The sequence below is a fragment of the Schistocerca gregaria genome, chromosome 6 (assembly GCF_023897955.1).
Source record: "Schistocerca gregaria isolate iqSchGreg1 chromosome 6, iqSchGreg1.2, whole genome shotgun sequence".
NCBI lineage: Eukaryota > Metazoa > Arthropoda > Insecta > Orthoptera > Acrididae > Schistocerca > Schistocerca gregaria.
Genome location: NC_064925.1, coordinates 577,149,065 through 577,221,153, shown reverse-complemented (window position 1 = coordinate 577,221,153; position 72,089 = coordinate 577,149,065). Strand labels below are relative to the sequence as shown.

At 39.8% G+C, this 72,089-nt stretch overlaps 1 protein-coding gene across 2 annotated transcripts; it reads right to left on the bottom strand.

Annotated features, from left to right (window-relative positions):
• Positions 1–13,253: 13,253 nt before the first annotated feature.
• On the bottom strand, positions 13,254–63,893 carry LOC126278428 (ARL14 effector protein). 2 transcript variants are annotated; one of them, XM_049978544.1, is made up of 4 exons: positions 63,728–63,893; positions 39,303–39,424; positions 32,055–32,201; positions 13,254–13,704 (listed from the first exon to the last, which is right to left on the bottom strand). In XM_049978544.1, the coding sequence occupies exons 1-4, from the start codon at positions 63,824–63,826 to the stop codon at positions 13,629–13,631; spliced, it is 444 nt and encodes a 147-aa protein (XP_049834501.1). In that variant the 5' UTR covers positions 63,827–63,893; the 3' UTR covers positions 13,254–13,628. The 2 variants fall into 2 exon arrangements, with proteins under 2 accessions (XP_049834501.1, XP_049834502.1); XM_049978545.1 differs by lacking the exon at positions 63,728–63,893 and adding an exon at positions 47,655–47,875.
• Between the last annotated feature and the right edge of the window lie 8,196 nt (positions 63,894–72,089).

Genomic DNA, 72,089 nt, shown 5'->3' with positions numbered 1-72,089 from the left:
AAAGAGGAAGAGAAACATGCACACATCCATTCATGCAAGCAAGCACACCTTATGTATAGGACAAATCTCTGGCAGCTCAGACCAAAATGCCCTGTTTTTTAGCAACCGACCAACCTACCTACACTAATAATAAAACTGTAGAACCACTGTGTCTGTAGATTGAAAGTATTTGCCAAAACCTGACTGTGGGTGATGAGGGAGTGTAACAGAATACAATAAGACTATTTTTAAAAACTTTGGTTGCACACGTTAATCTCAAAAACTACTAGACGAATTTGCATGGGGGTCTCGTGGGTAATTTGAGTAAGGCTTGGGGCCACACACAGGCTTAAATTTCATCAAAATTGGAATATGGAAAAAAGATATAATTTAAAGTTTTAAGAGTTTGCCCAGCCTAGTAGTTTAAGTGTTTACCACAGTGACTATCATCATGGCATAATACACCAAAGAATCAATAGAGTGCACCAGTGTTCGATTTGTAGAAAAGAGGTTCGGTACTGCGACCTCCTGTAGATTTTTTTCTTGAAATTTAAATGTCTTAAAAAATTATTTTAATGCCTTTTTTTGCTTTAGGTACTGATAGGCATACTGTTTTTACCTCAGTGAAAAAGTATTTCTGGAAGTTTACATCAGTGACAGAATTAAGTGCTGCAATGCTATCTTTGTGATTACAAACTGACATTGAATTTACTTGGCTAAGATATATGGATTTACTGATTTTACTCTGTGTATTAAAAACTTAAACAGAAACGATTTCCTTCTTTCGAGAGGTTTAATTTATATTGGTCTTCTTGGGTAGGAAAAACGAATTTTTGCAATGTGGGTGCCTACTTATAACATTTTGATTTCGTTTAGTTTATGAATAAAAGTGCCTAAAATGGTCAAATTTTTTTCAGTACACTAGAATGGGCGAAAGACTGAGGTCTGTATGATCTAAGAGTGCAGTTAAGGTCTTGAGGTGAGATTTGCTGCACCTCAAGGAAATCAGGCTTTACCTAGCACTTTGGAAATTCCTCCCAAAAGTGAGGTGGGACAACTCTAACAGAGTGTCAGATATTACCTTGCTGGCTATAGACATTTTGTGCCAACCATGTTTGAAGCCGCGGTGGATTGCTTGTCTGCAATAAAGTTAGCACTTCTTTATGAAATGATAAAGTTTTTGTTACTGCAATTTCAGCATCAACTGTCCAAAGACATTATGAAGCAAATTCCTCACTTTTTCTTTCTTCTGAAGTAAAACACAAACTTAGAGCAATGAGCAGTTACTTCCAACAACTGCTGTCGAAACCCCCACTGCTGAATCAGAAATGGCAACTGACAAGACTATGTGACTCGACCCATTTTGACATGTCTCACTGGCAAATTGCTGAACCTGCCCATTTTCTGGAGGTAGGTATCTGAATTGAGGGTCAGGTACAAGAATTTCTTTTATACAGGGTGGTCCACTGATTGTGACCAGGCCAAATATCTCACAAAATAAACGTCAAATGAAAAAACTACAAAGAACAAAACTCGTCTAGTTTGAAGGGGGAAACCAGATGGCACTATCATTGGCCCGCTAGATGGCGCTGCCCTAGGTCAAACGGATATCAACTGCGTTTTTTAAAATAGGAACCCCCATTTTTTATTACATATTCGTGTAGTACATAAAGAAATATGAATGTTTTAGTTAGACCACTTTTTTCACTTTGTGATAGATGGCGCTGTAATAGTCACAAACATATGGCTCACGATTTTAGACGAACAGTTGGTAACAGGTAGGTTTTTTTAAATTAAAATACAGAGCGTAGGTACATTTGAACTTTTTATTTTGGTTGTTACAATGCAATACATGTACCTTTGTGAACTTATTTCTGAGAATGCATGCTGTTACAGTGTGATTACCTGTAAATACCACATTAATGCAATAAATGCTCGAAATGATGTCCGTCAACCTCAGTGCATTTGGCAATACATGTAACAACATTCCTCTCAACAGCGAGTAGTTCGCCTTCCGTAATGTTCGCATATGCATTGACAATCCGCTGGCACATGTTATCAGGCGTTGTCGGTGGATCACGATAGAAAATATCCTTCCACTTTACCCACAGAAAGATATTCGGGAACGTCAGATCCGGTGAACGTGCGTGCCGTGGTATGGTGCTTCGATGTCCAATCCTGTCATGAAATATGCTATTCAATACCGCACGCGAGCTACGTGCCGGACATCCATCATGTTGGAAGTGAATCGCCAATCTGTCATGCAGTGAAACACCTTGTAGTAACACCGGTAGAACATTACGTAGGAAATCAGCATACATTGCACCATTTAGATAGCCACCGATAAAATGAGGGCCAATTATCCTTCCTCCCATAATGCCGCACCACACATTAACCCACCAAGGTTGCTGATGTTCCACTTGTCGCAGCCATCGTAGATTTTCCGTTGCCCAATAGTGCATATTATTCCAGTTTATGTTACTGCTGTTGGTGAATGACGCTTCGTCGCTAAAAGAACGTGTGCAAAAAATCTGCCATCGTCCCGTAATTTCCTCTTGTGCCCAGTGGCAGAACTGTACATGACATTCAAAGTCATCGCCATGCAATTCCTGGTGCATAGAAATATAGTACAGGTACAATCAATGTTGATGTAGCATTCTCAACACCGACGTTTTTGAGATTCCTGATTCTCGTACAGTTTGTCTGCTACTGATATGCGGATTAGCCGCGACAACAGCTATAACACCTACTTGGGCATCATTTGTTGCAGGTCGTGGTTGAAGTTCGACATGTGGCTGAACACTTCCCGTTTCCTTAAATAATGCAACTATCCGGCGTGGTCCAGACACTTAGATGTCGTCGTCTAGTATACCGAGCAGCATACATAGCACACGCCCATTGGGCATTTTGGTCACAATAGTCATACATCAACAAGATATCGATCTTTTCCACAATTGGTAAACGGTCCATTTTAACAAGGGTAATGTATCACAAAGCAAATACAGTCCACACTGGCAGAATGTTACGTGATGCCACATACTTATACGATTGTGACTATTACAGTGCCATTTATCACAAAGCGAAAAAAGTGGTCCACTAAAACACTAATATTTCTTTACATACTACATGAACATGTAATAAAAATGGCGGTTCATATATATATATATATATATATATATATATATATATATATATATATATATATATATATATATATATATATACACACACACACACACACCCGAAGTAGATATCCATTTGACCTATGGCAGTGCCATCTAGCGGGCCAACCATAGTGCCATCTGGTTTCCCTCTTCAAGTTAGACGAGTTTCGTTCTTTGTAGTTTTTTGTTTGATGCTTATTTCACAAGATATTTGACCCGGTCACTATCAACGGACCACCCTGTATAGTATGACTGACTTTCAACAATTACATCTTCAGAATAATTAGGCCACAGAAAAATAACCAATATATGTTGTACTCCAGTATTTTGATGCACCAAGAATAGTGTATCAAAAGAAAACTTTATCTCAATGGGCAAAACTGATCTCAATTTTCAAGTTCAGCTCCTGTGACTAATGCCCCCTTCAAATTCTTTGTGACAAAAATTGTGATGAGCAGCGAAAATTAAGTCAGGTCTGTTGGGCAAGGTCAGTATGATACTGACTTCAGAGAATATTTAATTACGGTGTGAGACATTGGGTATTATGGCAAAAATAATGCCCGCAAAACAGCTGTTGGCATGTGGACTGCTTCAAACAACTTCTCCACAGGGAGAAACAACAGCTGGGAAAGAAATATCAATGTCAGGGCATAGTGGTGTCGGAGAAAATGAAAAATGCCAGAAACATCAGGTACAGGGAGCAATGTGTTTGAAAATATTTTATAAACTGTAACATCCCACAACAGAAATTTACATCTGCCTCATGATTAATGACATTTGAAGCGGCATAGGGTTAGTCAGAGGGTTTGGTGTCATAAGCAGGCAGCTTACAACAATTCACCAACTCAGTGTTATGCCAATGCACTGCAGCCCACCTGCATGATGCTGCCCCAGCTCTACTGTAACCAGAAGCCCTTTGATATGTGAGCAAATGTGACTTCAGTAGCTGTAATGCCACAAGAGACCCACTTTTGTGAGTGTAAACACTGACCATGCAGATCCCTGAAGCATCATGCTGGCTTCTGCTGAGAGGCTACTGATGTTCTTTTGCCTTCTCAATATGACACCCAGACCAGTGGTCCAGCTGCAGCCTTGGTGGGCCGAGAGTTGAACTACAGACCTCCATCCGTGAGTGAATGGGGTCCGCCAGCGCCAGCCAACCCTCTCCATTCACCGGTCGGGGTTTGACCCTGAACAATGCAACTGGGGCTGCATGCTGACTTACTATAATCACGATAGTAAGAGTTTAGCTGATGCTGCCTGATATACCATTACATGGCACTTCAGAATGCACTGCTAGCATGGTCAGCAAGCTGCTACGTAGATGAGAGCTGCTGTCATCGGTGTTTCTGTGCAATTTCGTCTTAGCCAGAGGATCACTCTTGCCGCCTCCTGTTGGTGTGCATCATCTATGCCTGTCTGGTAAAAAAAGAACCACTTGTCCACATCCACCTATGGCATTACAAATTTATGCAAACTGCCTGAGAGAGAAAATACATACCAGTTAAATTTCACTGAATCATCTTGGACTCAATACAACTTCTACTGAATATTACATTTTAAGGCACAAGAAGTACGAAGCTCTAGCATTTCGCCGAGTACAATTGGTTCAGTTATGATAACATGATGTTATACTAAGGGGGGGGGGGGGGGGGGGAAGTCTTGCAATCTTGTGCATACCTGGGGAAAAAGTGGCATACTTTACATGATGATGTGGTTTTCAGACCAAAGACTGATTTAATGCAGCTCTCCACACTGATCTACCCTGTGCAGGTCTGTTTCTCTCTGGGTAACTACAGTGATTCACATCCATCTGAATTTATTTACTAACTCGCTCTGTAGTGTTTAGTCCTCAACTTTCCCTCCATTAGCAAACTAATTATTCCTTGATGCCTTAGGAGCTCCCTCACCCATGGATCCCTTCTTTTAGTCAGGCTGTGCCAACATTTTCCCCCTAGTTTGATCAAGTGCCTCCTCATTAGTTACTCCATCTTTCCATGCACCCATATTCTCCTGTAGTATCACATTTCAAAAGATTTTATTCTCTTCATGTCTGATTGTTTAATACACACGTCCCTTACATAAACTCGAGACAAATGTCTTTCAAAAAACAAATTATATTCAGTGTTAATAAATTTATCTTTTTGCGGCCCAAATAGCAAAACTCATATCCTGCTTTTCGTGCGGCAGTTCCTAATCACATTTTACCAGGATCAGCCAATTTAATTCAACTACAATATTTGTTGTGTATTGTTCCTTCTCAGATGTGAGAGAGAGCCTGAAGGCCTTAGTTGATTACCACTCTTTTACTTCTGTTATTTATCTTATAATCTCTTTTCAGAACGCCATCCATTCCATTTAACTGATCTTTTCAAGTAATTGGACATCCCTCAGGCAATTACAGTGTCATCAGCAAATCTCAAAGATTTTTTTCCCTTCCTGAACTTTTAATTCATTTTTTCTAATTTCTCCTTGGTTTCCTTTACTGCTTCTGCAATGTACAGACTGAATACCATTGGGGATAGGCTACAACCTTGCTTCACTCCTTAACTACTGCACCCCTTTGTCCAATTATTACAACTGAAGTTTGGTTTCTGCACAAGTCATAGAAAATCTTTCAGTGCCTGTTTTCTATCCCCACTATCTTCAGAATTTCAACGGCTGTATCCAGTCAGCATTATTAAAAGCTTTCTCTACATGTACAAGCATTCAACCTTCTCCCACCTCTCTTTTGAGGCCAGTCGTGGATCAGTACTCTCTCTAACATTGCTCCCTTTTTCAGAACCCAGACGGGTGTTTCTCAATGTCAGTTTCTCCAAGTTTTTTTATTCTTTTGTAAAAACTGTGTGTCATCATTTTGCGAACATTACCTATTAAAATTATGACTCAGTAATTTTCACAAACCTTTTTGTAACTTTATTTATTCTATTCTATTCAATTCTGGGAGTATTTCACCTGTCTTACATCCTTCTTACCTAGTGTCTTTTCCAAGGATCTTATGATGGTGGTTTGAAAAGTTCTCTGAACTAAATACAAAAAAGTACTTACATCACTGAAACTTTATTTTTCAATGTAGCAGATTAATGCACTTGGTCCAATGATGTTCCAGTGCCTTGATCCCATCTTGAAAATGAGTTTCCTCCAGGCCAGCAAAAACTTTGTCAACTCCGGCTATCAATTCTTCGTCTGAAGCGAATCTTCGTCCACCAAGAAAAATTTTCAGTTTTGAGAAGATGGCAGTCTGATGGATCCATATCAGGTGAATATGGCAGGTGTGGCAACAATTCATACCTTAGTGTAATTTTGCCATGGCGATGGCACATATGGGCTGGCGCGCATTGTCTTGATGGAAGATGAGATTCTTCCTCGCTAAACCTGGCCTTTTTTCACCTAGCTTTTGTTGTAATTTGTCCAGGAGGTAAGCATAGTATTCTCCAGTAATTGTTTGCTCAGTGGGGAGATATTATCTAGGAACAAAATCCCTTTCTCATCCCCCAAACAGTGATGCCCTGACCTTTCCCGCTTAAGGGATTGTTTTTGCTTTATTCGGTGGTGGAGAATCAGCATGTTTCCAACGCTCTGACTGTTGTTTTGTCACTGGGGTGTAGTAGTGCACCCAAGTTTCATCTGTGGTCACAAACCAGTGCAAAAAATCTTGTTTGTTTCTCCTAAAATGGGGCAAACATTGTTCCAATATGTCCATTTTCACGCATTTTTGATCCAGTATCAAGAGTTGCGGCACCCATCTTGCAGATAATTTTTTTCATTTCTAATTTTCCAGCTAAAATGTGATATATCCTTTCAGATGACATTTGGCAAGCATGAGCAATTTCACACTCTTTCAATCGGCGACCCTCCATAACCATTTTGTGCGCTTTTGCAATGATTTATGGAGTAGTGACACACCTTGACCAATCACAGCGCGGATCGTCATCTAAGCTCTCCCGACCAAATTTAAATTCATTGTCCACTTGGCAACAGTTGAATATGAAGGAGCAGAGTCCCCAAGTGTATTCTGGAAATCGGCATGAATGTCCTTTGCTTTCATACTTTTCTTTACAAAGTACTCAATCACTGCTCAAATCTCTATTTTTTCCATCTTCGTAAATCACTACACGGGTACAACAACAGAGCCATGTCACCACCCAGCTCTCTTCCAAGAGGACTGGCGCGACTCGTGTTTACAGGCAACAGTCCAATGAATATCATGTGAACAGCTCGTTGAGGTAACACTGACCTCTCACGGTGATTCCGAGAACTTCTCAAACCATCCTCATAATAATTCTACGGGAATGTGGACTTCTACAGTGCCTCGTTTGGACTTGGGTCTCTTAATGCTCTGTCAAATTTTTCCTTGCGGTGTTAAAGAGTTCCCGTATCATCATCCGTCATCGTCACCACCACCACCACCACCACCACCACCACCACCACCACCACCACCACCACCACCACCACCACCACCACCACCACCACCTCCTCCTCTTTCTGTAATATTGTCTTCAAGTTATTTTTGCTTCTATATATTCCTTACAGCTATCAGATTTCCCTCCTTTGCTTGGTATTGGCTTGCCATTAATTCATACAAGTGCTTCTCTTTTCTCCAAACATCTCTTCAGTCTTCCTGTAGGTGACATCTATTTTTCCCCTAGTTATGCATGATACTACAGCCACACATTTGTCCCCCAGCCATACCTGATTTGTAATTTTGCACTTTCTATCAATCTCATTTTTTAGCTGTCTATTCCCTCTTACCTGTTTTATTATTTTATTTTCCCCTTCCGTCAATTAAATTCAGTTTCTGATGTTATCTGAGGATTTCTATTGGATCATGTCTTTTTTCCTACACGATATGCTGCTGTTTTCACTATTCCAGAGCTACCCATTCGTCTTCTATTGTATTCCATTTCCTTCTTTGAGCCAATCGTTGACTAATGCTCCTTCTGAAACTCTCGGCAACCTCTGTTGCTTTTGATTTACCTAGGTTCCACCTCTTATTCCTAACTTTCTGCAATTCTTTCAGTCTTAATCTGCAGTCAATAACTGGAACCATCTTGGTATTAGCCTTAAGCGATTTAGTGAATTCATGAAAAACCAGTCTGGATGATTGATAAGAGGATTTGGATTGTCACCCTCCCGAATACAAGTCCAGTGTGCTAACCACTGTGCCACCTCACCCAGTCTTTGTAGTTTAAAATCTGGTTTTGAAGCCTCTGTGTTAGATCAAGAAATTTATCTTAATACTAGAACAACACAAGAGCTCAAAGTAAAACCCCCCTTCTTTCTCCATCATTGCATTCAATACTTTTTACTTCAGTCATGAAATTTTAGAACTTTCCTAAATTTTTCCTCCTCTTTTGAATGATGCTTAGAGATAATTCAAAATATATTTTGTTGGACATTTCATTTGCTACATCTAGAATGGTGGAAGGGGTCAATCTGACACCACTGTAATGTCTCTTGTGAATATATGTAAGTAAACTAACAATGAATTTGCAACAATCAGCACTGTTGTGGAGTTTTGCTGTTCATTGTTGTACGAGGGCTATCCACAAATTACATTACGTTTTGGAATTAAAAATAAATAAAGTATTGGAATTTTTAAAAAATTATATGCAGATGAAAGGTACACTTAAATACTACTTTTTTACATAGCTGCCATTTAAATTAAGGCACTTATCGTAGCGATGGACGAGCTTGGACATTCCTACGTTGTAAAATTCGGCCGCCTGTGCCTTCAACCACGTAGTTACTTCTTCTTGAAGTTGTGCATCGTCATCAAAACGCTCATAGCCAACCACTTCTTCATTGCTGAGAATAAGTGGAAGTTGCTCGGTGCCAGGTCGGGACTGTACGGCGGATGAGGAAAACTCCCACTTAAAAGATTCGAGAACTTCACGAGTGGCATTTGTCAGGTGGGCCCGGGCGTTGTCGTGAATCAGCAAGATCTTTGAGCCCAACTTTCCCCTACGCTTGTTTTCTATTGCTCTTCTGAGGTTGTGCAGAGTTTGGCAAGACCTTTGAGAGTTTATTGTAGTGCCTCTTTCCAGGAAATCCACAAAAATCACACCTTTTCTGTCCCGAAAGACAATCATTACGTGGTTGAAGGCGCGGGTGGCCGAATTTTACGATGAAGGAATTTCCAAGCTTGTCCATTGCTACGATAAGAGCCTTAATTTAAATGGCAACTATGTAGAAAAGTAGTATTTAAGTGTGGCTTTCATCTGTATATAATAAAAAAATTTCCAATACTTTATTTATTTTTAATTCCAAAACGTAATGTACTTTGTGGATAACCCTCTTACCTTGGCACATACACATTCCAATCTGCAACAGTTTACATCTTGTAATTGGATATGTAAAAAGTCTCACTGAGCAGGGGCAGGAGCATGCACATATGAAGGCATAGAAATTTACAAGCTTTCGGAGCCAGTCGCTCCTTCTGTAGAATGGTTAAAGGAGAAGGAACCCTTTGCCAGCAAAAGGGGCCATGGGCTTGCAGAGTTGCATACCCTTATACGTGTGTTCTCCTTCTGCTGCTGCTGTTTTGTGAGTAGATTTCTCTCTCTCCAATTACATTATATTTTCAAGAACTGACAATTTGTATTGTGTCATTCAGGAAATATTCTTTGTCTATGAAAGATGTTTTTGAACATACGTCATCACAAAGAAATGTTATGTCTTTTATAATTAGAGAATTCCAACATTGTATCAGAAATTGACTTCACATAAAGGATTTTTTTACCAAGACAACTGAAGATTACGACATTGTGAACAAGGAAGGATTAATGGAAGAGGATTCAGATGCTGATCTACATCAATTCTCACCTCATCCATCACAACAGGCCCAGCTGAATGCCTCTACAAAGATGGTCACTAGGGATTGAACGGAGAGAGGGAGAGTGCTAGTTTCTCATTTTCTGGATGGAGGTGGGCAGCGAATGATCTAAGGGAGAGAGGACGACCCATTACTTACACTTGTATATGAGTAGAAAACTGTCATCATTTTTCTAGCTTACTTCTGATGAAGCATATGCTCTATCTCATTAAATACACTGAATCACACACGGAATCAAAGTACTAAAAAACAATAATTGGACCATGTTACTTCAGGTACTGGAAAAATTGATAGCCATCATATAGGCTAAGGGAGTAATTTGTACAAAAGATATGTCTGTGGGTGATCTTTGGTCACTTTCTTGGGAGGCATACTTTCGTCACAGATGTTATTCAAAGGGACAGATTTCATCACATTTCTCCATTTTTAAGAAAAATCAACCAGAGATTAATGCTAACAAATTTGCTCTTGCATTTGAAATTGCAGTAAGTTCACTGAAAACAATATTTGTGATTACCACCCTGGAGGAAGTACAATCATTGATGAACAACTACTATCACATAACCCAAGATGCAGGTTTAGTCATTCCTGTCTGACAAATACGCTTTCAAGATGTGGCAATATAGCAGAGTATGATGGGTATTCAAAACTTATTTTTGTAAAAGCAAGTGGGTTTTATTCAGGATTTCAATAAACCATATTATTTCCTCTTGCTGCAAAAACCCTATTTTTCAACATAATCTCCGTTCAGTGCAAAGGCATTACAGCACCTTACTGTGAAGGCATGTATGCCTGCATGGTTCTCTACTGGTCAATGTTGGAGATATCTCGCTGCACAAACAACCTCCCCGTCATCCACATATTACTTCCTGCAGGTGCATCCTTTTTTGGATCAAACAGACTGAAGTTTGAAGGTGTGAGAACCGAGCTGTAGGCAGCAAGGAAGCCAGTGGTCACACACGTTTGAGTATACCAACTGGTGGACAAGTGCGTCAGCACTATCAAGAGAGATGTCCAGCTGTGCAGTGAAGTGTGTGATTGTGATCCGTCTACCACACTGAATGGCGGAGTGCAGCTGGCTGGCACATGGGAGGTCAGACAGGTTCGTGCAACCCGATTGTGATGAAGACAGATGCCTTGTCAATGACTCACTGTGCTTTTGTTCACTGCCAGGTCTCAGCAGATGTGCAAGTGCCTATGAACGTGTGCAACACTCCGGTTTCCTGCCAAAAGAAACTCAGTGTCAGTTCTCTACTTTGAACGCACCTCCGTTATAGATGCCATTTTGAAGACTACGTATAGTGCTGTCACCTATCAGAACGTAATGAAACTACAGGTGCTGAAGTGGAAATATTCCACAATGCCCACAATACATTCAGCATTTTTTTCAATCTGAACTAGTCAAGAAAAGAATTTTGCATTACTTATTGTTATAACTAAAAAAGGAAGGGATTAAATAACCTATCAAAGTCAGAACCTCCAGCATTCTAGCGTTAAACCTTTCACAACCTGAACTTTCTTCTATATACATAACCTACTTTCATTATTCTTGACCCAAGTGTTGGCAGTTATTATTTTGTGCCCTAAGCACAGTTCTACCAGGAAGCTTCACGTTTCAAAATCTTCGTTGCACAAATGTGTTGTATGAGTAATACGTGGTGCACACCCAAATCATCTTTTAGACATCTGTTTGCAGAGTTTGGGATTCTGACTACTGCTTCGGAGTATATTTATTGCTTTATGAAGTCTGTTCTAAATAATCCACTGCAATTCAAAAGGAACAATGGTGTACATAATTACAATAACAGAGGAAAAAATGACATTCATTATTCCACATTAGCACTAAAAGGCGTGCACAACGCAGCAACAAAAATGTATGATAACTCATCCAGAGATATAAAATGTCTGAGAGATAGCAAAGTAATTTTTTAAAACAAACTAAAAAGAGTTTCTCCTTGACAACTACTCCTACCTACTCCTATTCTGTAGAAGAATTTCAATTATTGTAACATAATTAAAAAATCCCTTTATAAATGCTCAGCAATATTTAAAAATTAATTAGTGATGTGTGTGGAAAATGACTCATTTCACATCATTACGAAGTATCATGCAAATGGTTCACGGAACATGAAACTAACTTCCTCCCTCATGTTCTAACACGCCAGGGGGAAATGGGTGTTCAGTAAAGTAAACCAGGTTAGTAAGGTATTCTAATGCATTCTTTTATTTAGCAATTCACAAATAAAAACTACATGGAGTAACCACACTTACCCACTTAAGAGTCGCTAAATCATGCACTTTTGTCAGGACAGCTAATCTGATACTGGCCACTTCCATCATGAGCTTCAAACTTTCTCAGGCAGTATCTAAACACGTGAATGCTTCAGAGGAAGCCAGTATTTTTCAGTTTCATTTTCTGAATCACTAGTCGACATACTGAGAATTTCAGACATTTTCGAAGTTCTGCTCCTTTCATCACCATGTACTGCTCCAAACGTGTAGGCCGCATAATTTGAATCAATATTTTTATTATTTCTTAACAGACTTTTTTATCCCTAATTCCCTCTCTCTCTAATAGTAACTTATAAAAACGAAAATAATAAATTTTTGACAATATAATGTAAATGGATAGATAAAAAATCTACTCTCCAACCGGCGGCAGGAGAACATGCACATAAAAAAAAAGGTCTTACTTACACAAGCTTTCGGAACCAGTGGCTCCGCCTTCCAGCAGAAGGGTTGAAGGAGAATGAAGAGGGGTGTAGGAAACACACTGGAGAGGTTTAGAAAAAGGGGCAGAGTTCGGAAGTCACAGAACTCGGGATCAGGGGAGACTTACTGGATAGGATGTGAGGTCACCTGTTCATAAGACTTGTTTATGTGCCATATACCACCAATCTCCACTAAAGTTTGGCCTATCCATTTCTGATTTGTAACTTACTTACCCTACCCACTCAATTAAGGGCTCCAACATTTCATGCTCTGACTCAGTATTGCAGGGCAAGATTAGTCTCATCCAGCATGTTGCACTGAAAAGGTTGTCGATCCTCTTCAGAAACCTTGTTAGTCTGGCCTCCTCATAGATATCCCTTCAATGTGGTTGCAGCTACAGTACGATTACCTGTCTGATATATGCAAGCGAGCCCTCACACAATGAGTGGATGAAATAGTTAATTATTAAACTACAGCCACTGTAATAAGTAATAGATCTATTTAGGAGCAAGTAAATATACAAATGAAGTACGATAATATGGGTAAAAATAAGAAGGTGCAGATTAGAGTTACATATTTATTTGTTCACATCAATATTTAATTGACATCTCCAACTTAGATTCTGATGTACAAACCAATAGCATATAAGATGTCACAGGACTTCAGTCATACTTTGATATATTAATTCTGTAACAATATGCAATTCCTGTATATATTACTTCACAAAACAAACGATCACATAATTCAATTGCCTATTCCTTTTATGTGAATGAGCTTCCTCATTTCAATAAAAGGTAAACCATTCCATAATGATAAAAAACAATTTAACTTCACAGACACTTTCTGTAAATAACACAAATTTTAAAACCTGAAAGCACATTTTCATGCACGCAGATTGTAAAACTTCTTCAGAAAAGAAGGCAGCAGACGTTTACTTTTCATTTAAATTTGTTTTTTATGACAATGTCAGTGCCTTCAATTTCTATCTGCTCATAAACAAATTTTCTGTTGACTCTGAAAAAGAAAAAAAAGTTTGTAATTTTGTTGATACTCATTACTCAGGCTTAGCAAATGAAAAATAAAATCTTAATTTGAAATATTTTATTTCAGCTATTATCTAATACAAACTAAAAAATTGGAAATGGGTGGCAATGGGCATAGGGATCTTAGTGCACACATTGTATCACAAAAACACTTTATCAACTTCAGGTGCACATTATTTACACTAGAACAAGGAAACAAATACAAATAAACATATCCTCAAAACAATGTGTTATGCATCTAAAATTTTAATTGAACTTATAGTACTTGTGCACAAAATACTTTTTGCCACATATCGTACTATGGCTTGCAGAGTACAGACGTAGGTGCCAGAGCTAGAGAAAAACTGAAGGAGTGTGTGAGAAAAATTAGGAAAGATGCAAACTGCAATACAACAGAATAAGGTGAGCTAAGTGAAATATGTGCTACACTCTTTAGTAAACAAGCTGATCTAGCTTTTGTAAGGCACGTAAATGCTTATTGTTGCAATTTTTATGTTTCATTCATTGTAAGAAGGGCCATTTTGAAGAACATTTTCCCCACACAAGTGACTTATTTAACACCCCCTCCTACCACCCTTTTCCCTCTTACACCATAATCTGTCAGTTTTTGCTACTAACTGAGACACACACTGTATACTAATCTTGCACTTGTCCCTCTCAACTTGGCACCTCAACCACTACAAACTGTGATACACCCTGTAAGATATCTTACAATTCTGATACCTCTACCAGCCCCGATTGTAACTATTGATTCATTATACTATATGCATACATAATTATTTTCTGGAACCTATGTTTGTTAGTCATGGAAATACTGTCAGATTTCCAGTATTTTGTAACTCACTCTCAAAGTGAGAACAGAGACACTGTTGTGGTCTTCAGTCTGGAGACAGGTTTGATGCAGCACTCCATGCTACTCTATCCTGTGCGGGCCTCTTCATCTCTGAGTAACTAATGCCAGCTATGTCTTTCTGGATCTGTTTAGTGTATTCACCTCTTGGTCTCCCTCTACGATTCCCTAATGTCACTCAAACTTTTTGCAACCCCTAGTTGTTTCAGTTAATCCAGGTTCCAACTTAAATTCCTGCCTTTTTGCAGTTTCTTCAGTTTTAATCGAAAGTTCATAAGCAATAAATTGTGGTCAGAGTCCAGATCTGCCCCTAGAAATTTCTTACAGTTTAAAATTTGGTTCCTAAATCTCTGAGTTACTACCATATAAACAAAAACTCCGCCAGCAACAGGAGGAGGGGGGGGTTGACATAACGGGAAGATAGGGAAGCCTACACGACTGCAAAAAGAGCACTGGCAAAAGCAAAGGCAGAGGCAATGGAAGAGGTGTATGAACAGCTGGAAAGAAGACAGGATGGCAGGCAACTCCTACACGTTGCTAAAGCATGAGATAAGGCGACCAAGGAAATAACATCAATAAGGCAGATAAAGGATGAATCAGGTATAGTATTACACAACCTTGAGAAAATCCTGAATAGGTCGTGGAAGTACTTTGAAAGGCTATTGAATGAGGAAAATGTACAAGAGAAGAATAAGGATGGAGATATGAATGAAGGAATGACCCACAGTATAAGTAGGAAAGAAGTTGAACACGCGATAAAGAAAATGAAAAATAAAAAGGTTTAGGGGCAGACCAAATCCCAATAGAAGCATGGAAAAGTCTGGGAGAACAGCAAACAGATTTTCTCTGGGATCTAATGCAGAAGATCTGGAAAGGAGAAAGAATGCTGCATGCATGGAGAAGCAGTATACTGGTTCCCATATATAAGGGGAAAGGGGATTTCCAAAACTGTGGCAATTATAGAGGGATAAAACTGATTTCCCACACAAGGAAGATCTGGGAAACGATATTTGAAAAAGGGTGCGTCTAGAAACTGAAGTATGTGAAGAACAGTTTGGATTTATGCTGGGAAGAGGAACAACCGATGCAATATTTGCACTAAGGCAACAGATGGAGAGGCACAGATAAGTACAAGCCGAACTGCATATGGCCTTTATAGATCTTGAGAAGGCACACGCCAGAGTGCCGATGCGAGAGATATGGATATGGATGCGGATGTGTCTGAGAAGTAAATGCCTGCCAGAAAAATATTTCAGGGTGATAGATGATGTGTATGAAGGTGCAATGACACAAGTCAGGAGCAGTGTAGGTGCCTCAAGGGCTTTCCAATGAAAGTAGGACTACATCAGGGATCTGCTCTCAGCCTATATCTCTTTGACCTTGTCACAGATGTACTAGTCAAAGACGTGAAAAAAAGAGGCACCTCGGAGCATGATGTTTGCAGATGATGTAGTAATCTGTGAACGCACTTGGGAGGCACTTCAAGAAAAGCTCGAACAGTGGAGAAAAGCTCTAGAGGAAAGGGGAAGGGGGACTTGCAGGGCGAAAACATAGTACATGTGTACAAAGGATGCCAAAGATCAATACATTAACCTGCAAGGAGAACAACAGTCGCTGGTCAAGAAATTTAAATACCTAGGCTCTTACATTTAAAGTGATGGAGGACTGTAGGCCGAAATACAGCACAGGATAAATAGTGGATGAATGAACTGGAGGGAACTGAGTGGAGTACTGTGTGGTAAGAAGGTTAGCTGCAAAATGAAAGGAAAGCTTTACAGGTCTATGGTGACACTTGTGATGCTGTATAGTGCAGAAACTTACCCATTACCAAAGCCCAAGAGAAAAATATGGCAGTGGCAGAAATGAGAATGTTAAGGTGGATGAGTGGGGTGACACGAAAGGATAGGATAAGGAACGAGTACATCAGGGGATCAGTGAAAGCGGGGCCCATAGGTAAGAAGATCCAAGAAAGTAGGCTAAGATGGTATGGACATGTGCAGAGAAGAGGGAAGTACTATGTGACGAGAGGAGTTGAAGACCCAGAAAGTGATGGCTTAAGGAGAAAAGGAAGACTGAAACTGAGATGGAAAGACAAGATAACAGGGGAGCTACAGGAGAAAGGGTGGCTCAGAGAAGAAGCACTGGATAGGCATTTATGGAAGAGAAGGAACCAGCAAAGCAACCCCACATGATGTGGGAAAAGGCCGAGATGATGAGTACCACATAATCAGTCTGAAACCTGCCAATGTTTCCAGGTTCCTTCCACGTATATAACCTTCTTTCAAGATTCTTAAACCAGATGTTAGCTATTATTAAATTAATCTCTGCAAAATTCCAACAGGCAGCTTCCTCTTTCATTCCTTTCCCCTAGTCCACATTCACATACTATTTTTCCTTCCCTTTCTTTTCCTACTATTGAATTCCAGTCCCTCTTAACTCTCTGAGTATTTCTTTTATTTCGTAATATGTTTCTTCAATCTCTTCATCACCTACGGAGCTAGTTAGCATATAAACTCACTACTGTTGTGGGCGTGGGCTTCGTGTCTATCTTGGCTAAAATAATGCTGACACTAAAAAATGGAAAAAAATGCCACAAATATTGGTAATGCAACTGGAAAAGTAATAATATGTCTAGTTATAATTTGATAATTCGTAATTGTTAAAGACAATTACAATAAAACTTAAAACTGAATCATATTTATTTCTTATTTCTGAATATACCTCTAAGTTAACTTGCTATTAGCACTTCAACACCATGTGCATCATATCTGACGCACATCAATTTTTCCATTTTCGCCATGTCCATCATATTCGATCATGAGAGGGTTTGAGAGTATTTGCCTGTGGTGCATACACGATCACACCTGCGTTGAAATCAAATGGGCGTCGAATAATACCGGCCAGTGGGAAAAGTACTGTGATGTTGGTTTTGTTGTGGCAGCAATGGCTGACAGGCAATTGTTACCTGTTTACGATGTAGCATCAATACATGTTCCTTGTTGGCACTCACATTTTGTTTACAGATGTGGCGAGAGTAGTGCTTATTTTCAGTAAGATTTTGTGGATGTATGGTGAAAAATGGATTCACATGAGGACAGAATCCGAAAATGTTTGGAGGAATCGAGTTTATCAGGTGAATCACTGTTTGGAAGTGGTAGCGATTCCGACCCAGATTACTGTGCTCATTCCTTGATCGAGAGTAGTAGTGAAGAAGAAATAATTCCTCTGAAGAAACAGAAGGTACATATCCACGTTACGAGTAATACGTCTACAAATGGTGCAAACAAAGTTTCATATTCCACTGACAAAAGACCTCTTGTGCTGATGGGTTCCCTACTTCATGAATAAAGTGGTTTGATGTTCAGGGAAACCTAAACTTTTTCTCTGGTAACTGTGGAATAAGCAATGCGCTTTTGGACTATCTACCTGCAAATAGTCATCCCCCTGATGTTTACAATTTTTTTTTCTTCGTGAAGAAATGTGCACTTTCACAGTGAATGAAACAAACCATTATGCTGAGTGAAAGATTGTTAGTGGAATAGCTGCATGAACATTATCACCATCATCCAGACTGGCTTTATGGAGTGATATCAGTGTTGATAATTTGAGGAAATTTATGGGTCTTGATCATAAACCAAGATTGGAGGATTCTGGGGGCCAGAATCCACTTTACAAAAAACCAGGTGTCTTCTACCATGTCCTGAAATAAGTTTCATTTGTTCCTCAGTTGCATACACTTTTGTGACAAAACAGAGATGAACATAACCAGATGTCCAAAATTAGGAAGCTTGTGAATTCTCTGAACACAAAATTCCAGGAAGCTTTCATTCCACATGAAGCTGTTTGTATTTATGAAACAATGGTTAGATTTCGCGGAAGGTTACTATTTCACCAGTACATTCCTGCAAAACTGTTTTCAATATGGAGTGACATTATACAAAGTGTGTGCCATAGTATAGACTTAACAACAGCAACTTTTTAGAGTTAATGGATTCACTTTTGAATTTTGGAAGGACACTCTTTGTAGATAACTTTTACACTCCTATGAAGTTGGTGCACATTCTTCTAGAAAAACGAACTCATCTGTTGGGAACACTATGTGCAAAGAGGAGGAATCTGAAATGTTCATGACAAAAAAGTTGAAGGGGGAAACAATGATTGCAGAAAGCAATTCAAAGGTGGTTGTTAGAAAGTGATGTGACAAGAGGAACATAATTTTTTGTTTGACAACCAAACACAACTTGAGCTTGTGGTTGTGAAAACAAGGAGAGGAAGCGAAAAAACCAAATGCAATTGTGGATTACAATGTAGTCAAGCACTTCATTGATCTTTCAGATCAAAAGCAAACCTATGGCTCATGCTTGAGGAAGTTAGTGAAGCAGTATCGCAAAGTGGCCTTTAAAATACTATACAATACTACTCTTGTAAATATATCTGAAAATAGTAGCTGTTCTCTGAAGAACAGATACCATTGATGACTGTGCAGCTTCTCTAGAATAAATGATAATTAATTGAAACACTCAGCTGCTGACAGGTGTTGTTCACATACTGTACCTCGATGGGGGCAGCTGAAAACGTGTGCCCCTACCGGGACTCAAACCAAGGATCTCTTGTTTACATGCCAGACGCTCTATCCATCTGAGCCACCGAGGACACAGATGAATAGCGCGACTGCAGGGACTTATCCCTTGCATGCTTCTCGTGAGACCCACATTTCCAACTGTCCACAATGTACATACATAATGTTCCTAATAGGTACTTTGCCCATCCACTCATTAGTCACGCCTACTAAGGTGACGATTCGGCAGCTGGGGGTTTCAATTAATTATCATTTACTCTTGTAAATGCTCATACTTTGTATGTTCAAATTACAAAACAAAAAATGGATATCACTGTTTTCCCCAAGGCTGTTGCAAATGTGTTACTTGGGATTGATGATGTTTGGGAGACATCAATGAATAGCAATCACAAACTGGTTGAAACTCCAGTGACAAAACATTTTAACAGCTGTTACCACAAACTCTCGAAAGCAAGTGGGTGAATGCATGCCATCAAACATAGCAAGCAGGTGTCAATGAATGCCAAATTTGTCCACATAGTTTCATGTGCATGGAACGTTTTTTTTTTTTTTTTTTTTTTTTTTTTTTTTTTTTTTTTTCCTGCAATGCATAAATGTGTAAAAATGTAAGGTTTTTATTTTGATAGTTAAAGCAATTATATAACAGCTAGTTGGTGTTTTTATTTTCCAATAATAACCTCTTCCTCAAATATATGGGTGTGCATCAGGAAAGATGTTCATTTGCATATAAAGCTTCTAGTCGATTCAGAAGTTTAAAATGGGCAATGTGTATCATGTTTAATCATACCATATTTATCAGGTTAGAACCTGATGTCAAGCATGATCAGATGTACGAACTTCAATGTTTTAAAATAATGTGTGGAAAAAAAATCATGGCCAAAATTTTAATTAGTTTACGTTATTGCCAACACAATTTGCATATTGAGAATTAATTATTTTTCTTCATTTTGTTGTTTGATGTTGTGCAAGGTTTTTTTATGAACACACATCAAAAACAGTTTTGCATCACCTCGGTTGCCAGAACTCTTAAAGACAGACGTTGACTGTGGATATTATATCACAGACACAGTCCCTTTGATTGTTCAAAGATGTCTCTAAACCTGTCCAAATATGTAAACAACCATGCGTGAACAGCGCCTATTAGATAGAGGGGGTCTGACTGCAGATCAGTTCCATTCACTCCACCAGGAAGGAGGTGCACCGCTCCTGTTGTCGTTAGTTCAACTACGCCTAGTCTGTCAATACCGCAGTTTGATCGCATCTGTACTGGAACTTTTTGCCAGGAAGGGCTCTCAGAAAGAGAAGTGTCCAGATATATCTGAGTGAACCAAAGCGGTGTTGTGCAAACATGGAGGAGATACAGAGATAGGAACTATCGATGACATGCCTTGCTCAGGCTGCCCAATGGCTACTACTGCAGTGGATGACTGCTACCTACAGATTATGGCTTGGGGAACCCCGACAGCAACACCACCATGTTGAATAATACTTTGTGCAGCAACAGGACATTGTGTTGCGACTCAAACTGTGCGCAATGGGCTGCATGATGTGCAACTTCATTCCTGACATGCATGGCGAGGTCCATCTTTGCAACCACAACACCATGCAGCACGGTACAATCTAGGATGGCAGGAATCAAGGAATGAACAACACAAACAGCACAGCCCAGTCAAGGAAAGCGATAATGTACAAACAATGAGGGAAAAGGGGCATCAGGGCAGCATGAAGAGGAAAGAAGAGGCGCAGGATGGGTGGAAACCGGGAGAGCATGGGTGCCCCAGAAATGCTATGCACGATAGGGCACCAGTACCACCACCGACTTGTTCCAACACCCACATCATACCATTATTACAATAGAACAGGGACGACACCTGGGGAAGAAGGCACAAGAAAAGGGGAAACAAAAGAGTGCAACAAATCAGACAAAAGTAGAGAAATGGGGTGGGGGGGGGGGGGGCGGTGGACATGGCTGGGGTGGAGGCATGGTGAAAGACTCTGTAACCAAAGCCTATGCTGAGAGACTCAAATGCTAGAGGAAAATTCAAGGACACATACCCGAAAGCACAAACGACTTTCATGAAGAAAACTGAAAACAGCCTAACCATGCAAGGATTGTTTGCTAACATCTGAGACAAAGAAGGTGAGAGGGCATATTTAGTGCAAAAGGCCGAAAGGCAAGGGCAGTCCAGCAAAATATGGATAACCGTGAGCGGAGCCCCACAACCATAAAGGAGGCAGGGGGCTTGTGGCGGAGTAAAAACCAATGGGTGAACCTAATATGGCCAATACGAAGATGGCAGAGGATAGCAGATACTCACCAGGAGGGGCACAGAGAAGAATGCCACATGGTGGAAGTCTCCTTTACGGTGCCAATTTCATTACACAGGGGAGTAACCTCCTAAGGGTCAGCCCACGATTGAGCAAAAAGACATTTGATGTAAAGCCGTGAATCTGTCCCCAGAGGGGTCACGGAGAATGGGGGATAGGTGGTCGTGGCCCTCAGCCAGATGATCAGCAATTTCATTACCTGGAATACCTACGTGGCCACGAACCCAAAGGAAATCAACTGAACAAGCAACATCACGATTAGCTAGGTGGTCACGCATGGCACAGACCAGGTGTGGGGGGAAAAACACTGAGTGAGAGCCTGAAACCCACTCACTGAGTTTGTAGCTAACAAAGCTCGGGTGAGGTAGGACTGTTTAATAAATCAGAGGCCCCAATAGATGGCTATCAGTTCCACAGTCAACACCCCACACGTGGCAGACAAGAGATGGTTTTCTGTGCCAATAGAAGACATAGCCCACAGGATCATCAACGGATTTAGAGCCGTCAGTGTAAAAGAACAATGTCGTCCTGAAACTCTTGTAAGAGCATTTAGAAGAAACAATGGAACACCACTGGAACAATGTAGGCATTTGGTCCTGAACAAACCCATCTGAACCCGAGGCTGAGGAACTAAGCAAGGCAGGATGGTCGGGGAGGGGGGGGGGGGGGGGGGGAGGGAGGAGGATGGTCGGGGAAGAATGTGTATAAGAGGGGAGGTGGAAGTCATGGTGGAGAGAAGTGAGGCAGAGCCCAACTGGTAAATACACCCGAAAGTGGGCTGTGGAAGGGCAATGGCCTGAAACTGTGGGAAAAAAAAAAAAAAAAGTAGAATAGGAAGAGTGAGCAGGGGAAGAGTGATACTGGTGGCATAGGAAACCAGGATCTGGGACTGCTGAATCTAAAGGGGAGTGATCCCAGTGTCAACCAGAAGACTATAAAACAGGACTAGTATGGAAAGCATTAGAGGCTAAACAGATATCATGATGGTGAACTGGGTGCAAGAGCAGCAGCATGGAAGGGGCAGCTAATCTATAAACTTAACAACAGTAGTCCAGATGGGACAGAACTAATACCTAGTAAAGGCCAGAGAAGGGTTGAATGATCTACATCCCAAGAGGTGTGGGCACGGAAGAAAAAAACACTTAGTTTACACAACCAACCAACCTTTTAATTTCTGATATGGGGGCAAACAAGTAAGCTTGTTGACAAAAAGAAGACCCGAGAAACAAACTGCAGGAGCACAGTCAGGTGTTGGGCATCGAGGTACAACTCTGGAACAGGATGAACCATAGTATGCCGACAGAAAAGCACCATCCTTGACTTACTTGATAAATGCGTGTGAATGTCCACATGGAAGCACACCGGTTGGCATCCCGGACCTGTTGTTCTGCTGAGCTCACCAATTGGGAGCTAGCCCAAATACAGAAATCACCCATACAGAGCAGAGTGACCAATGATTTGGCAGAGGTCAAAAGTCCAATAATTTTGATTAGAAAAAGGACCTTAATACAGAACCCTGTGGAATGCCATTCTCCTGGGTCTGCGGAGAACTAAGAACAGAGCCAACCTGGACTCTAAACGAACGGTGGAACAGGAACTGGGAAATAAAAACCGGGGAGCTGTAAGATTCCACTCATCGAGCACAAGGACGATGTGATGGCGACAAACTGTGTCGTAGGCCTTACAAAGATCGATGAAAATTGCAATAAGATGGCAGTGCTAAGAAAAGGCCTGCTGAACTGTGGCAGATCATCAATTGGAGACTGTCGCTTCTGAAAGGACAGAAGAATCTAGAGGGGGCAAAGCGTTCATGCTCCACCACGGAACTGGTCGACGGGAACAGGGCACTTTAAGTGAGGAATGCTGGCAGCATGGATTATTTTGTCAGACACATCACAGCGACTTCATCGATACAACCTGAGAAAGAAGGTGGAGAAATGACCTGTGAGGTCAATTGGCACAATGGGAAGTCCAGTAGCGAAACCTGGACATTGGGAGGCAGGAAGGGAATAAGAGAATCAATGGAAAGTGGTCACTACCACACAGGTCATAGTACGGTAACTAGTGTAAGAAAGGAAGTAGGGGAGAAGAAGAGAGCAAAAGTGTAACTGCAAAGAATGTGCCTTACGCAGCACTAAAATGAGCAGGGAAACCATTATTCAGAAGGCACAGGTTGTGGTCCACAAAAAATTGGACAATGATGAGCCCCCAACTAGATCAAGAAGCACTGCCCCACAAATGGTGATAAGCATTAAAATCCCCAAGGAGAAGGGAGGGTGACGGAAAGCGGGAGTAGCTGAAGAAAGGCAGTTAGGAGGGAGACACAGATTGCAAACCGTGACCACAAAAAGTGGGACCATACAGCAACCACTTCTGATATGGTAGTACGAAGTGGGATCCATGTACCAACAATACCTGTATGGACCAATGCGCAAACATCGCCAGTAGCCATAAAAGCACTGACCTGGTTCTGGCAGAAAGCACGAAACCCGTAAAGGGTTGGTGAGAGAGCATAAGTAAAAGGAGAATCCTGGAGAACAATAGAAGCTGCCGAGTAATAGGCAATAAGAGATTGCACCGAGGTGATGGTAGTATCCATTACAGTTCCACTGAATAATCGTGGAGTGGGTATCCAAGGGGGAGGCAAACGGATCACGCTAGTGGGTCATCATCCTTCACAGACAACGGGGCGACATCCATAAGACAGATGTCAGACTAAGGTTGTGGGTGGAGGGGTGGGGGAGATTTGTCATCCGAGGGGCAAAGGGGGGGAGCCTTCTCCTGGGACCTGGGTTTCTTCTTCACAGAAGAGAGACCGCTATCAAAGAACGGTCAGTTTTTTGGAGCTTAATACTCTTCATGCGCAAAGCATTCCCTGATACCACCCATTCCTATCAGAAGCTCTCCCCGTGGGTGCCACCGAGCCACAGTAAGGGGCACCTAGCCTGGAGGCCTTTGCTAGAAGTTCCTATGCTCCAGAATACCAGGAACCATTCTTGGGCATACCTGGGGTGGCAACAGCTCAGGTATTGGAATAGAGATACCTGTGTAGTCAGAGGTTCAGCCAGATGGGTATATAAACAGCCCCACCACATGGACTGGCTACACATGCTGTGAACCTAACAGGGCAGGGGGGGGGGGGGGGGGCTATGGTGGAGAAGGAAGAGGGAAAGTAATAGGGGAGAAGAAGCCACGCCATAGATGCTAAAGAGTGAGTTCTTTGACCAAAGGCTGACGCTACAGAGGGAAAATTTAGAAGAGGGGATCAAACCCCTAAGGGGACCAAAAACACACAAGGATGAAAGGGGAAAATGCTTGGGAAACCAGGTGAATGGCCAGGTAGACATAAGTAAGAACACCGAAGGAGAGGAAGGTGGAGACAGCCATGAAGGAACGAGGATGGGGAAGGAGAGCCACAAAGAAGGAAATGCAGCTTGAGTAGGAGAATGGGCTGCAGTAGCTCGGAGTCCTGTGAGCGCCACACAAGAACTCATGAAAGAAGCGTGAGCCCCCTGAGGGGGTCCATGAAAAAATTAATTATTCTGCCTCAGAGACATCCATTGTCAGTCTTCTCTGTTCACTTTATTTTTGATTCAGAAAGTGTAACAATGGAGAGACACTGCAGCAGCAAGAACAAAGTTTTGTCTACAATGCACTTACTGCATGCAGAGACCGATACTCTTTGTAGCGCACTTTGATAACACTTGGGTTTTACAAAACCACATGCAAAAATACATTTTATTCATTTTCAATGGCAATACTGGCTGAAAGTAGCAAGAGTTACTTCTGTACAATGTATTGAATTATGGGTGCAGTAACGAGGGGTCAGTGAGAGCTACAAATAAAAAATTATTTAGGTAGGGAATATTCTCGGTACTATTTAGGCCAGATGTCTGAACTAAAATCCTGGCAGCAGCATACCCTATACTTGTGCACAGAGTCTCTTTTAAATAAAATGTGTTCATAGGTGACAATACAGTAATGATATCTTAGCGCGACCAACATTAAATTCATAGTTTTCTTAACAACATTCTCACTGGAAGTTTCTACAAAGTCCAACGGAACAACACAAATTCATTTTTTGTTACACAGGCGGATCAGTTTCCCACCTCTTTTGGTATTTTATTTTTTAATTCTGAATACTTTTACGTTCTCGTGATAAATGATGGATCACATGCATCTATAAGATCTGAAACTGTTTGTATATTATTTTAGTCAAAATATGTCAGTTCTGCTTCCAGTTTGACAAAAAAGATTTTTTTCTTCAAAATTTCTTGTAACATTAGTTTTTATATTTCTTTGTGGCAGCTAGCAAGAGTGTTCTTACAGAAAGAACTCCATCAATTCTAGACTGAAAATGCAGATATCTAATATTTTATTAATAGCTTTTACTAACATTTGAAATTACCACAACTGGTAATGCTGTATGACAGTGAGATGGCCTCCGGGTGCCTGTTTTCGTGATACTGCCTCAGCAAATCAGCTATTCAAACTGCATGCAGATTCAAGAATACATGGAAGTTCTAACAGCAGAAAGCAAATCTGGGAAAGAGAGCTCAATTTTGTCATGAATTCTTGGAATGTTACAAGCGAAGCTTCACCATTTTCGTACTGCATGGGATAATGTAGCAGCAGCTGACAAAAATTTGACATTATTTGAATGTTTGCAACTGGAAGAACATAGATTAACTGAGGCAAAACAGTCAAATATGTCCCAAAATACTTTCATCTCTAAACAAAATAAGCAACCTGTCAAAACAAACCAGCAGCAAAAGTTTACAGTTCTGTGTTTCAAATGCAACAAAAAATGCACGTGTAGAGAAAAATTGCAGAAGTAAACCATATAACAAATATTTAGCACATTGTAAGCAAAGAAAATCAATCTGACAGCTGCAAACAAAAGGGTCACTTTGCCAGATATGCCAAACATGTCCTAAAAACAGAAATTGGGCAAATAAAAAACCCAAAACCGTACAGAATCAAAAGATTTTAAACACAAAGCACTAGCCACTGTTGTATTATCTACTGCCAATATAAATGACAAGTTTACAATCCGACTGAGAAAAATATTTTGGTGCAAAGATTGTAGCACCATGCAACATGTGATATTTTGGACGGACTGGCTAATAAATTACATAAAAATAAATCAGTATATGAAAGTTTTGATTGGTGACACTATTGAATTAGAAGCATATGGAGTTGGGGATGTCAAATTAAAGGCCTTTGATGTAAAAATGGTGGAAAATGTTTTATTTGACTGAATATAAACTTTCTTTTCTGTTTCTCAAATCTCATGCACAGGCTATATTCAGACTGCAAATGCAGACATCTCAATTTTCAAAACTGCTGACATTCTGGAAACTGTAGGAAAAAGCAGACACGAGTGACAGCTGTAAAAAACCTTGTTTTGTAAGAGAGGAAGAGTCCAAAGGGAATTACGGAACAAAGTCAAATTCTTGAATACCTATGTAGAATTAAATACTTTGTTGTTTAGGATTACCGATAGTTTATCAAATGCACAACCAGATGCTTCTAATCTGAGGCAGGCCATTGTAACTAGCTCAGCTAATCATTTGAGCAGTGTTTTGCTGCATCCTGAAGATTTTTTGGCATTGGTAATAGCTACGGAAAGGAAATTAACTAATCCTGCGACTATGATCCTACCTGTCAATATGCAAAATTTGTATTTCTACTACCAATTGAGTTATGTACATGCAATCATGATGGACAATGAATTGGCTCTAATTGTCACCATTTCCTTAGCAGACTCCAGACATCACTTTGAAGTTTAGCGCATGTATACCTATTGAGTATTTTGGGTGCCCCTCCATACCAATGTTCAGTACCATCTGCGGGAGTACTTTTTAATGAGTCAGGAGCGAAGATATTTCTTAGCTTTATCTCAGAGCACTTTTCGCGAATGTGAGCAAACAAATAACCTTGTTTGTCCTTCGAATATCATATTTTTCGACAGTCGTGTATACAGCTGAGAGAGATCTTTTCATGAATGTTCAACCCCGGAAATACTGTCCCAGGAACCTGAAAACACTCGCTCAACCCTTCCTAAAACGGTTCGCAGAAGGTATCATTAACTCAACAATTGACCTGACCTTCATGTGTATCAAGTCCTTCTCCCCCTTTATCCAAAGATACAAGGTAGTGGTTTTGTGGTAGACATAGAAAACTGTGAGCTGTCAAGTGACTTTCCGTGTACCCCAAATGTCCCAAGGCACCTTGTATGTAGAAGGCAAGTTATCTTTAACTCCCATTTCTACTGTATTCCACAATAATACTTACTTATTTGAGTCAATGAATTCATTTAACATTAAGTGGGATAGTCTAACTGTACAACCAATTAGTCCAATCCATAAGTACTAATGGCAACGATTTTAATGCGATTCATGCTTTTAACAGTATTAACCAGTATCAACAAGTTACTCAGAGTACCATTACTTTAAAGCTTTCCATTGGACTAACTACAACTTTTGCAATAATTTTGTTATGTTTGATCACCTTTGGTTTTCATGTATTACAGCATTCAAGGCCCTCTGCACCTGCTGAGCTCAAATGCGTTACTGCCGGTGACATTGTAGTTGACTTGGCACCAAATGTGAATGAAGCCTAAGGTTATTAGAAGTTATTTGGAAGAGGATTGTTAATGAGACACCAGGTAGCTCAATTTTAATCAGGAGGGTGGCGTAAGGGAACAGGTAGTAGGCAAGCGATCATTCACCCTCCAGTGCGGTACACACATTTCCGCCATGGCTGATTCCGCATTGCCGGGATGCTGCCCGTGCGAGTCAGCTAGCCACGCAGAATAAAAGTGGGTCTTTCTGTCAGCCGGGCGGCTGTTGTCAGACACCGGGCTTCTGCATCGCATTCGGGTCGGTAGGCTGCGACACTGACTGCTTCTGAGTATGTATGTAACGAGTTTTTAATAAAAGTTAAAGTAAATTATTCGACCGTGTTCAAATGCTGATCACCGGCTCGCCCTAAGACCCTCACACCCACCTGCCATCATCCTGACCAGTCAAATACCTTATAAAATGTTCATAAATTAGTAATTTAAGTATTTTATTGTAGGCATGTACAATCTGCACACACATTTGGTAATAACAAATCAATGTAATGAAAGAGCTTGCATATTTTTGCAAATATTTACAATTCTTGGTTGAACAGAAGAAAGTGTATGAGGTAAATCATTTGCAATACTGAGTTTGCTGTTTTTATTCTGATCGCTACAACTGCTGAAGATGCTCTTTCTCATAAATAAGTGCTTGAAAATGATAAGTAAAGTTGCTGTATTTGCTTTGCTATGCTTGGATAAACTTTAAGATATTTTATCCAAGACAATGACTCGTCCATCTTCTCAAAGTCATATTTGGCTGCAGAATCTCTTTAATTTCCAAAGCTTGTTCTTGTAGTGTTTCTGACAGCACATGTATGTCAACGTGAAAAGGTTCTGTTGCCAATCTTTACATCACATGAGGTAGGGAAGTAGCATTTGAATTCGTCAGTGAGATGCTGAAAATGATTTGATATTTTATTTGTAGTATAAGAGTGCTTAAATATATGAAAGCGTGCTTCTTCCATGAATCCAAGTAATGTGGGAAAACAGGAATAATTGCAGGGCAACAATTTTATGTTTCCGAAGTTGCAACTTGTCAGTATATGCTGCGATAGCATCCTGATGACAAATTATGTTAGAATCTACACCTTGCAATTTCAAGTTCACAGACTTCAATGAGCCAAAAATATCTGACAGGTAAGTCAACACAACTTTAAGATTTGGCTTATAGAGTGCCACACACAATTCAGTTTGGTGTGGATTTTCCAAAAACTGAACCACTTCATCTCAAGTTCAAATAATCTAGCTAACATATTTCATTTCCAGAGCCAGTGTACTTTTGTATGAAATAGCAATTTTTATGTTCTGTTTCCAAATCTCCACAATGGGCATTAAAAATACAAATATTTAATGCACTCTTTCTATGCATTCGCAATTTTAATGAATAATTTTAAAATGTCACTCATTTTGTTTGGAAGTGTCTTAACTGCCAAGGCTTGATAGTGTATAACAGTGAATTTAAAAAACACTGATTCTTTTCTCTGACTATCTGCACGAATTCTGAGCAAGATTCCTGGATTCCAAGTTAAAAATACACTTTCTCCCATGTGGAAATTTCAAGTCAATTTGCTAACACACTGACTAAACTACAGATTTGTCAAGTATCTAAGAATTAAGAAGAGATATAATTAAGGAGGAGTGTCAAGAGTTAATTATTTTTGTATGTTTTATTTTTTACATGTTTGTTCGAAGTGTTTTTATGTTTGTTACAAGTATTTTTTTTTTTTTTTTTTTTTAAATTATGCTGTAGTAATCACTCTTTGCTCTGTCAGTTGTTTCTTATCCAGGAATGTTGTATGTGTGTAGGTTGTACTGAAGTGTTCACCTTTAAACACCACCAAAACTAATTACTTATCACCGAAACGAGAATTTATCAAGACTGTATTACTTTTAATTAACGTACAAATATTTCAGCAGCTGCACCCACTAAAATAGTGCAAGTTTAGATCAGAGGAGTGCAAGACCAATGTACATCTACATCTACATGACTACTCTGCAATTCACATTTAAGTGCTTGGCAGAGGGTTCATCGAACCACAATCATACTATCTCTCTACTATTCCACTCCCGAACAGCGAGTGGGAAAAACGAACACCTAAACCTTTCTGTTCGAGCTCTGATTTCTCTTATTTTATTTTGATGATCATTCCTACCTATGTAGGTTCGGCTCAACAAAATATTTTCGCATTTGGAAGAGAAAGTTGGTGACTGAAATTTCGTAAAAAGGTCTCGACGCGACGAAAAACGTCTATGCTGTAATGACTTCCATCCCAACTCGTGTATCATATCTGCCACACTCTCTCCCCTATAACGCGATAATACAAAACTAGCTGCCCTTTTTTGCACCCTTTCGATGTCCTCCGTCAATCCCACCTGGTAAGGATCCCACACCACGCAGCAATATTCTAACAGAGGACGAACGAGTGTAGTGTAAGCTGTCTCTTTAGTGGACTTGTTGCATCTTCTAAGTGTCCTGCCAATGAAACGCAACCTTTGGCTCGCCTTCCCGACAATATTATCTATGTGGTCCTTCCAACTGAAGTTGTTAGTAATTTTAACACCCAGGTACTTAGTTGAATTGACAGCCTTGAGAATTGTACTATTTCTCGAGTAATCGAATTCCAACGGATTTCTTTTGGAACTCATGTGGATCATCTCACACTTTTCGTTATTTAGCGTCAACTGCCACCTGACACACCATACAGCAATCTTTTCTAAATCGCTTTGCAGCCGATACTGGTCTTCGGATGACCTTACTAGACGGTAAATTACAGCATCATCTGCGAACAGTCTAAGAGAACTGCTCAGATTGTCACCCAGGTCATTTATATAGATCAGGACAGTAGAGGTCCCAGGACGCTTCCCTGGGGAACACCTGATATCACTTCAGTTTTACTCGATGATTTGCCGTCTATTACTACGAACTGCGACCTTCCTGACAGGAAATCACGAATCCAGTCGCACAACTGAGATGATACCCCATAGCTCCGCAGCTTGATTAGAAGTCAAGATCACAAGATCAGGTTAAAACTGTCTTGAAATTTGAGAAAAATCAGTGAAGAAATTTTGGAAAATCATTAAATTGAGCTTTAAGCCACATTTTTGGGCATGTGTTGTTATTTCGCAGTACTAAAAATTCCAAACTTTAAATCCAGGACACACTTTCACTTTTCAGCCACAATATCCTTCAACTGCGGCAAGTTTCATAATCTCGTAGAAAGCGCAATTGATGAACATTTTTGTTTCAATTACTGGCAGGGGAGTGTTACAACAAGCAGCATAGATGACACAGCTGGCAGAACAGTGCCAGTTGCAAATCTTGTGCACTAAAGGAAGAACTGCAAGCTGCATGTACAAATGAAACACAGGATGATACGAGTCCCTCCATCAAATTCGTGACAGTTGGTACATTGCCAGGCAGTAGGGACTTTGATCTAAAATGGCAGCAGTCCATGAATTATCCATAAGAAAGCTTACATCCCAGTTGATCACACAGGCCACCAATCTTTATTCCCATTACTTTCGTGACCACAGAACCTCTACGGGATAAGGCTGTGTTCAGAGTACGACTGTCTTGTTTCCATGTAATAGCCGGTGAATATACCTTGTCTAGCCCCTGCAGATTTTTTTGGCTGTAGAATACATGCGAGTCATCGCTTTACCATCTAATTTAATTTTACAGTGTGTGAGATTAGTTCTATAAAAGCTTTAACCACACTGGCTTGAATTTTATAGATTCTTTTGTAAAAGAAAATTATACTTCACAGTACCCATAAGATATGCTAGTAAGTGCAAGATAATTTTCGCATGCTACAGTTTGATCATCTGGTGGCGATAAAGCATTAATAAACATCAGTTTGTAATTTCCTGCAGCTGTTGTTTGATACTCTTTCTTCACCGCGGCTTTTACAAATCTTATTTCTACTTACAACTTACCTGCACTCCTGCCCACATTTGTTTGAACGACATTTTGGGCATGGGAAGTGGCAGCCAACACATGTCTCGTCTAGGCAATCACAGAGATCCTTTCCAGTGGCAATATAGATACCTCTGTCATCATATAAACTGGCTGCTTGCCTGCGCCTATAACATAAATATAAATAATGCATGTCAAATGAATTTATTTTATAAGAATAATCAACAGACTGGACATATGAAATTATACTGAAAGGTCACTTAAGTCTTTCTGAATATAATTATTAATCATACATTGAATTACATAATTACTTAATACTTATATTATTAGTAAGTATCTTCCATTTTCGCTTAAACATAAATAGTATTTATCACAAATGAATGTGGGGCAGTAGAACATTACCATCAACTATGGTTTAGATACTGCCTGTTTTTAAAAAAATGTGGCTAAGGTCCTATCCCTACTCAAAAGGGAAAGACTGAGGTAGACAAAAATTGTAACCACCAAAAGATACTCACTGACATTTCCATATGTACGAATGTTTGAGAATCCATTTTCAACAGTGAATGACATATTTTGATCAACTTTATAAAGCTGTATCAAGTATCCTGATATAATGTAAAGCATCTAAGAATGAGGCCACACTGGAGTATGTGATACTCTATAACTGAGTCAAACAATATGATGTTGAACATATTCTACAGAAAATACACACTTCAGCTGGTTCAAATCCAATAACCTAAATCATTACCTTATCAGACTTTGGGGCACACTTATAAACAAACCGTTTTCCTTAAATGCTACACTGCTCCCAGACAATAACAATTACATGTTAAGGGTAATGAGCACCAGTCAGGAGCAACTGAAACTGAAGTAGTACGTTACTAAAAGAGAAGGAACTCTGTGACTTCCAGTTGACAGTGCTGAACTAAAGGAGTCAATTAATACAGGAGTAAATTTTTCCATTTACTTCCGAAGCAAATTTATTTACTCCATTAATGGTGGAGAGCATGATTGAAGAGTGTGCTATTACATTAGTAACTTAAGGAGAATAAAATGTTAAAATTTACTCCTAGGTAGTAGTAGCTAAATTAGTAACTTCAGGAGGATAAAATGCCAAAATTTACTCCTAGGCAGTAGTTGGAGTAAAGTAAGAGAGTAAGGTGCAATCTTTGAGTTCTGTGTTTTGTGATATATAGTGACAGTGATTTCAATGAGTGGTTTGGGTTTCGTAAGGAATCTTTAGAGTTGATACTTGGTATGCTGGAGCCATTACTGCAGCATAATTCTGACAGGAACCATGCTTTGTCTCCTAGGCTGAAACTACTTCGTGGACTGCCAATCTTTCCCACAGGTACTTACCAAATTGTAACAGGGGATTGTACTACTGCTGGGAGAGCTTTTAACAGTGTGATAAACTGTGTCACTGCCTTAAAGCCACTGTACGTGTCCATGCCACCGAGCTAAGAAAATATACCAAAGAATTCTATCGAACGGGTGGATTCCCAAAAACCATAGGGGCCATAGACTGTGTACATATACCCATACTTTGTCCTGGAGTACAAGCAGAACTATACAGAAATCTCAAGGATTTCTTTTCCCTCAACACACTTATCATCCATGATGCCAATAGGAAGATTTTAAACGTGGTAAGCCGTTGGCCAGGTTCCACGCACGATGCACACATTTGGGATATTAGTACAGTTGCCGCAGAATTTGAAAATGGACAATATAATGGGTTGCTTATTGTAGATAGTGAATATGCTCTCTTCAGACATCTTACGACAACCGAGTTCCGAGCCCACACAGGAGGTGAATGGAGCTACAATAGAGCCCATATTGCTACCACATTTGTAATAGAGCGAGCATTCGGTGTCTGGGAGAAACGTTTCCAAATTCTTACTAAAACAATGTGATTTAAACCAAACAAGTGTGGGAATTTTATTGTGGTTGGTGCAGTTCTATACAGCATTGTAATAGATGTTAGAGCAGATGATGTAGGCCAACCTGTCAGAAGGTCTATTATACTTAATTACTTTAATTAAAAATTGTACCTAGTTTGCTAGTAAGATTAGAAGTAAAATAAGCCATAGAACTGTTATTACTGCAGTGAAAAATGATTAATTTTATTTATGTGCAATTTATAGTTACATTTTTTTTCTTTCTTTCTCTTTTTGCTACGGAATTAACATTCTCATTTTATTTTGTAACTGAGTACACAAAGTCATACAATGTTTCAATTATTTTTTTAAAAAACTTTTATAATATTGCAAATTCAGATAAATATTAGAATGTGGTATTTACAAAAATTAGTACCGATGCTGAAATGATAGAACAGAAATATTATGCCATACAAGAAACAAGAACATACTAACCATTTAAAATACCAAGGAAATAAAAGATGTTTTATGCATATTACTATTTTCTTATTCATTCCATAAAGCCCACATTTCTTGAGCACATTGGCTGAAGAACTGGAACCTGAAGATTGCACCATTATGTTCTTGAACTTATTCATAATTTCCATTTTAAGGTTAAGCTCTTCTTATATGATTTCTCTTTGTCTTTCTATTAATAACATTTTTGCATTGTATTCCTCTTGTATTAAACACATTTTTAAGGAATGAAGCTCATCTGCTTTTCTTCAACAACACTCGGTTCTTCACTACAACCCCATGTTCTCTCCCTAATTTGCTGGGTGCATCTCCTGATAAGCTCCCACCTGAGAATGCAGGCTGAGATTCAATGACTATGGAATATAGTTCTTCCTTCAGCAGTTTCGTAGCTACTTTCAGAGCAGTTATCATCAAAATTGCTTGAAAGTATCACATTACCTTCAGATGTGTCATTGTCGATAACTCCAGCTATTCTCTCGGAAACTTGTGGAATCATTTCACTAATTATTTGGCTTATATTGTCTATCTTCATCTCACTTACTCCACCGCCAGTTTGAAATTGTTCTCTTATACTTCTAGCTTTTGTTTTCTTTGCTTTCACTTTCATTTCCTTCCACATTACTGTAAGCTGCCCTTGTGAGCTTTGTGTAAGAGCTTCTGTGTTGTATTCAACATGTATTTTTTCCCAAGCATACTTTTTCCTTTTTAGCCTGTTGACATCGTGCTTTTTAGATTTAATAGTAGTTATGTACTTTTTCATTTTCTAATATGGCTTTTGAACATTCCTTGGCTACCTCCATGTTGCTGCCATCTTGAATCTCAAACTGGTGCTTAAATTAACACGTGTCATCAAGCATGAACATTGTTAGCTGTAGATGGCGGGATTAACAACGGATTCTTCCATTAATAGAATCTTTCTTTTTCATAATATGCAGATCTTGTCTTTAATTGGTAAAATAGCATTTAGATTTTCCAATTTTAACAATTCAATTTAATAATCCTGTCTAGCTACTAAAATTATAGTGATGAAAATAAGTTACGCAAAAGGTGATGCAATAATGTCTGCTGAAAATCAACATTTTCCGAGAGGGAATGTAATGCATGTGCCAGCAGTGTGCAGAAATGGCTTACTTTTTGTTAGTAAAAAGGCGTTACTACTTTAGTTATAACTACAGAAGTAAATATAAATTGAGCTCTCCAACAGTTACTAAAAGAGTATATTACTATAGAAATAATTTACTACAGTAGCCCAGAGTAAAGAAGTAGGAGTAACTACAAGAGTAATTTATACTCTTGGTGGTATAAATAGAAAAATTTCTTATGTCGCACACATTATTCTACTGACCACTGCAACTGTTTTGATGGGATTGAATGAAGAGTATGGAGACTTTACGTGTTACTGCAAAGTACATCAGTTAAGTCAAGGGGCAGGTTTGGAATGATTTTTTGATTTAAAACTTTGTATTGTTGAATTTAAGCAGGAAAAGGAATGCAGGAACTAAAATTAAAACATCCAAATGGACTGCAGACCTCGCATTTTACGTGGACTTAACTGCACACTGCTCACAGTGAAACACTGCAAGGCGAGAAATTAACTTCTTTCAGATTTGATGGGAATGTCTTTAAAAAGGAAAATTGCGTTATAGAAGGGACACATGCTGACATACAGTCCAGTTCCTTAAGCTCACTATAGTTAAAGAAAACACAAAGGTTCAAAGAATTCATTGTGGCCTTCAAAGAACTGTAAAGCTAGTTTCCTAACCGTTATGAAACTGTCAATTTTCCAAATGTTTTCCAGACTACTGGCCTTTCAGTTGAAAGCGCCCTTATGCAAATGCAGACACAACTGAGTGATATGCAAGGAATTCCCTTTTAATGACAAATTGTTTTATATTAAAACTGTCCAGGATGTCTACATTATGTTCTTCATGTAGAGCTCCCACATTTCATAATGAGGTTCCAGAAAGTGCTACATATTTCAATCGATATCTTTGTGTGAAAGACCCTTTTTTGATTATGAAACTAAAGAAGCCATGGTTAGCAGCAAAAAGAGGACGCAAATCTGTGAAATTGTCTGTGCCTGTTGATATGCCAACAGTTTGTACCAGAGAAAAATTATTCATCTTCAGCACTCCGAAAATAAATAACACCAAAGATTTGTTTTGTTTGTGATCTATGTTGCTGAAGAACATGAAATATAAAGCCAAGTCGTACAGAGTGTGACTGCATTGCCATTTAAATGCTTCTCCCCTCTCTACCAGCTGAGAGAGAGTGTGTAACGTGGCAGGGTGGCAGGGGAGGGGGGGATGATGTGCAGCGTAGCTGAGCACTATGGCACTTGTGACAGGCCACAGCCCAAGACCCAAAATCTTAGCCACCTCTGCTTCGAAAGAAGCTTGCAAAATAAATTATCACTTATTCAATATCAATGAAATTTAATATAATTAAGTGAGTACCTGTTTAAGGGGTGCGACAGGTACCTATCATATTATACGTAATTGTTTCATTATGAGTGATAACAGGAATCTGTGTTGATAGTGTATTAAATACGTTTATTACCTAAGTACTAAAAGACCAGTTATTTTCCAAACCTTTTATTCACACTGATAATCTCTATGTCACTATGCAAAAACAAATACATTTTTAAATTTGAAAACAAAACTGAATTAAGAGAAAATATTTCATATTGAATACTTGAAAAGTACTGTTTTATTGTAAAGCAAACTGCAGGTTGTTAGAAACAGTGATTACCTGAAGTCAAATGTACCTTGTAAAGATATTGCAAGTCAAATAAAAGTGCCCTCAGTCTTACATGGTGAACCTGCCACAGTGTCAGGCACACAGTCACAATGATGTCAGGTGCTGTAATTTAGTGGATAAACACAACTTGTTGGCAATAAGCATGCCAGTATAGAGAGGCACCTTTGCATTCACAAAGGCCATCATTGAAAACTTTGTAACTTGCCAATGGCTGCTGCTGTCAACAAAACAAAGTGACACCACATTCAATGTTTACTGCTGGCTGGTAATGTGATACAATGTTCACTATTATACTACAAAATTTATATGCCTACCACGCCACTGAGATGGCAACGTCTTGTTCACACATGCACATTATCACCATCTTAATGCAAAACATTCACTTTTTCTTCGCAGTGCCACAGTTTTCACAAACAATTATATTATCTGCATATCATATCTCATTATAGTTGAAACATCTAATATACTTCACCTCACTTATTGGCAACAACCTCAATGTTCTAGCATCGGGTTACTTATAACCTATCCAACACAGTTGCACTTTTATTTCCACAGTACTTCAATTCTGGTGATTGACTGGTTTTCAACCATTTCTTCCTTTACTCGACACGTAAAACTGCTTCACTGAGTTATTTGTCCATCATTGTTCTCCACTCGAAGCCTGTTCTCTATCTATGTATTAATCTGTTCAACATCAATTAACAAAATATCCTTCACAGAGGATGATTTATTTTCATAGTTTCATCTTGGTCTCCACAAGACTGTTTTGACAGTTTCTCTGATCCAGTCTACATACTACTTTATTATGTTACTGTATTTGTTCCCAACAGAATACACAATTAGGACAGATGAGCTGGTTTCCCTAAAATATCTCTTGTTAACAAACACTTCCGACCAACCACCTACAGCCTATCTCCCCACATTAAAGACACAAACCATCTCTTTCACTGACTCAATCACCCTCACTCCAAGTCCCTACTCTACCTTGTTAATGTCTCTCCCTACACACCAAGATTCGCATACCATAGCTTTACGACTGTCTAAAACTTAACTATTACAATGTCCTTCCAACTCCAAACACAACTCCTTATTCCTTATACGCCCAGCTAAATATATCTTCACACATTACTAGTTCCTCATTTTGCAGGATTGAAATACTAAAAAATGAATTATGGCATGGCCTTTGATACTGTCGTAACAACCTTCTGTTAACCTATTTATTGGTTACCATAGGAAACCTTTCGTGTCTTCCAAATCAAAATCATGCCTAGTTCAAGTTCATTAATGATATTGCCAAAGCCTAGCCGCCCCCCCCCCCCCCCTCCCCCAACACACACACACACACACACACACACACACACACACACACACACACAGTCAAATGCTCTCCGTGCAGTCAGTGCGTCAGTGCTTTTATACACTATCCATCAATCAGCTACAGATAAATAAGTACCCTTTTTATTTACATAGTGAAATTTCTGGTGTTATTGCGAACAAATACTTAAGTATTGGCAAAAATCAGGAAGTGGTAATACTACTTAGCTTTTTTTAAAACAATCTGCCTCCAAGTTTCAATGTTATAAATTCAAAGAAATACATTGTTAATGAAGCTGCATTGCACACAACCATTTCACTGTTAGTTTTTTTTTTTCCCAGTCAGCAGTGTTGTGCAAATAGTGGTGAATTTAGCCACACTTCTCTCTTCATCTAATAAATACAACACTAAGCTATCTTTCATCCATTACTATCATGTAATCAATTCCTTTCAGCTGATGTGACAACAAAGGTCAGTGAGCTGGGAAGAAAAGACCACTGTTACTCCCAATGTTCTCTGAATGACTCTTCTTATTTGTAATTCTCCATCCCACATTATTAGTTAACAGCATTTCCAATTATTGTTTAATTCATATTATTTTAAGTATTTCCGATTATCTTCTTTTTGTGACTTTACATTAGCAGCTTTTCATCTCAGTTTAGTGCTGCACATTAATCCAGTTTATATTTTTGTTATTGCAATCCATGAACTTTTCTTGTTGAATAAATTATAATCTATGTATGATGTCGGCAGTAGAAATCCAAAAAATAAAATCAATAAGAACTTGCACTGCTTACCCTCCATGACTGATTTTTCGTGTCAGTTTCCGTTTCTCTCTGTTACTAGTTTCAGGGTTGAAATTTTCCATAAATTTCATGTCCTGGTTTCTTGTCAATTTCTTCAATACAGGATTTGACTTCTGAAACACAAATTTTGACTTTTTGTCATGTAAAATGCTTATTATGCCACATGATATAAATTTATTTCTATTTTGCTCAGTTTCTTTTGTTGCATGGAATTTTTTCTTTTGCATGGAGAACATTCTTTTCATTTGCAATCATATTCCAAAATATTTCAATGGATAGTCAAGATAACTTTTTAAAGAAACAAAAAGCTTATCTTTTTACAACACCAAAGTTCTTATGTGGAATGTCAAGATCACTGGTATTTCTATTCTATAGTGATCGCTTAGGTATCCAGAGTATGACGCACAACACCAAACTGCTTCCTACATGTTTTTATTTCTGCTTGGATAACAATTTTGTGCATTTTGCCTGACACGTGATCAGTAACATGGATCTATTTTGGTTCTACCAATAAGGAAAACTATATAATTGAAAAGAAGTACCATAAATCTGCAATTTTTTGAAGCCGGCAAAAACATTGCACCAATACGGTTAGTGCTAAATACTCGGGACATAATAAACAAAGAGAATAAACTTTTACATGTGCCTGTTTTCTCTGCAATCCATTATTTTGTATAGTGCAGTTCTATTTTTATCGACATCACATCAAATGTGTTTTGTTACTCTACTTGAGCAACATTATGCACAAAGGTCTTCTTACAGGTTCTGTTCAATTTACTTGCAATGTCTCACTGCAGAGGAATGTACGAGAAATTCTGCAATACATTCAGTGTAAAATTAAAAGCATATTTAATCTAATGAGCCTCTTTTGCATGAATAACTGTTCATTATAAAGCGAGGCTAATACTCATGAAATAGAAGAGTCAGTCAGTAAGCGCATACACTAAATGACAAAAAACTGTTACTAAGCTTCGTCTCAGTTTTCCTCCAGTGCTCTCACACATCCTCCATCCCTTGTCAACCCATATCAAATTCTGCATTACAGGGGAAACTGGTTGTAGCAGGGACTGAAGTGGGGTCTATTACAGTGAAATAATAAGGTATTTAATTTAATTTATCAGGTCATGGAACAAGTCACTTTATAATTCACAGAAAGCTTGTCGGAAAATTTAATACAAAAACAATATATTTACAATAGTACTGACAAATATGTTACAGTAAAAGGCACTAAAATTGTATTAGGAACTATTTTACAACATCAAACGAGCTAATGCCATCACAAGTGAGCTTTACAGCTTACATATGAATGTTTTAGGTTTATTGACTGAAATTTTTCCATTCTGCTGGCAGCCAGCTGAACAAGAAATTTACAGAATAGCGAACACCTTTCTGCACCCTAAAAGTGTGATCCAAATACAAATTATTTCACTGAATAAGGCCATTTGGATGTGTGGAGGAGACCAGTGACTTTTTATCAGATTAGATATAAAAGTCAATGTATTGCTCACATGCTACTTTGTGGACTTATTAAATGTGTGAATAAAGTGAACAAGTTAACACAAAAGTTACAACAGCAACACACAGTTTGCACAGTCAATATATGGAAGAATAAGAGCAGGAACTGCATATTTATACAGAGGAAACATGTTTTTCCTTACTAACTGAAACATGATATTTTTTTCTAAAATTTTTGCTCTCACTAACAGTTCTTTTACAACACTTTTGAAATCAGAAAATAATCTCATATGTTCTTTTTGCCAGACTCTCCTGAATGTAATGGTTGGCTCTCTCTAACATTTCATTTGGCATAGTTTCAATTTCCTGACAAACTAATATCTTAAGGTCATCAACTGTGCACGGCTTGTTCATGTACATACTCGATTTAAAGCTGCCCCACAAAAAGAAGTAACAAGTTGATAGATCACATAAGTGTGGAGGCCGTGGAACACCACGATATTGTGAAATGACATTTCATGGGAACAACTGTCAAATCACTTCCACGAATGTTCTTGCCAATTGAGCTGTGGCACCACCATCTCTGAACCACATTTCTCGTATGTGTACATGACACTTTTGAAGTTCTGGATGAAGAATGTTCTTTAACAAGTCAATGTAGCATGCTGATGTCTTAACAAATGCCATTCCTCTGTCTTCAAAAAAGTAAGGTCGAACAATCCCTATTTTCTAGTTTATCTGTTAGGACATCACTGCCTAAAATTGAGTGTAATGAATCAGTTAGTCTTATCACAACAAAAGTTAGGCACACTATTAAAATACGTGCCACGCCGCTGATAAAGGGGCACCACAACTGCAGTAATGGAGAGCTTTTTGAGAATGTATTTGTTAGTCAATCCATACTCCAATTAAAATTACTTTGTGATTGCTGTTGCAGCGATTCGAGTGCTCAGACTAGAGACCAGGCACCACCCAATCTTAGTTCTTTCTTGTGCAGCATGTGCTGGCTGTATTGCTTATTTTGCAGGTTACATGCAGCGCGTTGTGACGACTGGCTGGCTGCACGGTGGCAACACTTCACCCCTGCCACTGCAGTTGCTACACGTTTAATCTGAGTATAGTGTGGCCAAGACAGAGCTGACAGTGAATTTTAGGTTCTCAACAGGACAAACTGCATGAAGACGTCTGTGCAGTAGTTTTTTTTATTTTATGGTACACAGCTGGGTAATGGTAGCTAAAGAACACTACTCTAAAAAAAACCACTAGGAGTTAATGGGATAGGGTCCTACATAAGTCAGGAACCAGTATCTGCAATTCTAGGGTATCCTTTCTCAAAGGCCCTTGTCAAATGATCTGCAAATTTGTTTTCAGGGATTTTGATGTGGCTAGAGGCCCAGGTAAATAAAATCAACCATCTGGTGCTTTGAAGCTCGTGGAAGAAGTCTTGATTGACTAAAACCAATAAGTGTCGGGGACAGAGTTTGAACTTGTAAACTTTTCAGAGTTCCAATGACCTAGTGTGAGAAAAGTGCAACTATATCTTAAGTGCACTATCACGTGCAATACATGGGTGTGAGATGTCTTTTGGCATGAAGGCTGGATCTAGATGAAGTTGTGAGCAACAGATCCTCTTAAAAGGGTGTCTGCGAGGATGACAGAGAAACATCTCAGATAGTGTTCTGTGTAGTTCAGAGGCTGGACCGTAGACAAGCTGATACTGAGACAACGGACAGCATTTATGTGCATGCGTTGTCCTTTTATCCAGGAAGAGAAAAAGGTGATTTGGGTGTTCTTTGACGCCTCATTCATGGGCAACACAGTTAAATAATAGTTGGGGCTATCTCAGTATGGTCACCTCTGTCAAGTTGTTATCTACAGGGCTCTTCCAAAGATGGTGTTGCGAGTCTTCTAATCCATGAGTCAGGCTACCATAGTCCAAGAGGGGTGGTATGAGACCTCTTTGAAGTCACAAAAAGGTGGTCGGATCAGTGTCCCAAGAAGAATTGGTGAAGCAGAGTAGGATATTAAGTTTTGTCTGGCATGTCTCTTTCAGCTGGTGTTAGGTTAACAAACATTAATTCTATGAAGTGATATGTCTCTACTACTATAAGTGGTTTATCACGGAAGTAAAGGTTCTGCTGTGAGTGGAAAATTTTGCAATAGCCGAAATGCATTATACATTTTGGAAGCAGTGAATTGGATACCTCTGGTGAGGGTCAATCCATATGATATACTGAAGTTAGCATTTTACAACACTTACATCTGAAAAACTAATTTATACTACTAAATAGCTAAAACTGTCACTTGGTCCCAGAAGCAGGTTGCCTATCTAAAGGCTTATATGGGTAACCAAATTTTATTTTCAGCTTTTCGTACAATTATTGACCAAATCAAAAAATTTGTCAATCTACTCATTACTAGGCATACTGTTACATTAAAGGATTCACGCAATACACCAAGTACTAAAGTTAGAAACTGTGTCTATATCTTGAGGCAGCATAACATCAGACAAATTACACAGCTGTATTCATTCAGTTCAGTAATTGAAAGTGAGTGTACTTAGAACACTTGTGAAACATTTCTCACTGACACAACACACTAAACAATGAAACAAAAAAAGTTTACCAGTTATTACAATTTTGCTTTTCAAGCAGTAAAATTTTATCAAAAAGCAAGATGTTTTATTACTTCTTTATTGTTAATTTTATTTGCACCACATTTTGTAGATAATATCCACACTGTGTGTACCGGCAAAGTCGGATCATTGTACGACATATCTTACGGAGATATGATGTCACGATCACAGATGCGTGACAAACTAGTTTGTAAAGCAATCAAGTCAATAAGAGTACGTAAAGCACAATACCATTGGGTACTGATATCCTCAGGTGGGTATAAATAAGCCTATATATTCACATTATACATACTTGAATTAATGTTGAAGCATTTTAGTTAAATTTATGTAAATTCATGTTTATTGATTGTTTCAAAGGTGCGCCAACAATTTTTATCAACAAAGTTGTAAACTCTTTGACCTTGTTAATGTTTCTTGAATGTGCACTGTCTTAGTGGGAGAGTAGTTTTAAATGGACAGTCTTGGTAGGAATGTGATACGAAATGGACAGTCTTGCCAAAAGAGCTATTGTAAATGGAGCAAATGCGTTTTTGTGATAGCGCTGAAGGTAGAAATATTTTGTACTAATAATCCAATGTGAGGAAATATTAGTCAATATAATTATTTCAAAGTTTAGAAACATTATTTCATTAAAGAATCACTAGAAGCCACCTGACTAACACAATCTCTTAACCAGTTAATATTTCTTCAGATCAGAAGTAGGATCAGAGACCAACATCATATTATCCCACAGAAGACAATGAGGCCACAAATAAAATAACAAGGTAAGTGATATTTTATAACTCTAGATGTGGATGAGGGATTCAATCCAAGTACTTAAAATAAATGATCAACATCTTGTTAGAAGACTTAACTGAACATTAAGCATTGAAGAATCCCATCACAATTTTTTCTTAAAATGGAGTGCAAATTAACTGGACTATATTAATCTATAAACACGAGGTGTTTGAAAAGTCCAAGCAAAGTCCAAGAGATGGCACCACCGGCACGTATCCAGGTCATATTTAGTTAGTACATCTTTGAAAAGAACGCACACCAAGTTTCAGCCATACTGGCCTATTTCTTTGTGTTTGGCATTTGTGTGAATCAAGGAAGTCGAGTGACTGTAAAAAAAATGGACGAAAAAGAATTTCATGTGGTGATTAACCATTACTTTATGAAAGGCAAAACGCCTCAAGAGACTAAAGAGAAGCTCCATAAACATTATGGTGACTCTGCACCTTTGATTAGAACAGTTTATAAGTGGTTTCAAAATTTTCGGCCATATGGGCACAAGTGATGCTGAACGTTCTGGCCACCTTGTGGAGCTTGCAACTCCAGAAATCAATGATAAAATCCATGACATGGTGCGTGAGTTTGCTAGTGCTGTGGGCATCTCGAATGAACAGGTACATAATATTTTGCATAAACGTTTGGACAAGAAAGCTATTCCCAAGATGGGTTCCGTGATTGCTCACGCTTGACCAAATACAGAATCATTCGAACTGTTGCCAGGATGATTAGAAGCTGTTCAGGAAGAATCTGCAGGGCTTTAAGCTTTGTTTTGTCACTGTGGATGAAACATGAATACATTACTACCCTCCTGAGGCCAAACAACAATCTAAACAATGGGTTACAAAGGGAGAATCTGCACCAAAAAAGGTGAAGACCATTCTTTCGGCCGGAAAGATTATGGCGACTGTCTTTTGGAATTCGCAAGGGATAATCTTCATTGACTATCTGGAAAAGGGTACAACTATTACAGATGCACATCATTCATCGTTATTGGACCACTTTAAACCGAGCTGCAAGAAAAACCCTGGCGATTGGGCTGCAAAAAAGCCCTTTTCCATCACAACAATGCACCAGCACACATCTCAGCAGCTGTGGTCGCAAAATTAATGGAACTCATTTCACATCCCCCCTATTCTTCAGACTTGGCTCCCTCGGACTACTATTCGTTCCCCAATTTGAAGAAATGGCTGGCAGGACAACGATTTTAGTCAAACGAGGAAGTGACTGCAACAACTAATAGCTACTTTGCAGACTTAGACTATTCGTATTATTCGGAAGGGATCAACAAATTAGAACAGCATTGGACAAAGTGTGTACGCCTGAAAGGAGACTACTAAGTCGAAAAATAAAAAAAGTTTAACCCAAACATGTAAGCAGTTTTTATTTTTGCACGGGCTTTTCAAACGCCCCTCGTGTACGTTCTCATTACGTGAAAGTGAAGCTGTTTTATATATGGGAGTTAAATGCTTTAAGAGTGTGTGTGTGTGTGTGTGTGTGTGTGTGTGTGTGTGTGTGTGTGCGCGCGCGCGCGGGCGCTTCATGAAGGCACTTTTTTACAGAATCTTTACTGTTCACATGTGGTACTTATTTGTAGCAAATAATATGAAATCAAATTCATCAAGTCCTGACACAAATATTCAATGAGTAAGAGAGGAATAACATTTAAAATATGCATTAAACATTTATATCATAAATAGTGTAGCCTGGCTGTGTGATATAAACTTAACATCAAACTTAACATCAAGTACGTATGTATATAAAAATCAGGATAAAATCAAACTTTGATGTTAAATCAGACTTAATCAGAATTAGTAACCAGTTTTCAAATTTAGATTCTGATGAAAGGATATCTAGGCTACATCTTTCAGCTGGAAGCAAGTTGTAATTTATCGGTAATCAGAGCTTCAAAGTCTGGCTTGAATGAGCTCAACTTGACCCTAAAGTCCTCAACACAAAGCCTGTTTCCGTATTTATTTATAATGTACAAATCAGAAAACTCGCTTTCACACACTTATGTAGTAACAAACAGCACCAAAAATCAGACTGCTTGTTTGAAAAGAGAATGTATTCTGTTTTTGGTCACGAAGAAAACAGACGTTCCTTCCTGAAAGCACCTTCCATTGAATGGTCACTAGTCATGTCCATTACAGTGTCTTTCCGGATTATTTCTTCTAACACTTTTCCTGAAAACCGATTTCCTATTGAGTAATATTTTGTGTTATCTTCGGGAAAGTACTTTTCAATACTTTATAGGACCTGTAAAGGAGTAATTGTGTCTCTAATTATATCTTCTATGGGACCTAATTCAATGTTTTCGAAAAATGATGCGAGAAAGTTATTGCTCAGTACTTGTGACCTACAATGAGTTAACTTTCTTTTAAATGACGGTATTTTATTACCCGTTACGAAATCTGTTGTGCCATGCCCTTACAGGCCAATATTAAAAATGTGAAGCCCGTCAAAGATATCAGCTAAATTGCCTAACCCTGGTAACCACTGATCATCGGTTTTGTCACTGAGAAACGAAAACCTCTCAGTTTAAATACTAACTTTAAAATCTTGCCGCTAGAGAGCCGTCTTACTTCAGTATGAAGAAGCTAATTTTTAAATTTACCTCCCATATCCTGACACAATAACGTGAATAGTAGCGATTTAGGAGCCTTTGTGTTTTCAGCATCCGTCGGAAAAGAAAGAAGAGTTAGGCAATATCTTTAGAAACCAATGATTTCGGTGTATTATAAGTTGTGTGCTTCGACAGTCAAATCCATCTTTCTTCACTTTTGAAGTTACGTGACCATATACTGCCTTGACTTCCGTCTATGCACATACCACAACGTTTTTGGCAAGGAATACGTAATTTTAACACACAAAGGGCATATTGAAAATGTTTTGTGCTGTGGCATTTTACTCGATCTGTCTGCAAAATAAAATCTCGTATATTGTCATGATAATCAAAACGTATAAAACCGACTAACTGAGGCATGTTTGTCACATTTGTACTCTCTTCTATTTGAAGAGCGTAAGACGTGACCTCTTGCAGTTGTAATCACAATGTTTCTTCAATGCTGGAAGTCGTATTTTCCATTCTCCTTTTCACAGTACTGAAGGATAACTACACTTTTTGTATTTCTTTGGCCACTTTTCCCCAAAACTGCTTGGGCCATGTGTGTACCCGCGGGCAGTAAGAGACTCGCCAACCGTGTGAGATTTTCCTTCCTTTGCAATTCTAAAACTAACCAGTATAAAGATAGTATTAATAAAATTTGCTGTTACGTTTGAATTTTTTCAAAACGCAGATTTCTTTTGAAAAAAGTCAATAGGTTTACCAAGTAACTTCTAGTGACAATTATTTTAATGACACTTCAATAGAGATGGCTTCATGCTTTGATATGTATGGATTTCTAAGTACACTACGCGTTGGGGAACTGGTGTTTCTATACCGGCCTTTAAATTCAAACTGTAGGGAGCTTTCGCCGTACTTGCGGTAAGGCGATGTTGGTTTCGGTTTCTTTAACTGCATCCTTGGAGGCAGAAGGGCTTTCCTGGCTTAAACGTCGCTTCATGGTTAACTTAAAACACGATCCTGTAGAAGTCACACAATCAAGATAAACTTCACATCACAATTTTAACACTCAAGAATCAGCTTGTTGTAAAAGTTCACTCCTGTTCCATACGCAGGCTTTCTTCCCTTTTATGAAGGGTTGGGGCGTGGGGGCGTCACTCCCGCGTAAGCGCTTGCTATTGGCTGGACGCCACTGACGTCATAGCGAGCGGCATTGTGATTACACGGGAAATTCGCCGCACCAGACACTGTGGCCGCGTGGCGTGGTAGTCGTTCATTACAGTTTAGCTCAGTACACGGTGTGACATTTATTACACACTAAAAGAAAATAAATGATAATTAAGATTAAGAAAATAAGTCACTCGTTTGTTGAAGAAGCAGATTTTTATGTAGGTGTACTGGATTTCTATTGCTGTTTACCTGTTTAAGACGCATAGCTGCTTCTTCCTTGGGCACATTTCTTCACGGCTTTCCTCCTTGCTTCTAGATTCAGATACCCTAATCCTTATAAATGTTCTTGTTCTTAGATGTAGAGCCATAAATGTGTCATGAACCTCAGGAAACTTTCTTTACAAAACAGAGCACAGATACTAGTTTTTCTTTGCCCAATCGATTTCCATGAAAAGCAGCATCATCTTCAAATACTTAACTTTTTGCTGCTAGAAAACCTAACGATTTACGGATGTTTTGGCACTTAAACGCAACATAGGCTGCAATGTACATCACTGGATCTGGAAGAACATTTGAGATTACAGTCGTCGCACATTATTACCGCATCTATTAATAAATTTTCTTAGACGTTCACAGCTTCTGGGATTTCTAGTACTGCCTATTCATCATCAACATAGATCTCACTCGTAATTGAACTTAGAGGCGCAGAATCTGAAGCAGCTCCTAGACGGCCAATAATATTGTGCAATATTATTGATGTTCTCCCTACCCTGCACAATAATATTGTGGTTCGGGCTGTTGACGAAAAGACGATGTTTCTGTGACAATTGATCTACTCTGTTGCGAGCAGAAAAAAGGATGAAAAATTGGGCCAAGGAGTGTCGAAGATCAATCACGGAAACATACTGTGAATGATTATCACCATATTTCGGCGTTGCCGTACATAGGAATTTGCCCCCCCCCCCCGCCCTTTCCCTTTCTCGTGGATTCTGGTGTACGGTGATTTTATTCATTATAAAATTCTTATACAAATGTACAAGTAATTTCTTGTGCTTCTATTAAACTTGTCGTCTACTCAAATGTGGCACTACGTGGCTGATATCAGTGAGACAATACTACCGATTTAGCGATAATTGAATAATCGTTTGTTTGTTGTTCTCATTTGGTTATCGAAGTAGTGTTCGGGATATTGTTTTGTATCGAAATTGATCAAATCTTTTGTATCAAAAATTCAAATTTTTGAGTCTTGCACCGCTTTCTCACCCATGGCTCAATTTATGCAGACGCTCAAATCCCCATGACATTTAACAAAAATCTATACGAGACTAAATTCCCAGTCAGCGATTACCTATTATGCTACAGCACCTTGCCATTGGAAATTCTTTCGTAGGCTTTCTATTAGTGCAGTGTCACCCTAAAGCTTTGATACAAAATTGTTACGCCATCTATCTATCAGTTTCACAGCTACAAACTCAATATTATTGGGCTTGCGCAATATTACTGACGGTCTAGGGTAAATTATGCTGCCACAAAAGTCTTTGGGCACCTACCAAACAGCATCAAAAGCCTGACAGATAGCCAACTAACATTTAAAAATAAATTAAAAGAATTTCTAGATGACAACTCCTCCTACTCATTGGCTGAATTTTTAGATATAAACTAAGTAAAAAAAAAATTAATCATTAGTGTCATGCAATATTTTGTGTAGTCTAATTTCTTGTACAGACATCTTTTATTAACCTGACACGTTCCACATCATTACGAAGTGTCGTATTCATGATCTATGGAACAAGTATTAATCTAATCTAATCTAATCTAGGGACCGCTTGAGTTTCCGTCACACGGAGATCCTCCATTTAATTCTTGAGTAACCGGCGGGTTTCCAGAGGAAGAAGTATCATTTACATTACCCTCAGTATAACAAATGACGCCCTGTTCCTTATTTCAAACAGCGTAAGGTCATTATAAAATGTACCTAATCCTTGAACCTCAGGTAACAAAATTCCACGCCATCTTGATTTGGTCTGAAAGTCAATATGTGGCTGACATTCACGCTTTTTAAGTTTTCGTAAAGATCAGAGAGATTTTATTTACTTGATGAAACCGTTTTGGAAAGGCAACAATCTGTCTCCATCGCCAACTTCTTTAGTGTATTCAACTAACTTGTGAGATTAAATCCAAATCCACGATGCAGAGGTGAGCATTCATGTTTTGGAGACATCAAAGACGTCGTTAACCAGTGCAATTAAATTACTTTCAATGTCCTTGTGAAGGACACACACTTCAAGTGCGCTACAGTAATGCGGTGTGTTACCCTACGTTTAAAAAGTTTTTATGTAACTGCCTTAATTATTTTGGACCCATTGGGTAACTTAATGAAATGATTCTTCAATAACTTTGGCGGTAAATCAATTTCAAATCACCCAATATAAATAAAATTTGCTGCATAACACTTTTTATTTTCCTGATTTTTTATCGTGAGTTTCCCATAGGTAGACAAGCACAAAACACCGTTTGAAAAATTTTTATACGCCGCAGTTTTTTTCTGGCAGTCATTTTTAAAATGGCGGTTGGTCAAGTTTTAATGGAAAACGAGGTTTGCAGAAAGTTATTTTAAAGTATCAGAATAATTCAAAAACCAGTGTGTTCAGAATGAAATGAACTTCAGGCATACATTTTTAAATTTCTTTTATAATGCAAGAGTCAGCCAAGCCCATTCCGGAAAACAAATTATCAACTGTTAGTCATTAAGACCATAATTTTGTTATGAACGAAGACAGACTCACTAATAATATGTTAGTTCTGTATTGAGTACTTACAGAACCACTTGCCGTACACGTTTGAGTACTGAGAACGCACTCCTTTCTTTACTAGAGCATTTCATTCAAAAAAATGGCTGAAATATTTATATGCCAATTTTCACAGGTCACTACTAAGAAAAAAAAAGTGAAAATTTTACAGAACGTTCTTTATTCCCATAGGAATGTTTCGCAAAAAAATTATGACAGACTCAACTACATTGAGAGTAACAGAGCAGTGAATTTCAGTAAATCGCAACACTTATATACGGTTGTTCAATGCCAAGTTAGTACACAAAGGCTTGAATATTTAAATCATTGCATACAATGAATGATCAAATAATTCTACTTTTAAATAACGAAAGGCAGTCATAACAGATTAGATCTCTACTTCTTAAACTTAACTTACTGATACATTTGTTGTACTACACTTGCGTAGAGTATACACACAATAATGTTTCTCTATGTACTTAGGTTTAAACTGTAGGTGTGATTTACATCCCAGATATAATTTTCATTAGAGAGTTAAGCAAACGTGATATTTCATTGCATAGTTTATCAGTATGTTCTACCAGACACCATTGTGAGTTTGAATGGAGTCACTTTCTGTACTTTTGTCTTTGCAGGTATTCACACAGTATCATTTTTGGAAAGATGAAGGGCTGTTTTTGGTCCATAAGGGTGAAAGAAATTCACCAAAACAACATTGTTATCTTCACTTCTATCTTCCGTAATTCCAAGCCACTACTTCTCATAATATATACAAACACAAAAGTCATTATTTGTCAAAGAGGATATGTTTGTAAAAAGTACTGAAGTTTGATGATAATATATATATCTCCAACTCCAGTAATATTCAATATTTGAATATACCTTGTGGAGTCAGTATCAGTTCAATGTAAGGTCTTTAAAGGGAAGCTCGTGTAACTTCTTGTTTTGTTGTTCCACCTATCCCATCACAAGAGTTCTTTCCATGTTATGAGGCACAGTCTACTATACTAGTAAATCAGTCATTTTTGTGTTTGGAAACATTAATAAAGTTTCCTTTTTGTACTGGCTGCTTGCACTGCTGCTTTAGTTAATAACCACTTCAATATTATTATGATATTCTTCATTTTCTTAACGAGGTGATTGTTGGTTGGATTAAAAGAGGGGGAAAGGGACCAAGCTACACGGTCATCTGTCCATTGTTCCAAATAAAACAATGCTCCAAGTGTGAGAATAAAACCAACGAGACTGGGAACTCAAAACGGAATAAAAGGAAATATCACAAGAACGATGAAGGGCAACAAACATGTAAATGGACAAACGGGGACAACAAAACCACAGAAATGGAATGAAAAGATCAAAACAACAAAGCAGATTACCATGGCTGGCTGACCACGAGAATAAAAAAAGGGAAGCCAGCCACTCTGCAACACATTAAAATTTACAACCCAGAAGCACTGGGGTGGAGGACACAGAGCGCCAAAGGCGGGCCACTGTCAACTGGGCGCTGCACCCACGCTCAGGCGGGTCTTCAAGGGGCAGGTGGTGACCGTGGGTCGCCCAACCGTGCCCAATGCAGTTGATTCCCTGCAAGAGGCCCGCACGGAAGACGTCCACACATTTGTAGTCTCCTTAATGACGTGCAGTTTGCTCTGTGTACTCTTATGCCATTCCGTTCCCCAAAGCCGGAAAACCCTACAGCGTCAGTCAGAATGCAGGTCATGTTCAGAGATGCGAATCTCCAGAGGCAATTTCTGCATAACCTGTTTGGCCAGCCTGTCGGCAAGTTCATAGCCTGGGATGCCGACGAGTCCTGGGATCCACACAACCACCACTGATGGGACCAGTCCGGGGCATAGATGGACTCCCGGATGGACGCTACCAAAGGATGTCGAGGGTAGCACTGGTCGATAGCTTGATTGCTGCCTAAGGAGTCAGTACACATAAACGATTCCCCGGGGCACGAATGGATATACTGAAATGCACGAGAGATGGCGACCAGCTCTGCAGTGAATACACTACAGCCATCTGTGGATGTAGGCGAAGCCAACATGACCATCAGCCATCAATGAGGCGAAACTGAAAAGTGTACACAGCCATGATATTGTGATCAAGGTGGTCATTAATTACACAAACAGATTTGCATCACACTTTGTCCTAATTTTTAAAGTAGGTGACAAAAGAATGCAGTGGCGGTTGTGTTTTAGTCCAGTGAAAACTTTGAATTTCATCCTGTAATGTAAATGTATAGTTTTCTGCAAAATTAACAATCATTTCCTTGAAATATTGGGTTTGAGCTTTTATGATAAAGTGGTGGGATTTTAAAAGCACCAACTTATCAACAAGAGAATGTAAAAATTCATCACTGGGGATTACCTGTGTAGTGAGCTTGGCTCTATTGGTTTGTACCCAGTGTTGGAAAATTACTTCATCACGCAAGATGTCAATATACTTTTTTAAGACGCAAAGTAGGTTATTTGGTCCAGGACATTCTCCACAGGTGCTAGGCATACATTTTTCACTATTAATGTCACATACCATGAAAGCCACCATGTCTTCATAATTTGCATTAAGATGGTTGTTTGGTTTGTGGGGGTCGAAGGGACCAGACTACAAAGGTCATCAGTCCCTTGTTCCATGACCATAAAAACTCTCAAGGCATAAAAACAAGTAAAAGAGGTAACAACGGACAACACAGAACAAGAAAGACGCAGACAAAGACCAGAAAACAAGGAAATAAAAGCACATAGAGATTTACAGTGGTTGGGCAACCATGGAAACAAAAAATGAAAAGCCAACCACCAAGAAACACACTAAAAACCACAATCTAAAACCATAGGCCAAAGGCCAGACTTAACACATAAAAGGACACAAACCCTTAGATCGAGCGATAAAAGCCCCCTGCACGAATAAAACTCAGAACTAGGTCTGCCATTACAGTGTCATCCGATAAAAGTGCAGGGAGCGTACCAGGCAGCATAAACGTCTGCCTAAGTGCAGTTAAAAATGGACTCCCCCAACAGGATGTGGACCACTGTCAGCACTGAGCCACAGCGGCAGAGAGGTGGGTCCCCATGATGCAAGAGATGTCTGTGCGTCAGCCAGGTGTGACCAATGCGGAGCCGGCAGAGGACAACTGAGTCCTTGCGGTAGGCTCGTAAGGAGGACTGCCACACACCAGTAGTCTCCTTGATGGCCCGAAGTTTGTTGGGTTAAGGTAGGATGCGCCATTCTTCACCCTAGGTGCAAAGTACCTTCTACCGCAAAACTGACCTGAGGCCATTCTACGAAAGGCCAATCTCCAAGGCTGGTGCATCGACAGCCTGTTTGGCCAGCATGTCAACACGTTCATTTCCTGGGATGCCGACATGACCCGGGGTCCACACAAAGACCACAGAGCGGCTGCAACAGGCAAGAGTACAGAGGGACTCCTGAATGCCATCACCAGACGAGGGCGAGGGAAACACTGGTCGATAGCTCGTAAACCGCTCACGGAGTCACTACAGATAACGAAGGACTCACCTGAGCAGGAGCGGATATGCTCTAGGGTGCGAGAGATGGCGACCAGTTTGGCAGTGAAAACACTGGAGCCAGGCGGCAATGTGTGTTGTTCATAATGATCCCCTAGAGTAAAAGCATAACCGACACAACCAGCAACCATCGAACTGTCAGTATAGACAATGTCAGAGCCTTGAAACGTGGCAAGGATTGAAAGAAAGCAGTGGTGGAGGGCCTCAGGAGGGACTGAGGCCTTCGGGCCCTGTGCCAAATCGAGCCGAAGGTATGGGTGGGGGCACACACCACGGGGGTAGACACATATGGGCCCGGAAAACAAGAGGGAGAGGGTAAAACTCAAACTGAGAGAGAAGTGCCTGGACATGAACTGAGATCTTACACCCTGATCAGGGCCGCCACTCTGGCAGATGGACAACTGAGTTGGGGAGTAGCAGACGGTACTTGGGATGCCTGGGCGAGCTACAAACATAGGCAGCGTAAGTAGCCAGTAATCACTGGCGCCGGATTTGCAGTGGAGAGAGACCAGCCCCCCACAAGTATGCTAGTGACAGGGTTTGTGTGGAGAACTCCAGTGGCGAGTCAGATTCCACTGCGAAGGATGGCGTCAAGCAACCGCAACGCGGAAGGGGATGCCGAACCTTAAGCCAGGCTTCTGTAATCTAGATGGGACTGGATTAACGCCTGATACAGCCGTAAAAGGGTAGACCGATCGGCACCCCAGCTGGTGTGACTCAAGCAATTAAGAGCGTTACAATGCCACACACGCGTTTGTTTAAGCTGCCGAATATGAGGAGCCACGTCAACCAGGTATCAAAAACCAATCCCCAAAACCGATGTGTATCTACCACTGAAAGAGGTTTGCCATCAAGATAAAGTCATGTCTCAGGGTGAACAGTACGACGCCGGCAGAAATGCGTAACGCAGGTCTTGGCAGCCGAAAACTGGAAGCCGTGCACTACAGCCCAAGATGCGCCTCGCGAATAGTGCTCTGCAACTGCCGTTCAGTAGCTGCAACGTCGGTGGAGCTGTAGTATACGCAGAAGTCATCAGCATACGAGGATGCTGAGACAGACATTCCCACCACCTCAGTGAGCCTATTAATTGCAACTAAAAAGAGGCAGATACTCAAGACGGATCGTTGCGGGAACCCATTCTCCTGAACTCGGGAGGAACTATGGGAGGCCACAACTTGCACACGGAAGGAACAAAGAGATAGAAAATTTTGTATGAAAATCTGGAGCGGCCACCGAAGACCCCACCTGTGAAACGTGGTGAGGATGTGATGTTGCCATGTCTTATCATATGCCTTCTGCATGTCAAAAAAAACGCAACCAGATGCTGATGGAAGGCATACGCCGTACAGGTGGCAGACCCCAGGTACACCACGCATTCGAGCAACTTGCAAAGAACGTTTGTGAGGCTAATGGGGCGGTAGCTCTCCACCTCCAGTGGGTTCTTGCCAACTTTCAACACAGGGATTACGAGGCTTTCCCACCATTGCGACGGGAACTCACCCTCAACGCAGATACGGTTGAAAAGGTCTAGGAGGCGTCGCTGGCAGTCCACCAAGTTTGTCTGAGCATCTAACAGTGGATGCAATCTGGCCCAGGAGCCGTTTCAGGGCAAGCAGCTAGGGCACTTTGGAATTCCCACTCACTAATGGAGCATTGTAAATCAGGGTGGTACGTGTGAAATGAAATGCTCCGACGTTACAACCACTCTTTCAGGGAGCAGAAGGCCTGCAGGTAATTCGCAGAAGCTGAACTCTGAGCAAAATGCTCCACAATGTGGTTTGCAATCGTGTCCAAGTCAGTACAGGCTGCTCCATTCAGTGAAAGTGCAGGTATGCTGATGGGGCTCCAACAGACAGAGTCGCCTAATCTTGGCCCAAACCTGTGATGGAGAGGTACGGAGGCCAATGATGGAGATATACCTTTCCCAGCACTCCTGTTTGCGTCAGCGAATGAGACGGTGGGCTCGCACACGAAGCCGTTTATAGGTGATGAGGTGTTCCAATGAGGGATGCTGCTTGTGACGCTGGAGGGCACACCTGTGATCTTTAATCACCTCAGTGATCTCTGATGACCACCAAGGCACAGTCCTCCGCCGAGGGGACCCAGAAGAACAGGGAATGTCAGATTCTGAGGCAGTAATGATGCTGGTGGTGACTGAGTGAACCACTGTATCAATGGCATCATTGGAAAGAGGCTCAATAGTGGCAATGGAGCAAGTCCCAGTCAGCCTTATTCACAGCCCATCTGCAGGGGCACCCAGAAGAGTGACACTGTGGCAGTGACAGGAAGATTGGAAATTTGTCACTACCGCACAAGTCGTCGTGCACACTCCACTGGACACACGGTAATAGGCTAGGGTTGCAGATCGAAAGGTCAATGGCTGAGTATGTCATGCGCCTCACTGAAATGTGTGAAGGCACCATTATTTACAAGAGAAAGATCGAGCTGTGCCAACACTTGCTCAACGGCACTCCCTCGGCCTGTTGCCACTGACCCACTCCACAGAGGGTTATGGGTGATGACATCGCCCAGATACAGAAAAAGTGGTGGCATTGGGCTATCAGCGCAGCTAGGACATGGTGCGGGATATTACCATGCGGTGGAAGATAGAGACTACAGACAGTAACAGCCTGAGGCATCAACACCAGAACAGCGACAGCCTCTAAAGGTGTTTGCAGGGGGACACACTCACTGTAAAGAGAGTGAAGGACATCGATGCAGACTCCACCAGATACCCTCTCATAAGCTGCCCGGTTCTTATAATAACCCCGATAGCCACAGAGGGCGTAGCCACAGTATGTAGGTGCTCTAATTTACTCTTAGCCTCAGTGTAGGTCAGTCGGTCCACAGCTTTATATTCCATGATCTTCCTCTTTCTGTAAAATCCTCCAGTCTGGCGACCAAGGTGAATGATGCTCTCTGCATTTGACACAGATGGGAAACGGGGCACATGGAGTATTGGGATGTGACGGACGTCCACAATCTCGACATGTGACACTGCAAGTACAGTGGGAAGGCGTATGGCCAAACTTCCAGCACTTAAAGCACTGCATCGAGGGAGGGATATGCGGTTTGATGTCACTGCAGTAGACTATCACCTTGACCTTCTCGGGCAAGGTGTCACCCTCTAAGGATAAGATGAAGGCACCAGTGGTAACCTGATTATCTCTCTGACCCTGATGGCTGTGCCGGACGAAATGAATACCTCACCGCTCTAAACTGGTGTGCAGCTCGTCGCTAGACTGCAGTGTGGAATACAATAGCTGGACTATATTTAAGCTCTTATGGGGCGTGATGGTAACAGAAACATCCCCCAACTTGTCACAAGCGAGTAATGCCTGTGACTGAACAGATGATGCTGTTTCTATGAAGACTGACCCAGAGTACATTTTGGACGAGCCCTCCACATGCTCCACAAAAAACTGAGGTTTCATGGACACGAAAGATTCGCCATCAACTCTCGTAACATGAGGTACCATGGCAAATAAGCTTCATAGCCAACCTTAGACTGGCGTTCCTCCCATGATGTGGCCAGGGAGGGGAACTATTTGGGGTCATATTCCTTAGCATTGAAGTTAGACTTTGCCCACTTAGAGACTGCTGGCGGCGGACCACCAGCAAGAGATGACATACTACACTTAATGGCATGTCATCTGCACTGACGCCACCCAGCCTCAGCAAGGGCCACCTGGCGGGATGGCCATTGCTGGGAGTCCTGATGCCCCAGGCAGATGGGCATCTACCCCATGGCATACGTGGAGAGTTAACAGTGCAAGCATCAGTAGAGCGATCCCTGTTTGTCATGGGGCTACAACCAACAGGGTACATGTTGGCCTCACCACAAATGGTTCAAATGGCTCTGAGCACTATGGGACTTAACATCTGAGGTCATCAGTCCCCTAGAACTTAGAACTACTTAAACCTAACTAACCTAAGGACATCACACACATCCATGCCCGAGGCAGGATTCGAACCTGTGACCGGAGCGGTCACGCGGTTCCAGACTGAAGCACCTAGAACCGCTCGGATGGCCCACCACAACAGACTGGCTACCGTGCTGGATATTAGGTGCAAGGAAGGCCATGGTCATCACCTCAGCAGAAAGCACACTGCATGGTGGAAATCACGCCCAGGAATGTATCCTCGCACAAGAGATGGAGAATGAGCGGGACTGCAATGTGACAGTGAGAAAGCCGGCTAAAGGTTTCAATGCACGATGGACACAATGCACCATGTAAGGCACCCTTCCCCAATTAGCTCGCTCTTCAGGAAAATTTCGACAGATGGATGTCGAACCCGACAGGGGACCATCACAAAGGCCGAAACATGAGAGACTCCTCTCAGTCGCCTCTTACGACAGGCAGGAATACCTTGCTCATATTCAAGCCCCTGGACCCGCAGGGGGGCCATCAGGAAATTAGCAGGTAGTGTGAAGTTATACTGCTGGAGCAACAGCTGAAAGTGAGTTTCAGCAGGTAGAGTAGAGGGACGCGCCCTATACTGGTGGCCAACGGAGTTATCAAAGGAGGAGGCGTAGTATGAGTGGTCAGACATGGCATGGCAGACAAAAGGCATGCGTATCTACTTAAAAGTCCACCATACCAGTGTGATAGCGACAGTTCATCAGCTTCTGCATGGGTACTCAACTGGGCTAGCATAAAAAAGTCAGGTGGCCAAATGGATTCCACGATGATTGAATATATTTAGATGGCATAAGATGGACAGACGTGCAGGTGCATAAACGAAACAACGGAAGTCTAGTTTTGAACAGGCAAGGGAGTGGTACAAAAGGAGGAGTGTGGTCCGATCCACTCCCCTGGAAGTACTACTTAGGACACATACGGCATTGAGAGACTGGATTCAGTGGGCGGCCAAATATGACATGTGGGAGAACCAAGACAGTTTCCTCTCAAGCATGAGCCCGAGGTATATTGTTTCTGCGAACGGAAGAGCAACAGGCCCAACATATAAAGATGGTGGAAGAAACCCACTGCACTGCCTGAAATTCAGACAAACAGTTTTGCCAGTGGAACAGCAAAAGCCCTTGTCAATGGTCCATGAGTAAGGACGATCAAGACATTGCTGAGAACCCAGCTAAAGTGGACAGGTCAGTGGAGAACTGCAACTGATCACAAAATCATTGACGAAAAAGGAGCGGGTGATGTTTGGTGCAAGACAGGCCATAATAGGGTTAATGGCTACAGCAAAGAGGAAAACACTCAGGACAGAGCCCTGTGACATGCCATTTTCCTGGATAAAGATCTCCGATGAGGCAGAACCCACATGAACCTTGAAAACCCTGCCTTTAAAATATTCCAGAAGGGAATGGGGCAGGCGGCCTCTGAAGCCCCACATGTAGAGCATATGGAGGATACCAGTCTTCCAGCATGACATGGGTTGAGAAAGTGACAAGATGGTCAACTGTAGATGGTGCACCCAGAAACCATGTTGTGCAGTGGTTAGTAAATTGCAAGAGTCGAGCCACCATACCAGCCGGGCACGAGTCATACATTCTACCACCTTGCTGGTGAGAGCCATGGGGCAGTAACTAGAAGGAATGCACTTGTCCTTACTGTGCTTAGGTAGGGAGACAGTGGTTTCACGCCAGTGTCTGGGAAATGTGCCACGTGCCCAGATGCGCTTGTACATATGAAGGAGACAGTGCTTGCCTGTTAGAGAAAGGGGCTGCAATATTTTAATGTGAACATTGTCCGCCTCTGGGGTGGAAGGTCGGGATGAAGTGAGAGCTTGATAGGCAGCACTATAGCATTCACCATTATGAGAGGAGAAGGGTATCACACCTACTGAACTCCTGACAGAGGGACCAACTGGAAATTTGGGAGGGTAACAGCACAGACAAACATCCATCCCTGGGCCTGGCCTGTATCAGAGGGTACACGTGAACACTACCTGTTGACCCAGGGCTGGGAATTATGTATTCTGATGTCAGGCTACTGAAAATTCACAACACTTTCCCAAAAAGTATCATGTTCCCAAGGGAACGGAAAAAGAGTAGCAGGAGGATAGACATGCAGCATGGAAGGGAAAAGATGTTGAAAAGTTATGGTAACCAAGCACGAACTCGCCAAAGAGTGGTGAGTGCCCTGGGGGCACCAAAAGACTGACTGACAGGCAAATATCATTTAATAACAAATAAATTTCTGAATGACAACACCTTCTATTCAATAGATGAATTTTTAGAAATAAATTAGTAATCTTTAAAAAAAGATCTCTGGAGCAAGTATTAATCTAATCCCATAAAAAAGACCATCTGTTTTGGAACAATTAGCATATTTTCTCTTTGATTAATGTATCTGTTTTCCTCCCATGGCGTACCTACAGGAGAAAATGTATTTGGATTATATCTCTCAGCATTTTAACTGCCTTATCTTTTGAATGACACTGCTTCAGTGGAGGGGGAGGGGGGGGGGGGGGTATGAGCAGCAGCTTGCGATAGTTTTGGTCTCTTCATTGAGTTGTCCATCTTGATGCCACGCACTCAAGCCCAGTGCTCTTTTGATGAGCAATGCCATGACAAATTGCCTCCTAGTACGGGTATTCGTCGCACGGAGTTCTCTGGCTCTAGATACGATGAACACATACTTCTAGGCGCACAGGGGCACCAATAGCTTCCAGTGTCATCCCTGTGGTGTTGGACAACAGTCAAGCAGGTACTTAATAACTAGTCTGATTTGAGTGTGGTACAGCCTAAGTTCTGATGTGAGATTTCTACTGACAAATTATCTTTTTCTTAGGTTGAAACATACCACAAAACACTGCCTGGGATCGCCTCGCATCACTCCACTTTTGCAAACATCTACCCAACCACCATATTATTTAAGGCTTACATCTACATATATACTAGTCAAGCGACTGTGAAATACATGTTTGAGAGTACATCCAATGGTACCAGTTATTATGGTTTCTCCCTGTTCCTATTACACACGGAGCATGGGAAGAACAATTGCTTGAATGCCTTGGTGCATGTAATTATGCTAATCCTGTTCTCACAATGCCTATGTGAGTGATACATGGGAGATGTAGTATATCCTGGAGTCGTCATTTAAAGCCAGTTCTAGAAACTTTGTTAGTATTCTTTCTCATGGTAGTTTACATCTTCAAGAGTCTTACAGTTCCGTTTCTTCCGCAGCTCTGTGACACTCTTGCACAAGTTCAACAATCTTGTGACCATTTGTGCTACCTTCTCTGTGTATATTCAGTATTCCTCTTAGTCCTATTTGGTACAAATCTCAAACACTTGAGCAACATTCTAGAATGGGTCATGCAACTGATTTGTAAGCAGCTTCCCCAACATTCTACCAGCAAAGCAAAGTCTATCGGCTGCTAACCTATGACTGAGCCTAGGGATCTGTACAAGTTGGCCAATTCCAACTGTGAATCATTGATATTATAGTCATAGGAAACCATGTTTTTCAATTTTTTTGAAGTGCATATGTTTCATTTCCAAACATTTACAATAAGATGCCAATCTCTGCACAACTTTGAAATCTTAACATCTAACTGAATAATTATGTGGCTTTTTTCAGACAGTACTTCATTACAGATAACTGCATCATCTGCAGAAAGTCTGCTGCTACTATTAATTTTTACAGTAAAGTGACCACATATTCAGTGCCAAAGTACCACATTCCTGTCCTTAATGTTCAATATCTCTACTATTGTTGTCACATCACTTCATAAGGCTAGCTTTGATGCATGTGCGCACACACACACTACCAGATTCTGGTCAGAATCAATTCTACTCGATGATGCAATAATCAGAAATGCATTAGAGATACAGTTTTTTAATTAAGTGGGTTGGAACAAAGCACAAAGCTATTGCAATCCACAACACTTAATTGTTCTGTTTATTTACAAAAGATTTCTATCCTTTTATTTATTACAATGTGGTTCTTTTAAGGTGAATGAGCACCACATTCTGGAGAGAGGCAATGTTGTGAAGTTACAGATTTGCTCAGTTACTCTTAGCCCTCAATCACGAGCTGTAAATAGTGTCTTCTGACAACAAACAATAATGATTATATGATTTATGTGGAACCTGTATCAGCTCTGCTGCTGACTTTAAAAACTTACATAGAAACAATGCAGTATGGCAGCATCAGTCCAACAAGTAGTGTCCACCTCTATAGAAAAATGTCAATATGGCATTCACACAATGTAAAAGACATGAAATTAAATGTTGACAGATAACTGAAGATTAATCAGTTGGTTGAACACTGTAATAGCCCTACAACTGTATAAACTGAGTAGACTATCAAATAAGACTGGTTAGTGATCCTATCACATCATTGGTACCATTGCAGACATGATAGAAACATCACAGTGAGAATGGCATGACAGGTTCAATTGTGAGAGATTCTGGCAACATCTTTATTGTCTCAAAGTGACATCTCATAAATGCAACAGTGAAGGTGATGTCAATCACATTTAATCATAGAAGGTATCAAGAAACTCTGATATAGTGTTTTGTGTCCTCTGAAAATGACTTACAAACATACACTGAAACTCTTTTTAGCAACTGAAGACAAAAGATTTATAAGCTTCCATAGGATTTTGCAGCAGAGGGTCAAATAAGAATATAGGAAAAGAGAACTTTAAAGAAGTTAGTTGTGTATGTAACAATTACATGTGTTTCATTATAATATGTTTCAGAACAAACTGAAAACAACTATTTTGTGTATGCTAAAAAACTTCTGGTGAGAAAGAGTGATTTCGTGCAACTTAACTAAAAATTAGTGCTGCACATCCTATTTTACAAGCACTAACTTACATCGATATTACAAAACTTTTCATTAGCGACTCCGAACTCTGATACTAAATAATTCCTTTTCTTTCACAATGGTGTACGAAAAATGACAATTATATCTGTACCGCCTTTTTTTTTTAGTTTACCGCATATAGCCTATCATTCGTTAATGGGGAACCACATACTGTCATACACAGTACGAAACTTCAAAATGCAACTTTTAATCTGAGCTGCTTGTTCCGACGGTTGCGTTTAACTGCATCTATTGCTATTATGTACTTCTGTAGACGGAATACAAGACCACGAATGTAGTAAACGTCACATGATAAACACTGTACACTCACTCACACTAAAGACGCTCGTATCAGTTTCACATAAAATAATTAACTCTTTAATATACAGTGTTCCGTATCATCATTTGACGATGTTCGTCACTTCTTACACATAACGTTCCAAAAATTTACAGCAGCAGGGTGTTGTGCGAATGAGAAATAACTTCGCCACATCCAAAACAAGCGTTGCCACTGACATTTTTGCTACCTACAGAATCAAAGACTTACGCACGTATATGCAAACGATGAATGAATTACATTTTGTCAAACAATCAACCATAATAACAATACCGACACAATGTTCAGTACGAGCGTTTCAAACAGAGTTACGTATGAACGCACTCCACTGCAAGTACAATGCTTACACCTAGCCGCTACACTTATATGTGTTGACTGAGTATTACCGATTGCGCTGACTTCGTAGTGTTTTCATTGCTGGCCTCGCTCAAGTTGGAGGAATCTTCACATGAATCAATACTCAGAGCCCTGAGTGATCTTTCCATCGCATTCACAACAAAACATCGGAACTCGCTTCTTTTTCCCAACGATACCACTTCATCGGAGTTAAAATTTCACGTATATCGATTGTTAACATCGTTGAGGGAAATGCTGTGAAACGTTTGTTCACTGGAATTCCCGGTTTCTCTATACCGCTGTCCCGCAAAGTCTATAGTTAAGTTTTGTATAATTATTTCACATTGTCAAATACGGTGACAAGCGATTTGTTATGTTGAAATGCATGGATTAAAAATCCTAGTTCACAATCGTAAACACATCTTTACTGACAACTTGTTGCAGATCATGAGCAATCTTCAGACCTTGAACAAAAAAATTACCAAGGATGATTGAAGAAAACTGCCCAGGATCTGAAGGTTTCCCATGTCTGTCCTACAGAGCCGCTTTGATCACTACAGGGACAGTTTTTGCACTTGGGTTAATGCCTGTATTATCACACTTGCGATACGGATGGTTTGAAAATGGACTTTAGGTGGCCGAAATTAGTCAAGAATAAGGAAGATACTTTTTAATGCATATTATGACGGAGCTAAAACCATTTATTTCAAACATAAATTGCAGTCAGGCACTTCGTCTGGCTTCAGGAAGCAAGTTTCCACAGAAAATGCTATTCATTCTCTTGTATATGAGCCACTATTTTTTGTATGAAGTACGACTAGGATCATGTAAAGAGGGGGCACAACAGAAGTTTTGATCTGGGCCCATTTCTTTTCTTCATATATATCAATGGTCTTCCACTAAACATAAAATATGACACAAAAAAGTTCTCTTTGCATATTACTCAAGAGTTGTAGTGAAAGATTTGGAATGTAATATAAATAACGTATCTAATAAGATAGTCAGTAACTTCAGTATATGGCTTCCAGAGAATAGATTAATGCTTAACTGTCACAAAATGTATGACATTCAGTTTCATGTAAAAGCAATACTATACTGTCCAAAAGTGGACATTCACTCATGATAACTATCATATATCAGATACACATTCAAAATACTCTGTAGAAGCTGTATGCTACCCTCTCTATAAGAATTATCTACAATGTCTCTGGCACTGAAACATGTATGTTGTTGTATTTTGAGGCAACTCTGTGAACCCACAAAAAATCTTTTAGTCCAGAAATGGGCAGTCGGACTCATCTACAGGGTCAGTTAGCGAATTTTGTGTAGTTAGTGGTTCAGGTGTCTTGAAATTTTAACTGTTCCTCGCCATACATATATTCCATCATTAGATTTCTTGTGGACAACACTAAGTCATTCAGAAGAAACTACAACATTCTTTCTGTGAACACTAGATAGAAAAACCATTTACACTTGAATAACACTCCCTTAAACAGTGTATAGAATCGTTTGCACTATTCAGCATGTTCCATTTTCAGTAAAACTCAGCAGAACTTATAAAAAATACACATGAATCCCAAGCATTCAAATCCAAGACGTATTGTCCCCTCGTGGCATATTTCAATTACTCTGTACATGAGTTCTTCAGAGTAAATGGTTACTTGTTCCATGAGTCAGATATGCAATAAAACTTTTGATGTGGTACATGTCAACAGAACAAATGAAACACTTATATATGCAACTCAAAATAAAATATAATATTTACATTGCTACATGTCAGCCAATTACAGGATTTTTCTTTAAAAATTACTAGTTACTTGAAGAATTCGCTATGGTACAGAAGGAGCTGTTAAGAAGAAAGTTCTTTAATCTACATTTGATGAATTCAGTAATCAATTTTCCCACTAGAATCACACCAGATTCCCAAACTATGATAGACAATGTATTTTTAAATATAAGTAGATACCAGAACATTAATGTAAACCAGGTTATAAATGGATTCACAGACCCAGTATCAACCCTCTTGTTAAACTATCTCCCCTGTGGAAATGTATAAGAATAATGAACAAAGAGGCAAAAGAATCCTTCAAATGTAAGTTGCAGCTAATGGACTGGCCCTTTATTTACAACATTGATAATGCTAATGACAAATTTAACTATTTTATAAATGATTTTTCTGCCCTTTTCAAAGAACCTTTTCCAAAGAAATGGGTCAAAAATATTAATCCAAATTCCAAAAGTAAGCCTTGGATCACAGAAGGCATTAAACAGTCATGCAGAACTAAGAGAGAAATTTATGCTAAAATCAGAACAACTAATGATACACAAAAATGGAATCATTATAGACTGTACTGCAAAATTTTAAAGAAAGTAATACAGAAGTGAAAAGCCCTTTTCTATAAAGAGAAAATAGATAAATCTAATAATAAAATGAAAACAATTTGGAACATTATAAAAAGTAAGACAAAGACAAAAAAAAGCGAAACAGATGACCTAAAAATCAGGCATGGGGGTAACTTAATAGAAAATAAAAATAGTGTGGCTGAAATTTTTAACAAACATTTCCTGTCAGTAACCCAACAAATTCTCTGTAGGCCCTCTGTTGAGGAAGCTATGACTTTACGTCAGGATGCATACTCCAACATAATACCAGAAATGTACATTAATCCCAGCACTGTAGAGGAATTAAAGTGTAAGAACTCTGCAGGAATAGATAATGTATCCAATAATTTATTGAAATTTTCATGTAAATGGATTAGTGATATTCTGTGCCATATTTTTGATGCTTCATTTCAACAAGGCATTTTTCCTGAAAGACTCAAGTATGCCATTGTGAAGCACCTACACAAGAAGGGTGATAGAGCTGAACTCACTAACTACCACCCTATTTCACTGTTAGCAGCCTTCTCTAAAATTCTAGAAACATTAATGCACAATAAAATTAGTGAACACCTCGTAATGAAAAGATTTATCAACAAGAGCCAGTTTGGCATTCAAAGGGGCTGTTCAATTGAGGATGCAGTGTATGCACTTACAAATGAAGTACTTGAATATCTAAATAAAAAAAAGATAGGAATTGGTGTTTTCTGCGACTTATCAAAGGCATTTGATTGTGTAGATCAACACATTCTCATGCTGAAAGCCAAATTACTTGGAATAAGGGGTGTCGCAGGTAACTGGCTGAAATCTTATCTTCAGGAAAGAAGGCAGAAAGTAATTTTAAACAGCTCAGATGAATCAAGGGATACCTCCGCTGAGTCTGAATGGACTTCTATTAGTTGTGGTGTGCCTCAAGGCTCAATTCTGGGGCCACTGTTGTTTTCGATGTTTATAAATGATTTACCATTGTATGCAAGCCTGCCTTGCAAATTTACTCTTTTTGCTGACGATACCACCATTTTCATTAGTGGAAAATCAGATTTTAATTTCGAGGAGTCAGCTAACAACATACTCTCTGAAGTGATTAACTGGTTCAGTGTTAATGGTCTCTCTCTAAATTCAAGTAAGACAAATTTTATCCAGTTCCATACAAAAACAAAAAACGTGAGAGAAATAAATGTGGAAATCAACCAATAGAAAGAATGGATGTGTCTAAATTTCTTGGAGTATAGTGGTTAGACACTGGACTTGCATTCAGGAGGATGACGATTCAATCCCGCGTCAAGCCATCCTGATTTAGGTTTTCCGTGATTTCCCTAAATCACTCCAGGTAAATGCCGGGATGGTTCCTCTGAAAGGGCACGGCCGGCTTCCTTCCCTATCCTTCCCCAAATCCGTGATGACCACGCTGTCTGGTCTCCTTCCTCAAACAACCAACCACCTTGGAGTACATATTGATAGCAAAATGAACTGGTCCTTCCATATACAACAAACCCTAAAAAAATGAGCTCACCTATGTATGTTATCAGAATTATGTCTTCCATTGGAGATTTAAGTCCGCATACTATGGGTATTTTCACTCCGTTACGTGTTATGGAATTATCTTCTGGGAAAATTTAGCTTTGGCAAAGAAAATTTTTGTGGTCAAGAAAAGGGCTATTAGAATTATGTGCAGAGTACCCCTTAGGACATCATGCCATAAACTTTTCAAAAAGCTGCAAAAAATGACCACTGTATTCCAGTACATATATTTGCTGATGTGTTTTGTAATTAAGAACCCTGCACAATTTCCATCAAATAAGAAGTATCACAAATATATTACAAGAGGCAAAGAAAATTCTCATTGTGAATTTAAGAACCTGACAGTTGTTCAGAGAGGTGTCAAATGGTCAGGAACAAAGTTTTTAACCATCTCCCTGACCAGATAAAATGTTTAAGAGAAAATGAGTCTCTTTTTAAAGCAAAACTAAAGGAATATTGGTTACATATGTCTGTTTATACATTAGAAGAGTTTTATGATGCAAAAATGGAAATAGCATTTAGATGGAATTATCCATCTTGTTAACAATGAAATGTGCTTGCAATTTTTCTCCAAATTAAAAAGATGAAATTTTGTATTAACACTAAATGAAATCTGCTGTTATATGTACAATATCTGTTTTTCCTCTAAACTTTGTATTAACTATATGCAGTTATGTAGAACATTTTTTATATATTTAATGAAGACTGTTTTGTATCTTTTTGTATGTTTGTTGTTTTGTATGTTTGACTCATTCCACATCTCGTGTCATGTGCTCACAATACAAGATCTACGGAACATGAAATAAATAAATAAGATACAGACGTAACTTTGAGTGTACCTCAAGGGAGTGTGTTGGGATCTATTTTGTTCATGTTATATATTAATGACCTTCCAGACAAAATAATAGTAAATTCAGGTTTTTTGCAGATGATGCAGTTATCTGTAATGAAGTGCTCTCTAAAAGAAGCTGCATAAATATTCAGTCAGACCTTGAGAAGATTTCAAAGTGGTGCAGAGATTAGCAACTTGCGTTAAATGTTCAGAATTGTAAAATTTTATACTTCATAAAACGAAAAATCATCGTATCCTATCACTATAATGTCAACAGGTCACAGTTGGAATCGGCCACCTCACACAAATACTTGGGTGTAACACTTTGTAGGGATATGAAATGGAATGATCTCATAGGCTCAGTCTTGGGTAAAGCAGGTGATAGACTTCTGTTTATTAGTAGATTACTGGGTAAGTTCACTCAGTCTGCAAAAGATATTTCTTACAAATCACTTGTGTGACTGATTCTAGATGTTGCTCAAGTATGTGGGACTTGTACCAAATAGGACTAACAGGAGATATTGAACACATACAGAGAAGAGCACCTCGAATGGTCACAGCTTCGTTTAATCAATGGGAAAGTGGCACAGAGATACTGAAGTTACTGAACTGGAAGATGCTTGAAGACAGATATTAACTATCAAGAGAAAGTCAATTAACAAAGTTTCAAGAACTGGCTTTAAATGATTACTCAAGGTAGGAATATACTACAATCTCTTATGTATCATTCACACAGGGATCGTGAGGACAAGATTAGAATAGTAACTGTCTGAACAGAGGCATTCAAATAATCTTTCCTCCTGTGTTCCATATGTAAATGGAGCTGGAGGAAACCCTATTAACTGGTACAGTGAGCTGTACTCTCTGCCATACAGCTCAAGGTGGTTTGCAGAATATAGATGCAGATGTAGATGTACCGGAAAACACTTCTGCTATCATGTAGATATTTTATTTCCAATTATAAGTTATCAAAGAGTTCTATAGTTTTGTATTTTTGCCAGTTTCTGGGCCAAAGTTGGATTCATTAATGGGTCAGGCAGAACATTTTTCCTTTTAATGTTGTACTTGTGAATATGTCTGTTGATCTCAGACTGACTGTTGATAGCAAATTTCATAACTGAATAAGACTGTGGTTAATATTCCCAACTGCTTAAAGAGAAACCTGCAAGATGAACTCCACACACAATTCTACATACTTGTTTTATGGAATGAATATTTTTTGACTAAGTGAACAATTACTCAAGGATATTATCCCTGAAGACATCAGTGAATGAAAATATGTAAAATATGTTGACTTACAAGACTCTATCCCCAATACTGGCAATTATTCTTATGGCAAAAATAGTCGTACTGTGGCAGAACGCCACATATATTTGTTAAAAAATAAAACGAATGGAGTTATTGTATCATGATGAATAATTCGTCCTGTGATGCTAGAAGTGTTAAAGTGCAATATGTTTTGTGCAACGAACATTAACGTTTGGAAGAATAAAATTATTTCTAGAGAACTAAAGATAATGATATCGAACCTTCTTTACCTTATCTGTGTTGGCCAATACAAAAGACCAGATAAATTGTATCACATTATGCTCTTGTCTTAGGTTCTTGTATGAATGATAGGAGCCATTATACACTGGATAGAACAGTGTGTGAGTTCTGGAATATAGATAATATTTTCATGTAATAACATTTACTTATGTACAGCTCACACCTCTCATATCAGTGAATCAACATTTTGTGGTAATTTGTTGTTTTATCATGTGCTCTGGAGGGGACCATCATTTCTACATCTACATCTACATTTATACTTCGCAAGCCACCCAACGATGTGTGGCGGAGGGCACTTCATGTGCCACTGTCATTACCTCCCTTTCCTTTTCCACTCGCGTATGGTTCGCGGGAAGAACGACTGCCGGAAAGCCTCCGTGCGCGCTCGAATCTCTCTAATTTTACATTCATTAACTCCTCGGTAGGTATAAGGAGGGGGAAGCAATATATTCGATCCTCATCCAGAAACGCACCCTCTCGAAACCTGGGCAGCAAGCTACACTGCGATGCAGAGCGCCTTTCTTGCAGAGTCTGCCACTTGAGTTTGCTAAACATCTCCGTAACTCTATCACGCTTACCAAATAACCCTGTGACGAAACGCGCCGCTCTTCTTTGGATCTTCTCTATCTCCTCCATCAACCTGACCTGGTACAGATCTCACACTGATGAGCGATACTCAAGTATAGGCCGAACGAGCGTTTCGTAAGCCACCTCCTTTGTTGATGGACTACATTTTCTAAGGACTCTCTCAATGAATCTCAACCTGGTACCCGCCTTCCCAACAATTAATTTTATATTATCATTTCACTTCAAATCATTCCACAGGCATACTCCCAGATAGTTTACAGAAGTAACTACTACCAGTGTTTGTTCCGCTATCATATAATCATACAATAAAGGATACTTCTTTCTATGTATTCGCAATACATTACATTTGCCTATGTTAAGGGTCAGTTGCCACACCCTGCACCAAGTGCCTATCCGATGCAGATCTTCCTGCATTTCGCTGTAATTTTCTAATGCTGCAACTTCTCTGTATACTACAGCATCATCCGCAAAAAGCCGCATGGTACTTCAGACACCATCTACTAGGTCATTTATATATATTGTGAAAAGCAATGATCCCATAATACTCCCCTGCGGCACGCCAGAGGTTACCTTAACATCTGTAGACGTCTCTCCATTGAGAACAACATGTTGTGTTCTGTTTGCTAAAAACTCTTCAATCCAGCCACACAGCTGGTCTGATATTCCATAGGCTCTTACTTTGTTTATCAGGCGACAGTGCGGAACTGTATCCGTATTAAATGATTTATTCAACCTATCCCCAACTGCAAACACACCAACCAGGATCACAAAAAATTCAAAAACAGCTCTAGATCAGATTTTCGTAAACGCAGACAAACTACACCACTCAATCGAAGTCACCAGCACAGCTTACAGTGACCATGAAGCGCAAATACTAATGGCGAATTTAAATTACATAGAACAATATCCCACAATAACTAAAATGCAAAGACAATTTAATGATGATAATATAAGGTTTTTAACTATCTGTTGAGGACTTAAAAATAGGCAAAGATCTATAAAGAAAATGTGATTCTTGAGTTTCTCCCGGCGTATTTAATCATCAAAATATCTACGGGTGTACTGCCGGTCTATAGTGTCCAACGGGCACAATATTTCGGCGATCAAACATGTCGCCATCATCAGGTGAACTGACGGACTGAGCTCCTGTGAACGCGCCGGCACGGAGATCCGTACGCTATGGCTGCTCAGGGGGAACTGGGTTCGGTCGCGGCGGCGGCCGATTTAAATACCCTCCGCCCGCGGCGCGCTCCCTCCGCCGTCCGCGCCCCGCGCCACGGTAGCGCGGTGGAACAGATTGCGACGGCGTCTGAGATGACGTCGGTGTGATGGGGTTCTTCTCAAGGACGCAGATTTACCGGAGGGTGACGCTAAGAAATTGTTACCCCAAGGTCCAGTACCGCCTAGACTATATGGACTCCCGAAGGTTCACAAAGAGGGGGTACGCCCCATTGTCAGCAACATCAGGGCACCTACATATTTGTTGGCCAAATACCTGACGGGAATATTAAGTCCTTATGTGGGTAAATGCCCTCATCACATCC

Excerpts from the sequence above, each read along its gene's own strand:
- LOC126278428 (XM_049978544.1), bottom strand. The coding sequence starts at position 63,826 with ATGGAAAGATCACTCAGGGCTCTGAGTATTGATTCATGTGAAGATTCC. Across the intron at positions 39,425-63,727 it reads CTACGAAGTCAGCGCAATCG|AAGTCAAATCCTGTATTGAA; the intron begins GTAATACTCAGT and ends TTTGTGTTTCAG. Across the intron at positions 13,705-32,054 it reads AAATGTGGGCAGGAGTGCAG|AGTCAACAGAAAATTTGTTT; the intron begins GTAAGTTGTAAG and ends TTTCTTTTTCAG.